This window comes from Thamnophis elegans, chromosome 1 (assembly GCF_009769535.1).
Source record: "Thamnophis elegans isolate rThaEle1 chromosome 1, rThaEle1.pri, whole genome shotgun sequence".
Lineage (NCBI taxonomy): Eukaryota > Metazoa > Chordata > Lepidosauria > Squamata > Colubridae > Thamnophis > Thamnophis elegans.
Window position 1 is genome coordinate 84925987 of NC_045541.1, and position 52403 is coordinate 84978389.

At 39.6% G+C, this 52403-nt stretch overlaps 1 protein-coding gene across 1 annotated transcript; it reads left to right on the forward strand.

Moving 5' to 3' along the window:
- Positions 1 to 9068: 9068 nt before the first annotated feature.
- Positions 9069 to 51421, forward strand: RRAS2 (RAS related 2). The gene is made up of 6 exons (XM_032222862.1): positions 9069 to 9392; positions 42449 to 42536; positions 43143 to 43245; positions 43784 to 43892; positions 45493 to 45611; positions 48185 to 51421. Exons 1-6 carry the CDS (start codon positions 9288 to 9290, stop codon positions 48270 to 48272), a joined length of 612 nt encoding a protein of 203 aa, XP_032078753.1. The 5' UTR covers positions 9069 to 9287; the 3' UTR covers positions 48273 to 51421.
- The last annotated feature ends 982 nt before the right edge of the window (positions 51422 to 52403 follow it).

Genomic DNA, 52403 nt, shown 5'->3' on the forward strand with positions numbered 1-52403 from the left:
CTAATACAAATATTTATGATAATTGCAAGACTCCTGGTGAGATGTTGCCTGTGTTGGTTAAAAAAAAACCTTTGAAATCTCAGTACATGTAACATGTACATGTAAACAAACATATGCATCTATTTATATACAGAAACTATAATGATTAAACATAACAACAACTGTTTAAGATTCAACCATTTTCTTGCAAAAATTCACAAAGCTGTTCCACTATTTCTGGAATTTAAAAAATGTATTAGATAGGAGGGAACCTGGAATGTGAGCTGGCAAAGGGAGCAAAGAATTATTTGCTTTCTGAAGCAACTGTAAATCACTGCAATAATATTTACCACTTCACAAACTCACGTTGTCACTAGAGTCTCTAAGGAATTAACTATTAATTGAGAATAGACTTTCCATTTTAATGGCAACATTATAATGGTAACTAATTCATTTCTTATGTTGCTTACTTCAGCATAAAAACACATTATGGACATGTGCACGCATGCACGCACGCACACACCCGTTTAAAATTATAGCAGAATTCCCATCCACAGGCTGGTACTCTAGGAATCCATATATTCTTGTTTTGTCTAAAGTTTGTTTGTTTGTTTTTTTGGCCACCCATCTCAAATTCACAACTCTGGGCAGCATTTTAAAAACAGCATAAAACATGAAATAACAAAATATATATGCAACTGCAACTGGGGTAAAAATATATTTCCCCTGAACCAACTGATACGTTGATTAGCGCAATGATAATAGGAAAGAAAAAAGCCAACTCAGCGAAGCTGGTTTATCTTCAGCATGATCATTCATACAGTAAGAAGCTCTCTGCTCTTTACAAATAAGGATGAAAGGCGCATATACTGTAAAGAGCGAGCAATGTTTTGGCAGCTCTGCTTTTTAATCCATTTGATTCCTGCTGCTGGGGAGTGGTCTTTTAACAGCTTAAATGGTCTTTGCTATATAAGTGCCATGAAACCTTACGGTGTACGATGAAGTGAGAAAAAAAGGAAATTAAATTTAAAAAGTGCTTTCGTGGAGTTTTGCTACTTTTGAAATAAAAGCTTTTCCGGCAATATGCTAATTTATATTGATTGATCCTATTGTCAATCCTAATCTGGCCTCTGTTACCACACTTCCTAGTCATGTCTAGTCACTTGACTCTCCCTTCTCCCACCTATAATAGCCTGCAAAGCCTAACCCATTTTATAACCTGCCCTGGCATAGTATTGGTGCCACGATAGTGCATGGTTAGAGTGAAATACTGTAGGCTACTTATGCTGTCTGCCAGCTGCCTGCAATTTGGCAGTTCGAATCTCACGAGGCTAAAGGTTGACTCAACCTTCCATTCTTTTCAGATCAGTAAAATGAGGACCCAGACTATTGGGGGCAATATGTCGACTTTGTAAACCTCTTAGAGAGGGCTTTAAAGCACTATGAAGCGGTTTATAAGTCAAAGTGCTATTGCTAGTGCTATTGGAATAAGGAGGCAAAGGAACCACTGAAATCTTGCTAAGAAAACTGAAGGGACTAATCTAGGCAATCATCACCAGACAACAAGGACTTGAATGCATCAGTCTAGTAAATCATAGGCGAGGAGGAGAAAAGAGACACTTTTATTAACTGCCAACACTGTAAGAAAGTTTCGTACAGAGGACAATCACCTGGCTAACATAGCTCCAATCCACTATGCAGCGAGGACATTTTTTAAAAAATGTTAGCCAGGCTACATCAAATGTTCGGGATGCTTCTGCTATGTTCTAACTAGAGAGCTTGAAAATATTATATGAAACGTTCCATAATTCAAGCCTATTTATTATATTATATATATTTGCTATATCAACAGATATATGATAAACGTATTGACATTCAGATACTTCTCAATCACCAACCGATGACCACTGCAAAACTCTGCATTGCACTGCACTTTCCAAACCATTTCCCAGGCTTACTTAACAAATAAATAATCTCCCTGTAGTTTTGCATTCACTCTTGATACCTTTCCTTTGGAACAATAAAAAAAAATATTTCTCTCATCAAGCACAAATGCAGTCCTCACACACACATTAAATACAATCGTTTTATAAGAACCCACATTCATATTTTATTCATATTTTAATGTTTCTCGAGTTACACTGGCTGTATCTGCAGCCTTATAAGGCTTGCCATTCCTTGGTGATTTCCTTTTCATTCCTTTTTAACAGACACTAATGCTTGTAGCGCTAATTCCAATTCTATTTTTGATATATCACTATCATTACTATGCAAATCTTTAAAATACTCTTTCCAGCATTGGATCACTTTTGTTTCAATCCAAATTTAATCACTTTTAGTTCTGATTGTGTCCACTGCTGGAGTAGAAGGAAAGAGAGAAAAGGAAGACTGGCAGCAAAGTGAGTAGACTCAGTTACAGTGGCCATGGATGCATCCTTAAAAAGGTAAAGGTTCCCCTCGCTCATTTGTGCTATTCATTCCCAACTCTAGGGGGCGGTGCTCATCTCCGTTTCAAAGCCAAAGAGCGAGCTGTCCGAAGATGTCTCCATGGTCATGTGGCAGGCATGACTAAATACCAAAGGCACCCAGGACCCTGTTACCTTCCCACCAAAGGTGGTTCCTATTTTGAAACTTGCATTTTTACATGCTTTCAAAGTGCTAAGTTGGCAGAAGCTGGGACAAGTAACGGGAGCTCACTCCATTACACGGTGCTAGGGATTCGAACTAAGAATGCATCCTTAGAAGATTGAAAGACCAGATTAAGAACAGATTGTCATGATGAAAATCTATCCATGTGATTATAATGACTCAACAGCAAGGTGATGGCACATAGTCAGTCAATCAACCACCAACCAATCAACCACTTTGGAGGGGTTTTGCAGCAATCATTTTTTAATATGCCTTTGTTTTACATCCATAGCCTCTTTCATTTCATCATTGCACCAATCATTCTTTTTCTTACTTCCACCAGCAAAACTATCCACACTGAAATATAATTGTTTGCTCTCTGTTTCAAGAAGGCTTCTCACCCAGATTTAATTCATTCTGAGAGATTAATCTTAACTTCTTTTTTTTGCACTTTCTCTTGCTGCAAGTGTTCTATTTATATTTAGTCCCCCTCCCCTTCTTTCCATCTCATCATCTTTGGATGTTTCATCAACGCTCTAAATATTTCATCTGAAGCAATTAAATCAATTGTGGCTTTGATTAATTCTTCTTCCATATATATAGACGAATATGCCACATACTGAAAACAAACCCTTTTGTAAGCAATTGCCTTTATAATTAATTCTTGAATGTCTGACTGGTCCAATCACTTTCATTGTTTTGTTTTACCATGATCCCCCTCTATTCATGACATCTGATACAATAGTAGCCCCTCCTTGGAGTACTTTCATTCAAACAATTACAGTGAGCCCTATGTCCTTACAACATGGCATCATTTTACCCTTCCGATATCATTGTCCTTTGTGTGACTGTTTAGCAACTTTGGCTGAAGTCCACCAATGTAGAAGCCAAGCTGAAGATCTGACACAAAGTCCTTCCCTTCTCTCATAGTGCAGATGTTCAGTGCTCTATCTATTGGCCATCTGGTGGGCAGCAAAATAAGAACTCAGGCTCTATCTTCCCTTAAACAGTGAGGTGTACTATTAGAGCCTATAGTCCTGGCCATCTGCTGTGGAGGAGTGGTGGAGAGAAGATGCTGAAGCACAATATTTTCCTCCTTGGGTGTTAGAAGGAGATTCCTCTCCTCCTCTTAGCGCAGTCAGTGAAGTTGGAAATTGTTGTGCACAAGTCCATCTGAGACTGGCTCTCCTCTGTCCATTTGGACTGCTCCTTTGGAAACTCCCATTGAGTGGTCCTCCTCACCTCTGAAATAAATTAAGCGGGAGGAGCACAGGGGGATCGTGCGCAGGCGTGCCACACCCATAATGCCATGTGCACGACCCCAGCGTGTATGCATGCATGACCAGCACTCCCCCCATTTTTGGTGTGCTTTTTTCACCCTCCCCAGGCTCCAGAGACTTTATAGGAGCCAGAGGAAACAGCCTCCCCCCCGCCGAGGCCCTCCAGAGGCTTCAGGAGCTTCACTGAAGCCTCTGGAGTGTGAAAAACAGGCCCTACAGGCAAACCAGAAGTTCAGGAACGGACTCCCGGTTTTGTCATAGGGCCGGTTTTAGCCTCTGGAGCCTTCAGGGGCATGCACACTGGCAAGCTGACAGGGCAACGCCTTGCGTGCCCTGACAAATGGCTCCACGTGCCATCTGTGGCATGTGTGCCATAGGTTCGCCATCATGAGTCTATGGCCTGCTGCTTCTTTTAGCCGTGGCATGACAAAACCGCGCTTGTCAAAATAGCGGTGATAAAACCGCGTCGCTAAAGCCGCGACGTCATCACCGCGACGTCATCACCGCCGCAACAACAGCGCGGCGACAGAAGGGCGCTTTAAAACAGCGCGGCGGCAGAAAGCCGATTTAAATTAAGGTAAGGGTTAGGATTAGGTTTAGGGGTTTGCTTTAGGGTTAGGGTTAGGTTTAGGGTTAGGGTGCTGAGTGCTTCGGAAGGCGCGGATTTGCCCTCCGCGGTTATGTCATCACGGTAGGGTCGCGTTTTTCCTTAGCGCTTCAGACGGCGCAGATTTGCCCTCCGCACTTATGTCGGCGCGGATAAGGGCTTCGCGGTTTTGTGGTGGAACCTCTTTTAGCAGTTTATGTGACAGCCCCATGTGCAGTCCTGGCAATATGTAAAACTCAGCATCTGTACTTGATTACGCTATTGCACAAAAGAAGGGGATTTCTAGCCCAAAGAAACTACAATCCAAAATATAATAGATGAAGAGCAACATTAATACCATAGGGGTGCGCTCTGTTTTCAAAACTTTGTTTCATGACTACAAGCTGCACTAATCATCTATTCTCTTGGCTATGCTTTAAGAGTATTTTTATTGTTATTATTGAAAAATATATGCTTCTTTTCAGAACAGTTATAACAAAAAGTATTTCCAATCTGCTTCATAGCAAACATATTCTAGACAATGGATATTGTAACCACACACAGAGACACACCATCTGTGGACATTATTGTCTTTTCAGTCTGAAATTTATAAGCGCTTTCTTTCTCTAGTGCCCTCCAAATATTTTAATCTATAAGATCTGTCATCCCTGTTCAACATACCACTTTGCTATTTGTGGATGCTAAACACTGTAATCCAACTGTAATCTCTGGGGAAGCACCAGTTTGGCCTACAATGTTTTAAATATAACATATTTGAGGGTAGCACTGGTCTTACAACAAAAACAAGACAAAAATGTTTCCTTCATTCAACCTAAGGGCCTTTGGAGGCTGAAAAAAGGATAATAAGAGGAGGTCGTCTACATATACTGTACAGCTGATGTCTGAATACCTATGATTGAAGTCGGACATGAACTATGAGACAAGCCTCCACGTTGAATCACCGAAAAGTGAAGGGTCAATGACTCTCAGAATTCAGGTTCATTGTATCTTTTCTGCCTTCTCTAACCAGAGATTGAATTGAATTTTATTATTTGTATGCCGCCCTTCCCCGGGAGGACTCAGGGCGGCGAACAATTCAAAAGGGGAAAAGGGGGAACATAAGACAAAATACAAATACAAATAATTAAAATAAGCAAGAGTCACGCAACCATACAAGTCGAGAGGGGAGGGAACTCATCAACCCCAGGCCTGCCGGCAAAGCCAGGTTTTGACGGCTTTTCGGAAGGCCTGGAGAGAGGTGAGGGTCCGAATCCCTGTGGGGAGTTCGTTCCAGAGGGCCAGAGATGCCACAGAGAAGGCCCTCCCCCGGGTAGTAGCCAGATGGCATTGGCTAGTAGATGGAACCCAGAGGAGGCCAACCCTGTGTGATCTAATGGGTCTGTGGGAGGTAATTGGCAGCAGGCGGTCTCTCAAGTACCCAGATCCAATACCATGAAGGGCTTTATAAATTACGACTAGCACCTTGAAGCGTATCCGGAGATTGATCGGTAACCAGTGCAGCTTGCGGAGGATAGATGTAACGTGGGTGTACCGAGGTGCACCCACAATCGCTGGCACGGCTGTGTTCTGGACGAGTTGAAGTCTCCGAATACTCTTCAAGGGCTGCCCCATGTAGAGCGCATTGCAGTAGTCCAGTCTTGAGGTCACAAGGGCGTGAGTGACTGTTGCGAGCACCTCCCGGTCCAGGTAGGGACGCAACTGTGCACCAGGCGAACCTGGGCAAATGCCCCCTTGGTCACAGCCGACAAATGGTGTTCTAAGGTCAGCTGTGGATCCAGGAGGACCCCCAAGTTGCGAGCCCTGTCTGAGGGGCATAGATTTTCACCCCCCAGCCTGAGTGATGGAATATTGATCAAATTTTTGGGAGGGAAACACAACAGCCACTCAGTCTTGCCCTACTTGAACTTGGTCACTATTCTACAAGCCATTTAGCTTTAATATAACATTAGCCTAAGCAAATATATATCTTATACTTGTCTCTCAAGGAAATTGGTATGCGATATATATATAAAATCTCCCTCTCTCTCTCTCCCTCTCTCTCTCTCACTCACACACACACACACACACACACACACACACACACACACACACAATCTATTTAGATTTACAACCCCCTGTATGCCCAAATATGGGAGGAAGATCACTACTTCCATTCTCTGTCCTTTGGCTCATCACAAGAGACCATCCAGACAGAAACCCAATATTTTTACTGTTGCCTTTTTGTTACATTTGTTGTATTTTGTCCTGATAAATAAATAAAGGGAGACTAGTATAGATCTATTTCAAGCTCTTCAGGCTAGCTGATGAGAGCTAAATAGCTTGAAATAGATCTATACTAGTCTCCCTTTATTTATTTATATATAAATTTTATTTGCTACAAGGGTTATCAGGAAAATATTTTAAACAGATTTTGTTGATATAAATGAAGATGTGAAAACAAGATCAGAATTATGTACAACCGAGTTATCTCCTGAAGATTGTAGGTTAAGGTGAAGGTTGAATGCTCACTGGTCAAATTCCATCTCATTCATAAGATTTTAAAATACATTTAGACAATATTATTTTCTGCTGGCAAACTTAATCTTTTTTCTTTTCACAGAACATCTGCTGAAGGAAGACAACAGCTGCACAGTGTGTTGAGGCTGATGATGCTTAGGCGTCATCTGTCTACAACAGATTGAATGTTGCACATTTTTGGGAGAAAGGCCACTAATGACAGCAGTGAGTAGGGTGATGTTCTTATGACATCACACAAATATGCCGGAACAGGGTTTGTGGAAGAATTCGTGAAAATAAGCTTTTCTCTCTTTTTTATTGCTTTCTTTTTATTTTGCACCCCTTATCATATCACTCCCATGTCTTTTTCATGTTGTTTTCCTCTCACAAGGCATGAAAAACATTGCCTGTTTATAAAGGATCTTCTACTGAATGTCAGTACCACAAATTCTGGAGAGTGCAGAAAAGAGTTTGGCGACAGATATAGGCTGTCCACTCCTGATCTAGAAGCATCCACTCCAATGGTGGGTTTCAAAAATTGTTCGAACCTACTCTGTGGGTGTGGCCTCCTTTGTGGGAGTGGCTTGCCACCCATGTGACCGGATGGGAGTGGCTTGCCGCCCATGTGACCGGATATGAAGATGCCGACGACACTTGTCAGAACCACCTTAAATTACCTCACACACAGCACTGGCATGCATAAGAATATGATGTAAACTTGTTTTTTAAAAGGCATCTTTGGTTTGCGTTAAAACAACTTCAACACACGCAATGTTGTGATTGCACCACAAACCCAGTAGTCATCCTTACCTTTCACAGAGACACTGAGTTTTATAAATATGAGCATGATAGTCTAGAATAATCATATCGAAGGACCAGTGGTGGGTTTCAAAAAATTTTGGAACCTCTTCTGTAGGTGTGGCCTGCTTTCTGGCTCCACCGGTGGAACCTCTTCTAACTGGTTCGGTAGATTTGACGAACCAGTTCTACCGAATAGGTGTGAACTGGTAGGAACCCACCTCTGCTGAGGCTGGTCTATAATAGGGTTGCAGCCACGGAAAAGTTGTGCCCAGAGGCCTCGGCCTTCTTTGTTTTGCAGAATTGTGGGGCCATAAGCATCCCTCTCCCTCTGTTGAGAGGGCTATTCAATTCTGAATAGAGAAAGGATTGGTACAAGTTTTTTTTTTTAAATCCTTCCTATGTAAGGGGCGTGCATAAGCGCACAACTAATACATGCTTGACAAAATAAATAAAAATAAAATCCTTATTTTATATATGATTTATATTGCTATTGTTTCCTGATTGCTTATTGACTATCATATCCCTGACCCTATGACTATCATTAAGTGTTGTACCTTATGATTCTTGGCAAATATATCTTGTTTTTGTATGTACGCTGAGAGCATATGCATCAAAGACAAATTCCTTGCTGTCCGATCACACTTGGTCAATAAAGAATTCTATTCTATTCTATGTTGCCCAGCTAGGTTAAAGCAGCATCCGGGCTTATCTCTTCCTGAAATGAAACACTTCCACAAAGGGCTCAGCGAGGTTATTTGCTTTAAAACGAACTGATTTATACATCTGGAATCTATTCCTCTCGACCAAAAAGGTGGCCCTACTACTACGCGAATGAGTAACGAGGCGTGGCGCAGCCCGATTCCGCCGGGAGTGATGAATTCCTTCCACAGGCGGCAGTTTTGGGGCGGGGCGGGGTTCTTCACTCGGGAGATGTTTAAAAAAAAAAGGAAATCTCTTTCTAGCCCGGGCTGGGACAAGGAAAGGGCGTCGATCTTCCCCAGAGGCTCCAAAGTGTGAAATCGTCCCCTCCCCTCCCGCGCTGAGACAATGCCTGGGCACGTGCCTCGGCTCCTTTTCCCCGGGCGCGCCTCCCTCCGCTCGCGGAGAAAGAAACCCGCTGTCCACCCGCTGCATGTTCACCCCTATTTGCATGGCTGCCCCCACCTCCCGACGGCCATTTGTTAGCCCAAGCAAGGGACGGGGGCGGGGGGCGGGGGGGGGGGAGGCCGCCGCGCAGGAAAGCAAGCGGCAGGGGGAGGAGGAGGGGAGGGGGAGGAGGAGTCTGGAGCCGCCTTCGAGTCGCGGACTCGGCTTCTCGCCCCTCCTTTCGCTACTGTTCGCTCGGCGCTTAGAAGCGGCTGGGCCTGCGGTTCCCGTGGCTGGCAAGGCGGCGATCGGCAATCCACCGCCCGGAGTGGGAAGGATCCCAGAGAGGGAGCCGTCAACCTTTGCAGCGCTGCGCCTCGCTCGCCTCTCCTGGCCTGGGCTCTTCCTCGATGGCCGCGGGCTGCAGGGACGGCCCGGGGCAGGAAAAGTACCGGCTGGTGGTGGTGGGAGGCGGCGGAGTAGGCAAGTCTGCGCTCACCATCCAGTTCATCCAGGTGAGAGGCCCGGAATGGGGCGTCGGCGGCAGTTTCCTCCTCTGCCTTGCGATCTGCTCCTGTAAGTGGGTGGGGGCGCAGTAGAACGGCCAAGCGCCCGGAGCCCCTTCCTCTCCCTCCGTCCTGGCCTCGCTGCTGGTGGGGTGGGCGCCTCCTCGAGAGGTGCCCTCGCCCCGTAAGGAGAGAGGCCAGCGCGCGCGCTCCAGGGAGAGAGGCTTTCGAGGCCTCTCGAAGGGAGGGACCCTTCCCTGCTTGGAAGCGGCGGGAGAAACCTGGAGCTTAACCTCGGGAGTCCTCTTGTCTGGAGGCTGAGGGGGTGATGGTGGGAGGGGGTGTCGCCTGGTTGTGTTAGTTGCCCGTCTTCCTCGGCGCCCTTTTGCTCTGGGCATCCGATCTTCGCTGCGGGTTTCCCGACGGGAACTCCGGGGCTGGGTTGAGCTGAGCGCCTTGGAAGCCCAGAGTTTGCCTTCGTCGCTGTTGTGCAGCTGAGAGCTGGAGCTTTTCTGAAAAGCAGCAGCCGCGTTTCCTTAGTCGCAAGGTCCGCGGCGGCCGGCGCTCGCTGGAGTTGCAGGCTGGTTGCGATGAAAGCGGGTTCAACAGGTTCCCTCCGTCGCTCTCTGGAACCCAGCAGCGCCCAGCCGCCTTCGTTGTCTTTATCGTCCATTCCAGTTGCTTTTTATCCCGCTTCGATCCGTTCCGATCCTCCGTTGGCAATCATGGCTGACCAAACACCGTGCAAAATACTTCCACGGCGCTACCCTATGTTTATAAACTCCATAAAGCTAAAGCTCTTTTCCGGTTAAATTTCTTTGATCGGAAACACTGCGCGGAGGCTTTTCACGAGCGCTGTCATCGGTTTAACCAATGCGCCGTCTAAACTTGTCTCCCTTTTTTTTTAGTTACCGCTGCCCTTCGTGGCGACTTTATTGTGGGGAGGGGACCGTAGTCCTTCGCCCGCTTCCCGACAAGCTTTTGGGTAACTTCAATCTTGGGTCTTGGAGCAGATCAAAACGGTTAACAACTGAGCAGCTTGAATAGGAAACGCAAATCTGGCTGAAGACCTTCTAATCTAAAGGGAAGGCGGCTGCAGTCTGTAACAGCTGTTAGTCTCTTATTTAGGAGCCCTTTTGGATACCTCTTGCTTTATTCTGTGGTCAGTTTAAAGCAGTGTTTTCCAACCTTGGCAACTTGAAGAGGACTGGACTTCAACTCCCAGAATTCCCCAGACAGCATTTGCTGGCTGGCGAATTCTGGGAGTTGAAGTCCAGATCTCTTCAAGTTGCCAAGGTTGGGAAACATTGCTTTAAAGACTTGTTCCAGGGGAAGCCAGAGCCGTTATCCTGTTCTGGAGATGGGGGAGATATTTGATGAACAATTTATTTTTAAAAGTTTTGCATTGGCCTTAGATAGCGTATCCTAAAGCCTGACAACTATTTGCTGCATTTTAAGATGATACGCTTATACATTCTTTCCAACCGAATTCACTGCTGCTACTTGCCTTGCCCAGAATCGAGTTGTAACTGTATCTGGTGCCTCTTGTTCTGCCTCTCTACTGATGTCTTTTGGATGCCAGACTAATAAAGCCAAAAAGGAAAGCCCTAGCTGCACCATAAAAGTATCCATTTACATTTCAGTCCTGGTTTGAATTAAAGGGCTGTTTATGGCTATCCACACCGTACTGTTGGATTTGTTTATCTCGCTGAATGTTTGCTGTCTTCCATTGTTGTCATGTGGCAGCAAAGGTCCGAATAGCTTGGCATCTCTGAAATGCTGGGATTAGAATTATTATAATCCTATTTTGTTAATCTTATCAGTGGATCTTTGCTGATGGATGGAGATAATTAGTTTATCCCTGCATGGCTGAAGCTTTAGTTCACATTCAGGCAGGCTGTGTATAGAGGGTGCTGTCTGGATGCTGACTATGGCTAGATAGTTTTAATGTGCAGAAGGATCCTCTTGATAATCTTTTGTAACACAGATTGATTGATGTGGCATTGTAATGCTGCAACTGTACAAGCTTTTGTGAGCTTAGGATCTGGCCTGCTAAGCAGGCTTTCATCTCATGAAGCCCCAAAGGCAGAAATACATAGAAGGGTAGTGGTGCTTCATTTGTCCTGGTTCTGTACAGGGATCAGCAAGTAGCAATGGCAAGAGATTAGCAACAGATTTAAACCAGGGTGAGCCCCTGTATGTTTATTCTGTACATGGTTTCCTCTAAGAGCTTTTGAAGCTCTTAGAGCTGAAAGATTGCTGTAAGGTTTGAAAGCCAAAAAGAACATTTTGCTGTATTTGCTGTTATATATGACACATAGTTGGTTTTAATGCACATTTCCTCATCCAGTGAGACGATTGGAGGTGCAATCGGTCCCAAATTTGCAAGTGTATTCATTTGCTTGCTATGACAACTGTCCATCCTGTTCCTCCATTATTGCTCTTAGATGGGACCTTGATGGGAGCTACAAACCCATCAAGATAATCCTTTCTTTCTCTCTCTCTCTCTCTGCTGAGAACCTACCTGAAGAGCCTCATGTGGCTTCTCATCTTTTGTGCCAGCAGCTCAAACCACCTGCCTTCTTCCATGCTGTCCGCCGCTTTTTTACTAATCTACCATAGCAAGTTCTTCTGATTTTGGGGGGGGGGGGATTGGCTTCCTTCCATGGAAGTTTAGAAATACAGGAAACTATTATAGGAAAAAGAGGCAACCCAAAGTCCTGGAATAAATATGTTTCAATTAATTTCAGATAAAAGTGGAGGTGTGCCATGTCTTCTGTCACTGAACTTGCTTGGGGATGGTGTATTTTTAGGATGTATTGTTAAGCCTGCAAATTTTAAAAAAACTATGATAATTAATGGGGGTGGCTTCTGGAGAAAAAACCAAGATGATACCACTGATACTTAGCATTCTATATGGTACGGTACTTCTTTGTCTGGTTTGGTTGATTTTTTTAATGTTTGGTCGTGGAAGACCTCAGCTGTGTTTGAAGCAGAATTTTGGAATCAAGTTGTGTCATTTACTATCTGAGAAACGGATCACAAAACTATTATTTAGTTAAGTTTCTTTGGCTCAGCATCATTGAAATAAAATAAAATACCTAGGGAACTACATACCTCCTCTCCCTTCCCCTCCTCTCCTCTTCTCTCCTTTCTACTCTACTCCCCCTCCCTATTACTGGAAACAAGATATACCTTGGATGCAGTTTTATCTTTTGTTCCATTGAAATGTCTAACCTGCTATCAGCATTTATCAAGGTACATGTGACTTCAGGTAGTTGTTAATAACTGAATAGGTTATGTTTGCCAAATTAATAATTGACTTTTAATCACCTAAGAAGATGTATTTTACTAAGTTAACTTTACCCAGTCAGGACTATGTTGAACAATTTTCCTTCTGGATAAAATTGTTTGTTTTTCTTTCATTATTACATCTGAATGTTAAACAAAATTGTTCTTATTGGCCTTCAGTATATCTCTTCTCAGCTGTGCAGACTTTGCAGAAATTTCTTTTAGGCAAACATCACTGGTTTCAAATTTGCTTTGTCTTACTTTAGAAAGCTAATGCTGTTGACAACATTTGCTGTCTAGACTTGAGCTTAGTTTTCTCCATTGATTTTACCGTTGACATAATTTTAGCAACACATAATTGAAATGGAAGGAGTCATCCATGTGCCGTATCTCTTGGCATGCAGCAGATTGGTTGCTGCTTTCACTGGCAAGCAAGTAGAGATAATACAGCCCAGGCATTTCTATTGAAGAGCTTCAGTGTCAATTATATATTGAACCCCATGAGCAGATTTGAGACTGGATACTGTTATGAAGATGTGTGACACACTGCAGTTGTGCCCCAATTTTGTAAAATCTGACTGTAGTGTGGGAGTGGCTCATGAAGTCTCAGTCCCCAGTAATGCCTATATATAATAGACTATGCAGCACTTTGTATACAGAGAGAAAAAGGAATAACATGGTTTTGGAAGGGACCTTGGAGGTCTTCTAGTCCAACCCCCTGCTCAGGTCAGGAAGCCCTATACTATTTCAGACAAATGGTTGTTCAATCTCTTCTTTAAAACTTGCAGTGTTGGAGCATTGACAACTTCTGGAGGCAGGTTTTTCCATGGATTACCGTAATTGTTCTAACTGTCAAGAAATGTCTTCTCAGTTCTAGATTGCTTCTTTCCTTGATTAGTTTCAAGAAACTTAAATGCATACCATCTGCAACTTCGTAAACCAAAGATGGGTTTCCCAGAAATTGCAGAGCAGATATAGAGAGGGAGTTGCATTATTAGGGAGGAGAACAGAAATGGTTTAATGAGTTGCAGGCAGAGGCCAGGTTGGTGCCCTCATATTTTCTGTTTTGGTATTGAATCCAAAGTCTGCCTGTATTTATGTCAGAAAGACATACAAAGGTAATCACAGCCCTAATATATAACTAAAGTAAATGTTTTGAATATATTTATACAGTTTCTATGATATCTTGGTTAAACGTCTTTCTTGCTACATTTAATTTAATTGCTCAGTAGTGTTGATAAAAAGCAATCCAGATCTTTTAGATCTTTTAGATGGAGACTAAATAAAATGCTGTTACAAATCAGCAATGCTGGAGAATTGTAAAAAGAAAATAATATATGGTAATATATGTAAAAGCACTAAGAATGGCTTAGGATACAAGTAAAGCTTTTATTAGAAGTTATTTTACTGTTACAATATAACAATAAATTCAAGAAGAATTCCTCAAGAATATTAAGATTAAGCTATTACAATACCAGTTATCTAGGTATGTTAATAGTAGGAGAAATGGAAATAAAAATGAACTATGCAAAGCAAACAGAGTTTGCAAGTCAACCAGGATATTGGTTGGCATATAAATGACAAAAAGAAAAAGGAAAGAAAATGATATTGAAATTGCAAGAGGGAGATGCTGTATTAATAGACAATATGACCATGCAGAATGCATTTTATCAATATTATTCTAATTTGTATAAAGAAGTGACATCTCTTTAGATAAAATAGATGAATATTCATTTACTGTTATTATCTGAATAGGCGTATAACAATAAGTTTCTGAAACTATAAAAAAGATTAAATCAGGAAAGGTACCTGGATTAGGCTCACTATCAGATATTTATTACAAATGTCTTAAGGATGAACTTTTACAATCTCTGCAAGACACAATGAATGCAATCTTACAGAGAGTAAAATTGCCAGACACTTGAAAAGAGACTAATATACATTAAATGCCTGAAGAGGGTTAAGATTGGAATTTAACAAAAAGCTGTACAGATTGATATCACTATTGAATAATGATTGTAAGTTGTTCATAATGATTCTAGCTGATATATTGAAAACAATTGTGCAAGATTTCATGAGGATCAGTGTTGTTGTTTTTTTTAACCTAAAAGACAGTTAAAGAACAGTGTTAGAAATGTGCTGGACATTTTTGGAATATTTGGGAGCAACATAATAAAAAAACAATCCACACTGATCTTGGATGTAGAAAAGGCCTTTGACAATTTGAACTGGGCTTCTTTTTTTGGTTCGAGGTATTGGAAGGTAATGATTTTTGGTGTACTTCCAACTATGCTTGGTGGACTTGTAAAAAAATCTGGAAAGAGTTGTATTCAGATACACATGCTAATACAGAGCACTTTAAAAATTAATATGCAATTGGAACTGAAGGCTTTCCATTTTGTACCGAGAGATGAACAGTTGTAAAAAAAATAGTCATGGAACTTTGCTGCATGACAATTGCAGTGAGGTTATGGGAGGATTTGGTATTATCCACAGTGGAGGAGTGGATGGTGAAGATGATGGAACTTGTGGAAATGGCCAAGCTGACTTAGTTGACTAAGCAAAAGATGTTTTAACTACATCAATTGCTGACTGAAAAACTCTCAGGGACTTTTTACGTGAAACAGGGGGAAAAATAAACATATGATTTATGGTTTGGATGATTAAATAGGATAAACTATAGAAAAAAACTGAGTAATACTACAAGAGCAAAAGGTAAATTTATTATTGTATTTATAATTGATATGAAGAAAATGGGAAGCTATGTCTTTGTATTTTTTTTTTTTTTTGCTTCTGGGTCTTTTCCTTTATCCCCCTCTTGCTTTACATTAATTTCTGCTCTTTTTTATTTTCTTTCATAAAAGTTTTAATGAAATTATATTAAAAAAGAAATTTAATTGCTCAGTAGCAATTAAAAATACGGGAAAATGTGTGATAACTTAGCCAGGCCTGAACAGTGCTACATGACAGTAGCAGAGAATTCTAGATCAAAGTTAGTGTGTTAATAGGCTTCTTAATTATGCCAACTATTTCCACAATCCATTCATTGTCTCCGCACAAAACCCTTCATAATTGACATAGAAACACAGTAAAACATTCATTTAATTTTAGCAATAAAATGAGGTCTTTTAAAGGCTAAATAAAGTTATTGCTATTATATAAACCAGCCCCCAGTTCTATTCTGAAGTACTGGGGGGTGGGAAGGAGAATTGCTATCATCTTTTCGGCAGAGAAAGAATGAACTGATTGTGCAGAGAGTTCTTAGGAGTGTCTAAAATTAAGTAGTATTAGATCTATGTTACAGTCTATTGAACAGTGCAAGGACTGTTTGCCATATCTCTGTTACTCAATGCAGAGATAGATGAAGTGTTTTCAGTCTATGAATTCTTGCACTATTTCAAATTTAAACCACTGCCTTGTTTTTCTTTATTATGCTGCTGTGCTCATAATACTGCTCTCCTTTGTCTTCAACTTATACTAGCTATCCTGAATCAAAGTCCCCCTGTGATGGAATAGATCTAGGTGTGGCTGTTGTTAGCTTGATTAAGCCACAGTTGCAGGGAGGCATAGTTAAAGGACTGTTTCAGAATGACAAACAGTGGTGTTTATACTCGGATCAGTATTAATCAGGAGCAAGGCCATTCTCCAAGTATGCACACAAACATAGTCTCCAGTCACAATGGGAAGAGCCATATAACACTCAGATATTATGATATGTTAACTTGCTTGGATTGTTGTCCTTTTTAAAAAAAAACATCATTTCAATGATTTAATCTCATTAGGAGTTGTAAACAAAATATTGACTAATGAGGAAATACAATTTTTTCCCTGGATGTAATTAATCCTTATTTGTTTCCACTTGCAAAAAAAACATCAATAAATGGTCAAGTATGCCCCAGTTTGGCAATATGAACAAGAAATGCTACACTAAACACGGGTAAGATAAGGTTAGTTATTTCAGCTGAAAGATGAGGATGGGGACAAAAGCAGTTTACATGCTGAACTCATTGAAGAAACTGATCTTAGCCAATTGCTTGGAAAAGTGAGCTGAATCAATTGCTGTTGCCTGAAATAAGGTAGAAATGAGCTTCTTTGTGATTTACTATATAACATGAGCAGCTGCTGTCACGGAGCTTTCCCCAGCTGTCACATGCCAGCCTTTCACAGTATAACTCTGCATTATCTTTCAGTTTAACCCTCTTAACATTTGTGCTTCTCTGCTTAGAAGAACTGAGGGCAGTGGAATCACTGCATCTATATACTACTAAAACTCCCTGTATTTGTCTGTTTGTAACCTTCAGTTAGCCAAAATGGTGCGTCATTGTGCAGCAGTTTGAACTTTTGTACCTCAAGCAGCTAACTTAAATAATGTGTACAAAATCCAAGACTCATTATATTAGTGGAATTGAAATGTCAAGAATCTTCAGACCAGTTGTGTTAGCAAAGTTGTGGCTGCTGCAGTGCTGCCACACTGCCACAGTCAGATGCAGTCATGTAACTGTGATTTCCAATGGTTCCTGCCAGCTTCCCACAAGCAAAGTAAATGGGAAAGCTGGCAGAAAATTGGCAATTGCTTCTGCTCCCAATGGTTTGTTTTTTTTTTTGACCTCCTGGCAAAGTAATAGCAGTACCATTCAGAACAAAAAATAATGTTAATTGTGGTCACATCACACTGCACTACCTTTTTCTCAAAGAATGACCCAAGAAGTTATACGTTGCCTAGTATTTTTTAAAACTATTAACAGCAACTTACTTTCTATTTATTTTACCCACAAAATTGAAGAGCAGCATCATGTTTTCCCCATAATCACATACAGTATATTACTATATGTTTCTCCTTTTTAATAACTGCTAAATTCAAAGATAACTGATTCAACTTCATAAACACTTCAGCTTATTCTAGTGGGGCTATATATGGTTATGTGATTGCAGTAAACTTGCCTTTGCCAACATCAAGTTCATTCTCAGAATATGGAAGGGAAAGATCTTTCTTTATGGATGCAGGATAACATAATTCAGAGTAAGCCACTATTCATTTTACTTTTGGAGAGTTGATAACTTATGTCGATCAACGTGGTTTGATGGTTCATGATATAAATAAAGTGATGTGCAAAACATGGGGTAAAAGAAGTTAAAGGATGTTGTGCATCTTAACATATTTTCCTTTTTTGCCTATTATGGTCCATTATATTTTGGATTGCGCATTAGACCAATGTGCCTACTAAGATCCTTCAAATAAAACAACATATTTCAAGTGCAGCCAGAATCCCAAAATTATTTATTTAATTATTTAATACAGCCCTTTATCCAAAAATTACATAATACAGGTACCAATAAAACAATTGATAACTGTATATGTGCACCTGATTGGGTTAAATTGTAGGGATAACACAGAAGTATTTCTATTTCTTTTACTTAATTCATTCTGTTTATATTTTGATTTTTTACTTTATCTGAATTCTGAACATTAACTTGCTGAACACATTAACTTAAATAGTACCAAATTTCCGAATATAGAGTAGATTTTAGTGACATTGCAGAATATGCCAATTTTTTAAATTTTAAAAGCCAAGCTCTAAAAGTACCTTTTTTTCCCTTAGTAAAATTACTTTTCCAAGCAGGAAAAAAGAATGCAATTCTTCTTATAGAACCTTCATTCTTGTTGCAGACATATTCCTGATTTCATAACAGCTTCTGACAGTTGCATCTGTGCTTGCTTTTCTCCATTAAAATAGGAATTTAAAAGAATAAAACATTACCCAATGCATATGTAATGGTGGTGGGGAGGGAGTAGAACTGGCATCTCTATATCATACTGAAATTGTAAAACTCTTTAAGTGGATAATATATCAAGAAAGAAGCCACTTGAAGCTGATAAATATTTTTATTGTCAATATTTCGATAAGGCTATTGCAAGTACATTAGCAACTGCAACAAATATAGAAATAATGCACAAGTGGAGATGCATTTTGATATCTGGGCGTTCTAACAGGTTTACAAATAGATATGAGGAAACAATTTTATTTTGGGGAGAATTGATAGCTGTTTGAATTGATAACTGATAATAGATTAGATTTGAAAATGCTTAGTTCTCTATAATTTAAAGCCAGGAGATTGTTTTTCACTGGGCTGGTATGTAAGCTGTTTTTGAGGTTTTTACACTTTTCTTTATGGATGCGTTTGGTAGAGTAGAGTAAAGGAAGTGGTAAACAAAGTAAGACCTGACTTTACAAAAAAAAGAAAAAAAGAAAAAAAGAACCACGTACAACCTAAAGTAGAATGTGAATGTATGATATATGCTCTTAAAATAACACTGTGTCAAATGGCTTAATAAGTAAGATTGTACTGGCATTTTAAATTTTCTATGGCTATGGTTAAGATTCAAGGGAGCTAAAGCTGAACAATCTAGTTGACACTAAGCTGAACTTGGATAGTTGAATGAAATGTGTTTTAAATGCAATGGCTTAGGTACATGTCTATGGTGCATCGTAGAAGTTAAAAATAAATAACTTTCTTTTTGGGCAAAACCGGTAAGACTGTTTATAAATGACCTTGGCCTCTGTCCAGATGCCAGTATCTTATCTCACCTGTAGTTTTATCCACTTTTGTGTAAGTTTAACTTGGTATTGATATTACGAAGCATGTTCACTCAAAGTGAAACAGTGCTTATTCTGTCCATATGATATTGCTCATGATTAAATGTAAACTGTTCTAAATCTATAATTAAAACTTAGTTGTACAACAAATAATAGTTTTCTATCTCTGTATACATGTAAGAATTAAAAAAAAAGATTATTACTTTTAGTCCTGGTGCCTTGAACTTTCCATGAACAAAAGCTGATAATAACAGTTTGATCTGGGAAGCAACTTAACTGGTGAATCATATTCCTACAATGTAATAATCTGCATATCTAATTGCTGTTCATTTCTAGTGAGTTTATCTAAAAGTACATAAAATCAGAAGAAAGGGATGGCAGAAGATGAAATGATTAAACAGTGTCATCGTAATTGAGCCAACTCCAGAAGACAGTGGAAGAAGGGCACATGTCAAAGCCTTGCATGAACCCATTGTTCGATTTGGGGGAAAAAGTGACCCCATGATGTCTTCTCTTAGAACTGAGTTAGGATGATAGGGTTCTAGGGAGGCTACAGAACACTGGGATGATAATTTTCTAATTTAAAAAGTGTTTGTATCTCACATGTTCAAATATATTTTCTCTCTCCCTCCCTCCACTCTCTCTCAGTCTCCCTCCTCCCTTTCCCCCTCCCTCCTTCTCTCTTCCCCTCCCTACACACAGCACATATACAGATTCAACTACCCACTGTTTAAATGTAACTATAAAAGCTGTATCTACAATTTTATGAAACTTTTGACAGTGAAAAATTGAATAATAAGCAGCTCCCTTTCAATCTAATTGAAAAAAAATATTATGCAAAAATGCAGAGTAAATTGTACTAATTCTAAATGTATCAAAGTAATCTTTCAAAACGTTCTCCCTAATATAAAGATCACAAATTTTATATTATTTCTGGAAGAATAAATTGGCACCTGATGCAAATTTGACAGTTCACATATCATGGGGATAGGATACCAAAATACACCCAAAAATCTGGTTCAGCTTATCCAGGGATAGGCTTATCTGTGAGTATATATGTGTGCACTTTTTAAAAAGTATATTTTCCTATATAAATATATTTAAGGATAAACTCACCCTTGTACCCAAATATTAAGAAAAGTGCAAGTTGGCTTATATACGGGTGGAGCATTTTTCATATTTAGGATAAATTGAGGCTGACTTATCTGTAGATGGGTTTATATGCAATCTGGTATGATAAATAACCAAAGAAGAGCCACCACTGCATTGTTCCTCACCAGAGATGACTGTGTATTATGAGTAATGCACTTGAGTAGCCACAAGGACTCCAAGCACACACGGCTGCCATTTCATGCATGTTAGGCATGTAACATTTGACCTACAAAAATCCAGATGGCATCAAAGGGAAACTAGCATCAATATTTCATGTCAAGTTGTAATTTGGATGTTTGCAATCCCAATACAGAAGCCTTATCTATGGACTGTACATACTTTTATTGCGATGGGGATGTCTGTTCGCTTGAAGACTTTTTCAGATAATAGTGTTTATCCTCATGGAACCACCGCATTTATCCAAATAAAGGGGCCCAGCTGTCACAGTACTTTTAACAGTTTGGTTTTGTGGCCTATAATTACTGTAAACCTGCTGTTAGATAGGACAGAAAAACAATCTTTTCCTTAAGAGAAGTGGGGCAAGGAATCTGATTTGAAAAGAGGTTGGGTTTCAGTAATACTGAGTAAGATTTACTCCTAAATCTTTATTAAATCCAACGTGAAAAAATTTGCCTCACAATAGCAATATGTTAAAATAGTTTTCTGAAATACAACCATAATTATCTATTCCCTTTTGTGAAACTTTTTTTTTAAAAACAGCTTTTGAATATGTCATGGCTAAATGATGTACCACAAGGAAATATTTACCACAAACGCCAATACGTTTATAGGAATTTTGTGTTGGTCAGCTACAGTAGAAGAAAATGCCATAAGAACGGCTCATCAGAAATGCCAAAGCAACATTAAATGATAACTTGATAGTCTGAATCACTGGATCCAAATATGAGGTATATAAGGCACTTCAGACATGTAGGATGATGATAATGTGCCATTATTGAATCTGAGCAACCACCTGTATAGATTTCCTCCACGATGATCTGTCCATAACCTGGTCTTTCAGGTCTTCAAACAATGTAATTTCCATTTAACATCTTCTGCTAATGCTGTCTTCTCTTTTCTTCCATAGGAATGCAGGATCTTTATATAAAATCAAAATTTCATGGTATACAGTTCCACAACATTTGGAGAGAAATGGGTTACAGAAGGTTAATAACAATGACCCATCTTGAGGTAGAATCTGTTCCTGTAGTATAACTTTCCTTCCGCCTCAGTTTGAGCCACCAATTAAAAGTAAATGGCACATTGACTTACCACAGAGTGGAAGTGGATTTTTTTTTTTACTAAGAGACTAGATTCTGTAAGCAGTGAGTATATTAATTTTCTGTTCATTCCATAGATCCTGCCTGTTCGCTACAAAACTGCTCGAGTGCATTTTCAAGAGTAATATGTGGCAGGGTTACGCAGGATTACTATCAAATCCTTTGACAATATTAGTATCATTTATGATCCTTTGATACTATTAGTGTCATTATTATCACTAACATGTAAAAACAAGTGAAAGTAATTTGCAGACGTTGCTTCTTGCCAAACAATGCAGAAAGCTTCCATGTAAGCTTCTCTAAGGACATAAATGCAAGCTTTGTGAATAGGGGGTCCTTGGTACTTTCTAATTCAAGGATCATTTGTGACAGCATAAGACTCTTGAATAAAATGAATAACTGGAGTATATGAGCTAAGCTTATTTTATGAAGTATCTTGTCTTTCTTCTTTAAAAATCAACCAGCAAAATAGGAGTGAGATGTATTGTCTCCTTAAAACCTTCCTCTGGAGTTCAGAAACTAATGTAATGCTCCAATGCACATAATTGCAATTTAGTGAATTATTTTTATTTGCCAAAAAAGGCAAAAAAGCTTTTATTTTGCAAATAAAAAGAAAGTGGTTTAACAACTCAAATTGTAGCTTACCAGAAGTCTTGACAGAAATACTGCCTACACATCCTGCATATCCTTTTATTTAAAAAAAAAGCAACCTCAAACACTTATATAGAAAGTAAAGATGCTAAAAATGTAATTGGGAAGAGCTACATTTCACATACTGTTTTTTTCTTGTGTGCTTTAAAGTTGCTTTTAATAAAATAGTTTAAGTTCTAGTTTCAACTTACATATAGCCAGTTAGGAGGCTCCTCTGTGGAGACACTTAGCTAACCAAGAAATTGATTCAAACATACAAGCCGCTGATATCTCAGGTCTGCTCCTTTCTCCTTTACTTTCATTATTAACATTTTCCTCTTTCCCCCACTTCCCTCCCCTCCATTTATTTTACTCTAAATCATGTTAGTACCTTCCAAATCAAAATACGATTAGATTAGTTCCACTGGTGATGGAAGAGCCGAGGTGGCGCTGTGGTTAGAGTGCAGTACTGCAACCACATCAGCTGACTGCTATCTGCAGTTCGGCGGTTCAAATCTCACCGGCTCAAGGTTGACTCAGCCTTCCATCCTTCCGAGGTGGGTAAAATGAGGACCCAGACTGTGGGGGCAATATATGCTGACTCTGTAAACCGGTTAGAGAGGGCCGAAAGCCTTATGAAGCGGTATATAAGTCTAACTGCTATTGCTATTGCTATGGAACTTACAAAACAAATACTCTGTTTTAAATAGTCACTTTCTCCAACTCGGAAGCCTGATTTGGAGCTCCAGGAATGTTTTAATGGTTGGATCTGAAATGGGAATAAGTAAATAGTGTTTGGGGAAAATTACGAATATCAGTAACTGCTCCATTTTTATGAGAGTGGGGTAGAATTCATATGACAGTTACATTTTTATGTTGGGATGAAGCGTATTCTCTCAAGGAATGGGGATGCCTCTTCTGAATGCAATGGAGCTGATTGTCAGAAGTATAAACGAGTAACACAGTGGTCTTTTCCATAAAATAATTTGTGTGGAAATGTACTTTTATAAATGATATCAAACTAGTATTTAGGATACAAGGCTGCCTCACTATTGCTTAAAATAAATGGTAGAATTAACCTTTTTCCTCAGTCTTCATACTCACAACATTGAAACTTTTTGGTAGTTCAGAACAGAATGCTTCAAATTCACGGTGGATTTAATTCTGAATTCTATTCTGAATTATGTTGCTCCATCCTTACAATCTGGGCATTGAGTGAATCTATTGCAAACCCATATCAAACATTAATCAATATAGCATAAGGTTTAGGAAAAAAAGTCTTGACTCTCATTAGCAAAGCTCATTCTGTCATTGGATCCTATTTTATGAATAAATGTATTTATCTCTGTATATGGCTAGATGTACGAAACCATGTTTATTACACTTATTGACATTATCTAGCTGATGTTAGCTGATCTCACAAGCTCTGGCTGATCTGAGAAACTAAGTAGGCTTCATCTTGGTTAGTACTTGTGTGGAGAACTCCCTGGGAATTCCATGACTGTTAGATAGATGGGGAAGTTAAAACCAAGCTTGATAGTGATATTGACTTCCATAATGGATGTAGTCACCAGGAATTAAATTTCAGGGTGTTTTAATTGATGGAATTACTGTTTCCTATGACCGGGAATGAATGATTGAAAAGATTTCCCATATTTTTCAGAGTATAAGACCCACTGTCCTCCCCCTAAAAGAGGCTAAAAATTGGGGGGGGGGTCTTATACTCTGAATGTAGCTTTTTCGAAGCTTTTTTTTCACCCCTAATGAGGTGCTAGTGAGTGAAGCGTTTGGGCTTCTCCTGCTTTTCTCATTTCTTCTGTCTCCAATGATCAGCTGTTAGAAGCTGTTTTTTATCCCCAACCAGGGGATAAAAAGCGTGTGTCCGCTTGCTCAAAACCAGCAAACTTAAGTGCTGAAGCTGACCAGACTAAGGATGCTATCCAGATGAATACCTAGTAGGCAGAATTTTATTTTCCTCCCCATAAACTAAGGTGTGTCTTATGCTCCAGTGAGTCTTCTACTCCAAAAAATACGGTATGTAATTATAAGAGATGGAAATCAATGTTTGTTATCAGATGATTCTTATTTGTTCCAAATAAGCTCCAAATTTAGAGTTTTTGATGTGTACCTTTTAAATATGCAGGTTATCCTTCATTTACTGTTGTGAACATGGAAGCTTTATGAGCATGGAATTCAAAACCTAGAATCCTGCTGAGAACAACTGTTATTTGGTCTGCTTTTCTTTCCCATTTAGATAGCTAACATTGCTTCATTGTTTTCACTGTCAGGCGATTTATTTGTAACCTGAGAACAACTGTTATGCAAAGAACAAGAAATGGAAATTAGTTGGGATGAAAGATATCAAGGGGAAGCACCTTTCTGGAAACCCCCTGCAGTGTGTGTGTGTGTGTGTCTGTGTGTGTGTACCTATGCATGTATATTCTTATTTATTTGTATTTAAATGATCTGAATCTTATTTTGATTTTATGGTACATGTTTTCTCGTGCAACCTTGAGTTAAAGATTAACTCCTGGTGACTTTATGGATACATCAAGTAGATTTGTTTGCAATAGTATGGAAGTGGATTGCCTTTCCTTTCTTCAGAATTGTCCCACTCCAAGTTCCTTTTCTCACCCATGACCTTGATGTTCCCCAAATTCATGTTTTTGAAAAAGCAAGTTTCTTATTCTTATTAGTGCTCAAAGATCTAATGTTATTTCTTTTTAGTTATAGACCTTGTAGATATATTTGCCATTGTGCTCTACTGCATTGCAACTAGATTTACCTCAGGAGAACCTGGCCGAACAGGAAGTCTGAAGCCCTGTTTGTCTCTTTCCAGACGGGATCCCTGGGGAACAAGGTGACATCCACCACCATAGGGAGGTGGTTATGAACCTGTATTGTTACCGCCTACCAAGCACAAAGTCTGCAAACACCAAGCTCTTATTACAGCGCATTTCACCTGAAGCACGGCCACCTCAACAGCCTGGGCCACCCAGGCCTCATTGACTTGAGATCTGTAGGGCAGCTATGTGGTCTTCCCCCTCACCATTTGTGAGGAACTACAAACTGGACTCCTTTGCCTCTGCGCAGGCTTCATTCGAGCATAGGGTGTTGCAGGCTGTGTACAGGGTGGAGGTGATGCCTCGCCAGGCATAAGGTTTGTGCGAGCTCTTAACATGGGTAACCCTCCCTAGGGACATGTAAGCTTTGGTATGTCCCATCCTGGATACTCCCCCCCTGACTATGGATAAAGGGCGTTGGTACTTACCTGATACGCCTCTTTTCATAGTGGGGAAGGAGTATCCAGCCCCTCCCTGATATGGTTATGTAACCTGAGTGTTATGTTTGATGGTTGAGCTACTCTGTTGAAGAAATAAATAAAGGTTGAAACTAAGATAAAGTCTGGAGTGGATGACACAGCGAGTCGGATAAGGTTCTACGCCAATAACTGGGTGGTACCTGGTGACCAGGGCATGGCCCAAAGAGCTGATCTGACTCAGCCCAATCAATGAGAGGACAAGGTCAACCCATCCTGGATATTCCTCCCCCACTATGAGAAGAGGCGTATCAGGTAAGTACCAACGCCCTATTCCTTCCTCTCTTAAGGAGGCATTGATTCACCACCTCCTCAAGAAGCTCCCTCTAGACACCCCCACAGACACTATACTGGATAATTTTTGTCCAGAATCTGATATACCCTTTTGATGGTTTGATGGAAGGTATATTGAGAAGAGGATTCAATAGCTTCAAAGGAAGGAAATGGCATTGGTTGTACTTTTGGATGATCTCTGACAAAGGCAGGATGGTGTGTGTGTGAGTGTGAGTGTGTGTGTGTGTGTGTGTGTGTGTGTGTGTGTGAGACAGAGAGAGAGAGAGAGATTCTGCAGCTTTTAATACCTGACAAATTAAGCATTATTGTGAATGTCTTATCCTGGTGCCTGGAGGCTCTAGAAGGGGAACAAAAGGCTTTAGGTGAACCCTGGCAAGACTGAATAGTTTTGAGTTTTGGGGAACTTACAGTTCTAGAAACACACCATACTTGGTATTAGATAGGGTGCCACTGCTCCAGATAGAATCTAGTGTGCAACTGTATAAATAGGATAAATAAATAATAAAATAAAAACCACAGGTGGAAGAATGTTAAAATAGTAAACATTAGCAGGTGTGAAATGCAATTTTATTTTATCTGAGGCAATGTGCTTAGTACTACTAGTGGCTGGGAATCAAAATAAGATAATTGCTGGCACATTTGCCATAGATATCTGGTTGGTCATTGTGGGAAACAAGGTCTAAAGTTTTGTAGGTCTGGGGCCTGATTCAGCAGAGTTCCTCCCATTGTCTAACTTTTTTTGGACGAGGCTACATGTCTTTATTGAATGGTGAATAATGTGGAATCTGGGACTTCTGCCCAAAGCATCCATTCTTTCAGAGGGGGGCGGGTTGCCTGATGATACAAAATTCTTAGAATGAAGACATCGCCTAATAGAAATATTTCATGCTGGGTTGTTAGAATATGGAAACAATTGGAATCATCCAAGATCCAGAACTAAATTTTTGCCTCCCTTTCCCTCTTTGCCTTTCCTCTGTAAATCAAATACTGAACCATTTTAAAACAGCATCTAACAAGCAGAGCAGCAATATTTATCTAGAAAAGCTTTTATAATTTCAAAATTAATGATGGTAATACACCCTACATTTATAAGGCTTAAAAATCAGTGAATACTTGAATACCTTATTTTCCATATTTTTGGGAATAAAAGCTAAACAAATGTCTTTGCTTTGTTTATTGGAAAAGAAAGAAATTAGGATTTCAGGGTATCTTAACGGCATTCAACCATGGGCTATCCAGTTTACCATTCAGAGACTTCCAGCTCTGAATGTCCTGTGTATAATGTTAATTACTTCTAATGTTCGTAGTGCTAAATGAATGCTGTTGATGGATAATATGTGTTATGAGAATTAGTCTGAAAGTCTAATTCCAGACAGAGTATATTGGTTCTAATTTCATTTATGTGGAGATAATGTTTTGTTAAATAAGTGCCTTGGATTTAAAAGGAAACACTTTATCTAGATTTTGGAGAAAATCCATTCCTTAAAATAGCTGACTAATTCCTCTGGGAAGATGAAATTATGCCAAAAAAATCCCAAAACTTAATTTCAAACATATGAGCTTTAGGATAAAAAGGATAAAATTGTTCATGCATGTCCGTTTCTGAAAGCATTTTCATTTGCCAACAGATTAGCTGCTTTTAAGAAAAGGAGACAATAATCTACACTACATAGCTGTTTTTTGTGTTTTTGGTTTTGTTTATAATTTCTGCCTTAGTTTAACCAGAAATTGTGAAATAGACATTCAAGTATCAAAACAAAAAAGTACAATTTTTGCATGTTTTTGAGATACATTTTCCCCTTCTCATCCCCCTACCATTATCCTGTTAGGTACTAAGAATTTATGCTAGGCTTGAACATTAAATATTGAATGTTTATTGCTTACACTGTTGCTACTAAAATAATTTCATTTTGTATTTCTAATTAATCTCTTCACTATTTTCCTAAAAATGTATTCTAAATGTCTAGTTCACCTTGCTATGTAATGTCTTGTATATAAGTGAGCCATCTGGTCAAATTTACTTAAACTCCTGTTATGGATATAGTTTTGCTGTTGCTGGATATTCTTCAATATTTTATAAAATTTGTTCTTATCCTGTATGTAGCATAAAACAAAAATCTTTTTGGAATTTATTTTTTTTTCAAATTTTATGTTTAATTTTTTTCTGAATGTTTTGATGTATATCCTTCCAATATCTTTGAAGTTTAGTTACATGACCATCACATATACATTTTTTAAACTTTAACGAGGGACATAGAAACTTTGCAAGTTCCTTATATAATTCCTTTAAACATCTTCCCTTGGTTAACGCTTCTTTCATTTTGTCTATTAATATATAAATTTTTTAGTCAGAAAAAAAAATCTTGGTTTCTACCGAAAATCATTATTTGTTCCAAAAATTATTCTCCAATTTGTTTTTTTAGTTAAAAAACATACTTAGCAAATGGTGGCTAAATATATATTTTAATTAAGTTACTTGTGAGCCCTGCAAAATAAACTTATGCTTCATACTGCCCAGATTGACCAATATTATCTGTGTTCTTCCACCACCCTTCCTCCCAGAGTTGTGCTGACAAATGGAGACTTTTGGCAACAGCACTATCAGAATTAATGATCAGAAATGAGATCATGGGGAAGGGAGGGATTTGAAAATGACAAAAATTGAAGGAATGACAAAAGAGGAGATAGAGAAATGAAGATAGAAAAGATAAGTGCCTGGGGGGGAAAATGGAGTAAGAGCAGATGTCTTCTCCAAATTTAGCTATTAGTAACATTATATTTCTTAACTTTCCTTCTCATCAGTCTAACTTTATGCCTACCCAATTATTTAAAAAATGTGGTTCCCAGCTGCCCCTCAGAATAGACTCTCCTTTGGACTGGCATTCCTGAAATTCCATTGAGGCTAACCGTGGTACGACTGAAATTAATTACAGTATTGAAAGAAAAGCGCTTCAAATTGTTGAGCAAAAGTTTCAAAAATGACATGTTTATTTTATCTATAGCCTTGTAAGTAGAAGAAAAGCGACATTTTAAATGTTGATTTATAAAATAAAGAGATGAGAATGATGGTTCTTTTACTCCAGCTTTGTCCCCTTTCCCAGATATAAATCAAATTAAATAATTTGTGTATGTGTGGACTTCCAGATGTATTGGAATCCAACTCTTGTGGCCATGCTGACGGGGGGTTGAGGGGAATATAATCTTAAGTATCTAAATCGACTGGGCCATGAAAAAGGCCCAGACCTAAATCATTTCAGGTAGTCCTCAACTTGGTGATTGATCTGTGGAAATGCCCCAATTCTGCTTTGTCCTTGCAGGCTGGACTCCAGGACCCTATAATGCTTGTTCTCCATAGTGAGGGGAGGATTTGTGACCTGTCCTTGCATTTGCAACTTTTGCAGAACTATAAAGCAGAGAAAAAGCTCTAGCAATTTTGGTTTCACCTAGTGACCATTTCGCTTAAGGATTGAGTTGCGGGTCTCGGTTATGGTCACTAAACAAAGATCATTTGTTTATGTAGGGCTGGTTTGAAGATTCTTTATAATATTGGGATTGGTGACTAGTTTTGGTATTGTGAAACCAGATAACAAACTTCACTGGCTGTTATTTATCATCATTAGCAGATAGCTTTGATAAATAAAGCTTTTCAGGGCTCAGGATTTTGTTATCTATCTCCCCGTGTCTGCTTGTAAGTTATGATCTTCTGATTAGGTATTTTTGATAGCACTACCATCATTATCGTCATTGAAAACCCATAGTAATAGCTTTTTGTGGTGTCAACCTGACCTGATCTTTCTCTTTTTGCTTTTAGAATTGACCCCCAGCCCTCGTCTCCTTTCATAAGATCCTGAAGACTGTGTCAGGCCTGGAAGCCATCTTTTGCATTGGGCTATCAGGCCTGCCACAATTAATGCTGTGGGAAAATGGGGGGGGGGGGTTTATATGGAGTATGGGAGATATATAGTCAAAATAACATTCCTTTCTCAGAGAGTCAAGGACACCTTGCCCTGCAGCTGTGATGATGTGACTGGGAGGTATCTCCAGTTGGGACGGTGCCTGATTGGACCATATGATGGGCATATGGGTGCTGGGCAGGGACTTGAACTTTCACTTGGGTGGAAGTTTTATTTATTTTTTCTTGCTTTTTTCTTGCTTTTAAAATTATTGTTAGCCACTTTCAGTTGTTTGGGAGTTTTTGATGATATGTATGTATGTATGTATGTGTATGTATGTATGTATGTATATATATATATATATATACACATACATACATACATACATATACACACACACACACACATACACACAACAATCATTGGATTTTAAATGTTATTGTAAAATTGGGGATTATGTAGGGAATATTATAATGGAGGATAAGATATAAGAAATTTTATTAATCAGTACTTCTTGTTTTCATTGTATTAAAAAGTGGAGGTGTCTTTGTAGATTGAACTAAATAATATAAATAATTGACTCCAGACTACTCTATACCAAATATATTACACACATATATTAAGCTTCTAGTCACTGTCTTTAATAGGAGTCTCATTATCAAACTCATGTGCTGTTACAGATGCTTGTAACTTAGATATCTAGATTAAGAGGGATGTAAGATGAAGATAAGTCTGTATCTTTGCTCTTCCTAGTGCTGGTCTATGATCATAAATAAAATTTTAAAAGCTTTTTTGCCTGGATAGGTGGAAATCCATGACATTTTGCTATCTTTAGTAGTCATACTTATTTTTCTTTCTTTTCTGCGTAAAAGACTCAATATCCAAAGATAATGTTATTGTACGTTTCATACATGTTATATCTAACTTGGCCCCAGTTGAGGAGACAAGTTCAAAAATGTTACCTAATCTGGTTCTCTATTAACTTTTCTAAATAGAAACTAAATCTCCATTCTCTTCCCCCCCCCCAAATTAAGCAGTGATGAGAAGTGACTTTTCTAACATATACTTCTACTACCTTCTATCATCTCTTAATTAGCTAGAATTAGTTTTGTCTATTCTATATTTGGTTAGAGAAATGGGAGAAACTGATAGATAATGTTTTTCCTAGCTTTGAATATTTCTGGGAACACAAAGCAAAAGCCCAGTTTATTTTACGTATATCAGTTTACATTCCAGTTTTCTGCTCAGAGGGTACTTAATACATCAAAGCAAAGTTAAGTAAGGCTTACTGCTATTTACAAGCATATTTGGAAGTTTTTTTGAAGTAGTTAAAAACACAAGTGATGTTAAATTGAACTAAGACACCTCTAGTCATAATTGTTACAGTAGATCAACATTATTTCCTTGATCTTGGTGGCTTCTCCCTTGTCTTCCTTTATATACAAAACTAAAATTAGCAACAATCAGCAAGCCAGCTTTGACAAACCATTTAGAATTAGAAATCCTATGATTTTGAGCTGGCTTTTGAATATTAAAGCCAGCTTGTGATGTTTAAAGTAAAGCTGCTTCTTCTACTTATGCGCTAGTCATTCTCGACTCTAAGGGGTGGTGCTCATCTTCGTTTCAAAGCCAAGGAGATAGCGCTGTCTGAAGACTTCTCCGTGGTCATGTGGCCGGCATGACTAAATACCAAAGGCACACGGAACACTGTTACCTTCCCACCAAAGGCGGTTCCTATTTTTCTACTTGCATTTTTACATGCTTTCAAACTGCTAGGTTGGCAGAAGCTGAGACAAGAAACGGGAGCTCACTCTGTTACACAGTGCTAGGGATTAGAGCTGCCGACCTTTCTGATCGACAAGCTCAGCATCTTAGCCACTGAGCCACCACGTCCCTAGCTTGTGATGTTTACTAACTCTAAAAATACAACTTTCCCTGAGGTTGCCAATCTTTTAAACCTTGAGGCATCCAAATATGTTGGACTAAATCTCACAGGCTTCTTTGGGAATGTGGAAGTTAGTGAAAAATATAGTTCATTGTAGACTGGAAAGATGAATTCATATACCTAATTTGATTTCTTTGTGTCAATTAATAGGCTTCTGCAAGAAAATGCTAGGTTTGTGATTAGCAAGAGTTTAGTTAATATGATAGTTGTTTTTAAGGGCTAAAACCAGGCTTGGGACTGAGGTGAAAACCAGAGGGCATGAGCCTGTTTGGTTAATTTTATAATTGTCAGTTGCAACCAGAAGACACGTCAGTGTTAATAAGCATGTTTTTGTAGCAAATTTTGTTTTTTATGTACCAAAAAGAAATGCTTGGTTTTGACACTGTGGTGTATAGTCTTAACACTATTCCAAGCATCAGACTTCTCTATTCCTTTAATTGCTTCATTCTAACCTCTAAGAGTAGTCACATTTAATTTCCCACTTCAACTTGGGTTTGCTTTTCAAAGATCTTCATTTCTGAAATGTGGGTTGATATTGACAAAGGACATCTTCTAAGAAATGTCAAAAGATAGATTTTAGTCACCACAACTTTATTTTGCACTGGTAATCTGCTGATGCAGCCTTTTAAACAATAGCAATAGCAGTAGACTTATATACCGCTTCATAGGCCTTTCAGGCCTCTCTAAGCGGTTTACAGAGAGTCAGCATATTGCCCCCAACAATCTGGGTCCTCATTTTACCCACCTCGGAAGGATGGAAGGCTGAGTCAACCCTGAGCCGGTGAGATTTGAACCGCCGAACTGCTGATCTAGCAGTAGCCTGCAGTGCTGCATTTAACCACTGCGCCACCTTGGCTCTCTTTTCATCCAGTTACTGCATTGTAGTAGTAGTATATAGTATCAGTATCTCTTCTTCGCTACCCTTATCTACTGCAGGGATGAAAAACAAAACGCAGCATCTCCTTTTGCTTAAAAAATAGTGTATGCGGTGTATTCTACTTTGCCATCTTCTTCAGTGGTACTGCAATGAATTGTTCTGGAGGGAGTAGTAGGTTGCTCTCTAAATGGAGGCCCCTGATCCCCATTGCTGTTAGGGAAAGGGCTATAGAACCTTTTCAAAATGAAAACCTTAATCTGTGGGCTTTCTATGAGCAATTCCTGAAAATATAAAATTAGCAGCCAAGTTCATTTTGAGGTCATGCACCTAGATTCTAAACCTGAGGAGCAAGGGATGTCTGATTTTTGTTGTTATGTGAACTGTTCTGGGAATCTCTCAAGATGAAATGTGGGGTATGGGCTTCAAATAAAGCTATAACTTGAAAAAAGGGCTAAGTTCAGGTTGAAGTCCAATTATAGATGAAAATTTCATGGTTTAAAATAATTAATTACAGTGGTTTAATAAATTAAGCCACATTTGTTAAGTGTTAAGTCTATCCTCACTTTGAACAAATGTACTTGGATACATGGATATTGTTGTAGGAGTCATGCTGGTCTGTGGTGGCAAAAAAATCAGGAGGAATCTTATAGCACCATTTTCTAACACATTTTATTAAGAAAGTACAATATTTCATGAGCTGCAGCATCTGATGATCTGAACTTACCTCACAAAGGCATATATGTGTCAATAAAATGTGTTTGTTGGAAAAAATGCTCCTTCTGATTTTTTTTTAGATATATGGAGAGGACCAAAATTGCCTTCTATTTAAATAGTGGAAAATAATTAAATATGGGTGAAAAACAGGTTTGTAGAAATTATCCATTCTACTTTCGTTGTGAATTTGGAACATTGTAAGAACCTAACAAGGCTTGCAAAGGCCTGACTTGGAATCCAGATCAGGAATGAAGTTTAGAAGAGTGAAATTTCACCCTGTCATTGTTTAGACTGGGGAAAACTCAAAATAGTTTAAAGTTGTTATAAATGTTATAACTATTTGTGTTGCAGTACAAGGGGAATGATGGACACTCCATTTTCTTCAATGAAAACGTACAACAAGCAATATCAGGCTATAAAAACTTCTTTTTAATTTGCCCTTTTCACTGCTTGAGATGTCATGCCCCAATAGTGAAACTTAGCAAAGAATGAAGCAAAGCATTTTTCTTTCAGTGTTTCTCAACTCTTTACAAACACTGTCACTGCCTGGATTTCAATCTATTTTGTCCACCAGTGTTAAAATCTGTTCCATATTAGCCCGATTCACCTTGGACTTGGGGTTTCAGGGAGATGCACTTCTAATAAGAATAGAGTAGAATAGTTGGAAGGGACCTTGGAGGTCTTCTAGTCCAACTCCTGCTTAGGCAGGAAACCCTACACGACTTCAGACAAATGGTTATCCACATTTTCTTAAAAACTTCCAGTGATGTAAATTGAGTGTTTTTGTAGGCAATATGATAATTTAATTAGGCTGAATTAAGATTAGGCATTCAGCTTGTTTGAGGCTGCAACTACAATCCTTTTGAAGTTCTGGCATGTGGTCCAGTAGAACCCATGAACCCAAGATTTTCCAATGGCAACAATAATCCATAAATCCTTGGTCTGCTACTCAGATGCTTCCTTTTCTAGAGAAACACAAATTTAATAGTCTAAACAGAACTAATTGTAGTTGTATTTAGAATTGGCTTTGAAAACTTTTCAGAAACTTTAGTAGGTTCAACATATGATAGTCATATCACCCCCACTTCTTTTCCAGATGCATTGGTGTGAATATCCTGCAGAATCGAAAGATAGCCAGATCTTTATTATTGGCATGTAGTGCACAATGACGTATGTTGCATGGAAGATGTAGTATGATTAGTACAAGGAATAATTACAGTGTAAAGATAATTGTAATTTAAACATGATAATAGTCCTACTTTGTTAAATTAGAGGTATAATTGAAATATCTGCAGAATTGTCTTTCCCAATAGAATTGGCCTGCTCTACTTCATTAAGGCCAGAAGGGACTTACTGTGGATCCCATCAGCCAAGAAATTTCGACTGATGTGATACAAGAAAAGAGCCTTCTCTGCCATTATGGCTCCAGCTGTTTGGAAAATCTTGCCATACAAAGTAAAATCCGAAGAGAATCTCTACCCTCAAACACAAAAAAATAAATATTAACTCTTACTTTTGACCTTGAAAAGATTTCCTACTTGATTTAATATAGACCTGTTTTGGTCACATGCAAGAATAAATATCCTCAAAGATGCCAAATAAAATTCTTTCAGTTTATAAGAATTACCTAGCTGGCATATTTGTAAACTAAAATAAAACCTTCTTTTTCAGAATAATTAAAGAAAGGAAAAACTATTGTAAAACAATGACTGTGGCTTATTCTCACCAGTGCTTGTGGGAAGATTGTGGTCTTTCCTTTTGTACATTTAAATGTGCCACTGACTACTATCCAAAATTACTAGATGTACAAAAATGAACAGAAAATAGCCTGTATTTAAACCCAAGGCTCTGCAACAGTCAGATTTGACAGGAAAGAGGTTCTTTAATAGTGTAGGGTAGTCATGTAGCAAGTGTCAATACCTCTTTAAAGCAGCTGCATATATTTCTCCGACTGTGGGGGTGCTCCTGCAGTTGCTCCCCAATCCCAGAAGAGATATGTTTGAATTCAGAAGTTGCCAACAGATGCTGTGATCATGTTCCAAAGGACCTTTTCTCTTTTGAATTGAAAGTGTGGCCTAAAAATACTTTCAAGCTAAAGTTTAAAAAAAAGGCACAGATCAAGAATTTATCTAAAAGTTATCTAATAGAAAACATTAAGTATACAGTAGCGGCCAAAACTGTGTAAACCTTTTGGAAAAAACGTACAATACTTCTGAGGTTTGACAGCTAATAACACCACTTTTTTGGGAGTAGTACCATAAACCTATATATCAATGGAAAGATAATTTAATCAAGAATGTAATGCAATAACTTTTATGAAGGGTTTTCTATTAGAATAGCAGTTATAAAGAAGAAAAGTGAAATACGTAGAAAAAATGAGATATACAAAAATTATCACCATGTCAATTAATACTTAGTTGGGTAACCTTTAGCATGAATTATGGCCTTGCAACATCTTCCCATGGAGTGAACCAAGTCTTTTAGTTCTGCAGCTGTTATAATGTGAAACCAAGATTGCTTCTATTAACTGGGTTTTATTGCTCTCTATATTTGGCTATAACTTTTCATAAAATACAAATAATTGAACAAACTTTGTTGCATTACATTCTTGATTAAATTATCTTTTCATTGGTATATAATTTTATGGCATTACTAAAGAAAGTGGTGTTATTAGCCATCAAACCTCAAAAATACACTTTTACCAAAAGGTTTCCAACAATTTTGGCCACTACTGTAAGCTTACTTGGAGCCCACTGGCCATTCAAGTGGAAGGAAGCATGTGTGTGTGTGTGTGTGTGTGTATGTGTATGTATATGTATATGTAATGTTCCCTTTTTGAAAAATGTCAGCTGACTATATATAGTACCTATGGAAGGATGTTTGTTGGACAAATGCACACACACACTTGATCTTAGCCAAAAGGCCAAGAAGCGATGGACAAATGCAGAAACAACTAGCACAGCCAATCCATAGAAACATTTCTAATCATTTTACCAAGAAATAAAATAGGGGGGGGGGGGAATCCATCTTGTAACCAATCGTTTTTTTCCTACTATAGGCTAGAAGGAGAAAAGTCAACAAGAATAATTTTGCTACACTTACAGAAACAACCACAAACTCAAATTTAGCAGGATTAGGTAGGCTACATCAAGGGGAAAACGCGCAGAAGCATAAGATTTTGAGAGTTGAGGAAAACAGTTACATTATCAAGAACAGTAAAAAAAAGTATTTTGTTCTCTTCTGGGCTTTTTTTGGAACATGGCTTGGTGGGGGTGGGGGTGAGTGAAGAGCTGTTTGGCAACTAGTCAGAGTTAGGAAAGTCCCTGAGTAATAACTCAATTTCTAAGCTAATTCTCTGATTAATTCAACATCTGTTCTGCTGGGTTTAGTCAAATCATTTTATTTTAATGACTCATTAGACCTTATTTGTTATTTATGGAGTCATGCACTAGGACTGTTCCTGATACAAGGAGACATTTACTAACATTGCTGTAAAAATGACTTTTGTTCATTTTTTTCTCCACTTTTACCAGGAATGCTTGTTTCTAGGTTGTTGCATCACTTTTTCAGGATCTGTATTATACTTCCAGAATAGTGGAAGTAGTTAGTTCAGAAGAAGTAGTGTTCCATGCTGGAGATGGGAAGTATTGAATTTTTCCAAGTATTTCAAAAGATAGCCGATCACATTTTAATAGCAGTTGTTTCCATGGGTCTCTGTGCTGTGGTCATTGAGTAGCATAAACCTCTTAAATATGTACAGCTATTACCTCAAATGATTCAAAACTTGCTTTTTTTGGGAGGGGGTTGAGTGTGCATTAGAGGCAAGTCCACAGTTGCATTTGTCTTGCTGGCCTCTAAAGGACATTCACACCTGCAGCCAAAAATAAAAACAACTGTTGTGTTAGACCGGTGATGGCGAACCAATGGCACGCGTACCACAGGCGGCACACATAGCCTTCTCTGCGGGCCAGCCATTGCCCAGCCCAGTTCCACCATGCATGCGCATGCACCTCCCGCCAGCCAACTGCTCTCCAGGTCTCTGCTGCACAAGCGTGGTGGGCAGGGCGCATCTGGGGGACACGCAGGCATATGTTTGGGGGGTGGGGCACATGTGGAGGACACACGGGTGCATGCGCAGAGGGCGCTTGCATTACATTTGGGGGGGGGCACACGCTTTGGGCACTTGGCACCAAAAATGTTCGCCATCACTGTGCTAGACCAATGCATTGTTTGGGGCCATTTTTTCTTGTTCAGTATGTATAGGTGGCAGAAAGTGATGGTGTTCCCTCTAGTTCCCTCTAGCTAAGCAACATGCTGCAGATTGCTTTTTTAAAACCTAGGTTAAGAATCCGAGGCAGGAAACAGGTTGTCTTTTGAAGTTTTTCTCTTGGAATAACTTGGAGTAGGTTCTTTGAAAATGTGGAATGGAAAATTGTAGGTGGCCATCATACTGGCTTTTATTTAACAAATATTTTAACTTTTGAATTAAAACAGCTGGGGAAAAGACTTTAAGCATGCTGAATCTGTGGTTGATTCTGAGTTCAAAACTTTGCGTGGAAATGTTTGCATTTTATGGAGTATTAGTAAATAATAAAGTATAAACAGCTTAATTGCATACACTTTTATTATTGCAACTAACAAAAAGGGAGTAAGAAACTCTGAGATATTACTAAATCTAGCAGAAACACATGATATGAGGCCTCAGTGACTCAGAAAAGCACCCAGAAGTATAGTCCCAGAGCCTTGGAAAGTTGCCACCAGATTGTAATTTTAATGAGAAAGAATAGGAAAGTTAGTGCATTTTGAAGAAGCACAACCATATTTCACAAAACATTCATATTTAATGAATGAATGAAAATTAAAGCTAACCCATTTTCTGTCCTAATTGTATTTTTCTTTTAGAAATGCAGCAGCCTACTCTTGCCCTTGATCCTAATCTTGCCCCAGCATTCCTGAGGGTATAGCATGTCTAAACATTTCTGCCCATCTGTTTTTTAAGTATAGTCTGTCATGTAAAAAGAAAAATAATATCTATGTATTTTATATTCAACTGCTATAACATTGATTCAGGTTGTGTGGCATTCATTTATACTAATTTATTAAAAATGGAAACACTGCCAGCCCATATCACTGGCTGCAGAATTAAACTGCAGTTTGTTAAAATAGAGAATGGGTTATAGTTTATAACATTTCAAAGCAGAATCCAGTTATTTTCCGGAGCGAGGGACAGGAGGCTCCAGTGGATGGTATTAACATGCCCAATTGGCCATGAGACTGGGATGAAGCTGAAGCCATGCCTCTATGCTCCACCCTTTACTTCCAGTTGCATCTCAGTCCGGCAAAAAAACAGACCTATTATTTTTCTCTCCTGTATTCCTTAGGAATCACTCTCTCCTTCTGCCAGTAAGTTGCCTGGTTGGGGCATTCTATTTCTGACCTCCAGGGACACTATTTGCCTTGCTAAAAGCTGGGAAGGCTCGGTTGCCATTGCGGCGAGCCGTTTGGAGCCGCGCCAGCCATGTGGCGGCAGCTCTGGTCCCTGAGCGATCCGGATTTCCAGCCCCACGGTCTCTCGTCGCTCTAAATTGATTGTGGGAGCTTTGGCAGCTGAAATAGATCCACAGCGACGCTGGGAAGAGCGCAAAGTCTTTTTGAGGCAGTGAGCTGTGGAACGGCGAAACGGCACGTGAGCATTTCTAGCCAAGAGAAACCTCAGCGGCAGTCCCTGAAGCCCGCCGAGCTCAGCGCTGGCATTGGGGCTGCCTGGGAGGTAAAAAGACAGCGTTCTTTTTACTTTTCCCTTTTTTCTTGCCTTGCTGCAGCTGAAGAGTGAAGAAGAGAGAGCATTGAGGAGGCTTCGCTTGGTGGTCCATGAATATTGCCATGGGGCAAATGGAGGAGGTGCAAAGGTCCCCTTCTCCCCCACCCTCCCCTGGGGAGGGCACCTCTTTCAGGCAGTGCTCTACAGCCTTGGCTAGGGCTCAAGTTAGTAGTGGTGGTGCAGTTTTTGGCTGATGCCATGTTGAATGCCATGAAGTTCCAGGGCAATGGTGTCATCCGTTACCTCTCGTCACCTTCTTTGGCTTCGGGGTTGGCAAGCGGACAACAAGTCAAAGTGGCAGCTTGCGTCAGCCGACTACACAGGGGGCTCTCTCTTTGGAACTGTCCTTGACCCGCTCCTCATGGAGGACAAGAATAATAAGAACGTGCTGCCCATTTTGGCAAAAAAGGTGGAGCAGAAGTCTACCCCATTCTACCACAAGTCCTCGTATCGCCCTCAGGAGCAGGAGGCTCAACAAAGCAGGTACTCTTTCCCCAGATTGGAGAGGCAGCCCGAGAAAAGTTACAACAAGGATAGGCCCCATTTCCAACAACAGAGTAAGCGCCCCTCCTTCGAGGAGGAGGTGGTCGCCGGGGCAAATAGGTCTCCGACCCCACCCATTGGTGGTTGCCTGGCTCTCTTCTGGGTGGAGATTTCCTCAGATGCTTGGGTGTTCAGCACGGTCACTCATGGGCTTCGGCTAGAGTTCCTCTCTATTTCCCCGAACTACTTCTGCACATTTTCCCCAACTCAAACATAGACAAGCGCAAGTGGATGTGCCAGGCTAGTAAACATGTGCTTGATATTGCCGCAATAGAACTGGTCCATTTGTACCAGGTGGGTCGGGGGTTCTATTCAAACTTGTTTCTTGTGCTGAAGGGGTTGGAGGGCTATTCTTGACTTGAAGCTCTTGAACCAATATCTAGTTTACCGCAAGTTCAAGATGGCCTCACTTAAGTTCATATTGGCGGGCATACGGGAGGGGGACTACAAGGCATTTATAGACCTCTCGGAGGCTTATCCCCATTCTCCCACTGCATAGGTGTTTCCTGCAGTTCTCCTATCTGGGGCACCATTACCAATACAGGGCCTTGCCCTTTGGGTTGTCATCCGCACTCAGGTCATTCACCAAGGTGCTGGTGGTTGTGGTGGCATTCTTGAGGGGTTTCCCCATTAGATTGCATTGCTACCTAGATGACATTCTTGTCCAGGGGGCATCCCCGGGTCAAACAAGGGCGGACCTTCTGCAAGTCATAGACACCCTTCAACGGTTAGGTTTTTCTGTTAACTTTGAGAAGAGTTCTCTCATCCCGTCCACTAAGATCCTACATTTGGGGGCTGTTATAGATTCCCGTTCAGGGAAGATTTTCCTCTCCCCAGATTGTAGGTCCAGTTTGGTTAAAAGTGTTAAGCAGGTCCGCAGGGATCATTATGTTCCCATAGCCCTTCTCTCCAGCTTGTTGGGAAACTCATATCCTGCATCGAGGTAGTACTGTGGGCACAGTGCGCCAGGACTGTGCAGTGGTGCCTCCTGCTGTTCCAGAGGGTCAATACTAGCAGCTCACTGGCCAAGGTCAAGGCCACCCCTCAAGTACTGATCTCCCTCAAGTGGTGGCTGTCCCCAGCCTTGCTCAAGGGGTGCGAGTTCAGGGACCAGGAGCACCTCATACTCACCACGGACGCCAGTCTGTTCAGCCGGGGGGCGACCCTGTGATCTCAGTTGGTGCAGGGTTGGTGGTCCTGGCAGGAGCTCCGACATAATATCAACTGGTTGGAGCTCCGGGCAATCCATCTGGCGCTTTGACACTTTCAGACCTCCATCGAGGGTCATCACATTCTGGTCCTCACCGACAATGTGGCGGTCAAGGCCCACATCAATCGGCAAGGTGGCACACATTCCAAGGCACTACATGCCGAGGTGATGTCGCTGGGCAGCCGGGCGGAGAAACACCTGCGGTCAATCCGGGTGGAGCACATCATGGGGATCGACAACCATCAGGCCGACTGGCTGAGTCGAGAGACGGTGGACAGTAGAGAGTGGAGCCTCTCCTTTGAGCATCTGCCAGGGTAGTTGAGAAGCTAGTAAGGGAACAGGCGGAGCTGATCCTGGTGACACCTCGCTGGCCGAAGAGGGCCTGGTTTGCAGATCTCATGACCCTGTCAGTGTGGCCTCCATGGCAGATCCCAGAAGGGGAGATAGAGTTGCACCAGGGAAAGCTAGTGCACCTGGAGCCATACTGGCTGCGACTATGTGGAGATTGAGCAGGAGCGCCTGAGGGAGGCTCACTTGTCGCTGCGAGTGATTAGAACTATAGAGGCCTCGCGCAGACAATCTAGTACGAGGATCTATGACTCCACCTGGGTTTCCTTCGTGGCCTGGTGTCAGGCAAACCCAGGTGGTGCCCACCAGGGCCTCAGTCCCACAAGTCCTGGACTTGTCGGTCGATCTTGTGCCGGGGTTTCCCAGGAGGTGGTATCAATATCCAGGGCCTTGAAGGAGTCTTTCAATGTGTCTTTGTATAGTTTCCTTTGTCCCCCGTATGATCGCTTTCCTTGAGGCAGCTCACCATAGAGGAGCTGTTTGGGGATGTGATGGTCTATCATCCTTGCAACATGGCCTGCCCAGTGTGGCTTTCATCAGCAGGGTGTGAACTGATGGCAGGCAGAGACTCTGGAGAGGACTGTATAACTATATTGCCTTCAATGAAATACTCTATTGAGGTAGCCTATGGTTTGGATAGAAAGTGTATTCTTTTATGGCAGCCATCCCTATATACAGCAACCCCACCCCCAATCTCTCTGTATAAAAAGACATTGCCTTTCTACCCCTCAAGGCACTCTGCACAGACTGAACAATTGGGAATCTCAATTTCATAAAGGTCTCTAATGGCATTCAGGTAGACACTGGACGGGACATCTCTGTAGGCCTTCCCTTTTCGCCCTGGTGTAGCAGAAAAAGTCCATTGGGTTGTTAGGGAAACTACCTGTTAGATCCATGATCTGTTAGCTTCCAGGGTTGGCTCATGTGAAGGATCCAGATGCTTGTAAGTGCATCCTTTAGTCTTCTCAATGGCTTTTGATACTCGTGGACACGATATTCTTTTGGATCAGCTCAGTGGATTGGGAACATAAAGGATTGTATTGAAATTATTTTCTTTTCTCCTTCAGGATTGGAGTCATGCTGGTAGATTGGTTGATGGTTTCACAATAACTTTGGGGTTTAATGTGCTTCTTTTTTCTTCTTTTTCTGCAGTCGTACTTCGTTACAGATTATGATCCCACAATTGAAGACTCCTACACAAAACAATGTGTAATAGACGAAAGAGCAGCAAGATTAGACAGTAAGTTTTTATTCATTTTTGTCCCTCTATAGAATTTGTATTGGGCGTGGAATGTTTATTTAAGGACCGGATCCATTTTCATTATTTGTATTCACTTCTTTAATTGTTCCTCTCTTGAGTTTCTGTAAGCATGTAGAGCTCTATATCCATGGAAGGAGCAGCATATTAGCTCCATTTCTCCTCTACAATTATTTTCTATAGTTCTTCACATGCAGAACTTAAATCCATGTAACCTTCTACCACCTATGTGTAGAATTATTATAGGATGGAGAAAACTTCATGTTTGCTTTCCCACAAAGTCATGTTAGCGTTAATTTTTAAAGATTAAATAACGTATGTGTGGTATGTCAGGGAAATATCCCCTATTGTACCTCCCAACATTTGACTGTTTGGAGTTTCCTCTTTGTTGACTTTCAATATTGCAGTTAATCTGGAGACAAAATTTAAAAGAAGCATTGGAGTGTGTAACAGAAAGGCATGGGAGGAGACATGTTTAGTTTAAGAGAACATGACCTTAGTTTTTAAAAATAATTTAAACTATAGTTAATGCATGGAGGTTGTAAAAAATGTATTTTTAGGTAGGAAAACTAACCAGTCTTTTTTTAGTTCTAGATACAGCAGGCCAAGAAGAATTTGGAGCTATGCGGGAACAGTATATGAGGACTGGAGAAGGCTTTCTGCTTGTCTTTTCAGTCACAGATAGAGGAAGGTAATGGAAGTTTGCATGAGAGCTATCATATCTACTGTGGCTAGAATAAATCAACATGGATTACTTAGGAGTATTTGGCCCTGGTTTTCAACACAGTGAATTAATTTTTCTGCAAAGATCCATAGAAATGTCTGACTAACTGAGCTCAAACAAGAAAATGTTGGATCTAGTTTTCTTGAGTGTAGCTTTACCAGCCCACAAAAAGATTGTTTTGAGGCAGGACAAGAAGCAATGGAAACTAATTAAGGAGAGAAGCAACCTAGAACTAAGGAGAAATTTCCTAACAGTTAGAACAATCAGTGGAACAACTTGCCTCCAGAAGTTTCTGAATGCTCCAACAATGGAAGTTTTAAAGAAGAGATTGGACAACCATTTGTCTGAAATAGTATAGGGTTTCCTGTCAGAGCAGGGGGCCGGACTAAAAGACCTCCAAGGTCCCTTCCAACTCTGTTATTCTGTTAAGGATTGTGAGATGACAGAACTAATAGCCTGGATAGTTCTTAACAGTTTTTCTTCTCTTATTTCTCTTATTTCCTAGTTTTGAAGAAATTTATAAATTTCAAAGACAAATTCTTAGAGTAAAAGATCGTGATGAGTTCCCTATGATTCTAGTTGGAAACAAAGCTGACCTGGACCATCAGAGACAGGTAAGAATTTGGTAGGAACAAAATGCCAAAAAGAATGTGATTTTTAAAAAATGCTATTATAGAAGAATATATGGCAATGGGTTCAGTTCTTGACATCTCCAGATAGAATGCTCCATTTGAAACTCTGAAGGCGTACTGCTCTATTTTTTTAGGAGGTTAACCTCTTGATGGATTAATTATTTGCTACCAAGTTGGTGTCAACTTTTAGCAACCACATTCTGGCCCAAAATAGATCAAACTAGCTTGCTCTGCAATTAAGACGTTTCATACTTAAATATTTAGATAGGAAGCCATTCTTCCTAATTTATGAAAGCATTTCTACATTAAATCAACTTCTTCTCTGAGCAACTGCCATTTGAATGTTATTCAGGACAATATCTAAGCGATGAGACAATTATCATGACATCATTATTAAGGCATGAGTCTCTTTCCAATTATGTTTCCAGCATTTCCGATACCAACAATTACTCATAGCATTAGAGACTGAGAATTGTTTTTCCTTCATAGTAGTAATAACCCTTTCAGAAAATTGATTTATTAGAATATAACTGAAAGAGAAGTTATTTTGAAACAAACAGCATGTAAAGAGGAAGTCATTTAGCAATAGGGATGAAAAATAGGAACCTGGGTACTTGAGAGACCGCCTGCTGCCAATTACCTCCCATAGACCTGTTAGATTGCACAGGGTCGGCCTCCTCCGGGTTCTGTCTACCAGCCAATGCCATCTGGCTACCACCCGGGGGAGGGCCTTCTCTGTAGCAGCTCTGGCCCTTTGGAATGAACTCCCCGCGGAGATTCGGACCCTCACCTCTCTCCAGGCCTTCCGGAAAGCCGTCAAAACCTGGCTGTGCCAGCAGGCCTGGGGTTGATGAGTTCCCCTCCCCTCTTGACTTGTATGGCTGTATGACTCTTGTGTATTTTAATTACGTGTATTGTGTTTGTATCCCCTTTTCCCCTTTCGAGTTGTTCGCCACCCTGAGTCCCTCCCGGAGAAGGGCGGCATACAAATAAACTAAATCTAAATCTAAAAAGAGTAGAAACATCCTGTCAGTGAAAGTAGCTGGCATTTACGGGAGGTGCCCCTGTTCCCCTTTCCCCATCAACAGCCAGCATCCTGGATGCTTTGTTGAAGTGATGTCCCAGGTGCCATGACAACATCATGAAAATGCCATACAATATATGGTGGATGGTATATAGTACATAACTTGTACATGATGCACATGACATCACTTGCTCTCCTCCCCCTGAATATCATGTCCATTCGTACGTTACCATGTCTGTTATCACATCACCATGTCCATTATTAACTGGCCACTGATATAGAATGCTGTTATGTCTGAGTGTAGCACTTATATAGCATAATTTCTCATAACAAATTGGCTATTAGGCTTCATTAGTTATCTTTGCTTAGTGTCTTGTGGATTCAAATTAAAAAGCCTTTTAACTGATCAAAAAATTAATCACAGTTGATGGGAGAAATTACAAGCAAGCATAAGAATTTGTTCTCTGGTGAGGACAGAGCCCGAATTAGCTACTGTGGTTACCCAAACACATTGGTGTTTGCTATTACATACAGCATATCTTTTCTTTATGTACTTAGGTAACACAGGAGGAAGGTCAGCAATTAGCACGGCAGTTGAAAGTAACCTATATGGAAGCTTCAGCAAAAATACGGCTCAACGTAGATCAAGCTTTTCATGAACTTGTCCGAGTTATAAGGTAAACCTTGAATTGCAAATGCATAGAAATTCACTTTAACTTTTTTTTCTTTAAAAAATTAGATTTTCTTCCTTTCTCTTTCCATTTTATTATTTGTGGAGTTTATTCTTTGTTTTATATACAGAGAGGGCCAAAGTCATAGGTAAAATTGTCATGTTTTGGGGAAAAAATACTAAACCTAGTGTAAGGTGCAGATGAATTCTCTTTATTAGCAGAAGGTATGTTATTTCAGGTATAGTAATCTCAACAGTATTAGCTTCTGTGTCTCAGGTAAATAATTTGCCCAGAGTTACAGGATGCTTTTTTCTTTAGATAATATAATGACTCCATTTCAGTAATATAACTCTGCAATGGATCAAAATAAACAGGTTTTTTTTTCAAATCAGTTTTCAGTTCATTTTTAATCAGTTTCTTTAAAGAGAGTGCTTATTTTTTCTATTAACATGACATTCTTTGGAAAATTATTTTTGTTCACAAGTCCCAATTTGAAAGATGGAACTTTTCTCAAATTTGGAATCTCTTTTCTTTGCCATCCTTGTTTTTTGATATTAATGTTATCAGTAAAAAAATGCCTGCTGCTAAATACTTTGAATATACCAGAGACGGTTTTTAATTAATGTTATCATATTTTTATCATATCCATATTGTTGGCATTACTGAATTTATACTTCTGCTAAGATTATTTTTAATTAAGTCTTTGATATGACATCTCACATAGAAAGTCCAAACTGGGTTACATAAACAATAATATCGTTCTAATATCAAGCAGAATAAAAATAAAATGAAGAACTGTCCATTCAGATAGCAGTAGCAGGGGGGGAGTTAATGGCTAAAAAGGTTTTTAACAGATGTCTTTCTATAAAGGAATATGCTAGCATGGATTATCTTCTTGCTACTTCCCCCAGCTATTATTTTGTGATAGGATGGTTCTGTGATTGAATGGTGATATCAATCTGGGTCTTCGCAGTCTGAGTCCAAAATATTGGAAATCCAATGTCCTGTCCTTTGAAATATGACCACAAAAGTTAAGCCTGGAACATATGAGTTGAGCATGCCAACTAAATATTGGCAGGACATGCTATAGTATAAGAGAGGAAGCTAGAATGGAAACATTCCGGATATTGCTGACAAGGCGTGCTGTACAAAATGTGAACAAATATCTAAATAGCCCATCTCAGTTATACCCATTAGTGTGAAAAAAAATCACTTCCATCCACTTTACTTTTATGCGGGTGCAAAGTGCTGTAATTAGCCTGGGCTCAATGGATTCCAGGTGGACTTTAGAAAAGCAAGGCAGGAAGAAAATTGACTCATTTGAGCTGTGGTGCTGGAGGAGTCTCCTATGTACTCCTTGGATAGCAAAGGTGACTAACAAGCAAGTACTGGAATACCTAACATCAGTTATGTCACTGGAAGGCAAAATCACAAAACTGTGTCCCACTTATTTTGGGCCATGTCATGCGGGGGAATTCACTGGAGAAAGCAGTTAGGTGCAGAAGAGTTAGTGGTAAAAGGAAACTAGCGGTAAAAGGAAACCAGGCCACTGAAGAACATGGACACCATCAAAGCTAACACCAGCCAAAGCATAGAACAATTCAAAGAAGTAGCGCAAGATCGGAAGATGTGGAGGGACCTGACCCATGGAATCATCAAGATTTGGGCATGACTAAATGGATAACATCTTCATCAACAGATTCTTAAAATTAAATTTCACTCCCATTTTCGGGGGATGGTTGCATGAGCGGAAACCTGGCTGTCAGCCCTTGGGCTGCCATTTGCGTGGCAAGCAGGTCTAACATCGCATCACTGCCGCAACTGATCCCATGCTTACCACAGCGTCCCGACAGTCAGTTACCCTACGACTCCTGTTCTCCCACTGGTTCATCTTGCCTGCCCCTCTCAGGCTCTGGGTGCTCGGAATGGCATGGGACTTTTGGTGCCTATAGCAGCGCAGTGGACTTTGGGGCTCCATGTTTGATCCTTTTGCCCCAACTGGCTCTGGTGATGTCATCGGCAGAGTGCCGCAGCAGCCCTGTAGCGGATGCATTTCTCGGTTTGCTGGAGATTGCCTGGATGGACCCTGCCCCTCCTCTGTCTGGCGGGACCCGCCTGGATAGCTCTCACTCCTCGGCCATCTGTGGGCAGGGTGGCTGTTCTATTTGTGGACAGTCTGCGGGACACTGGTTCTCTTTGGGTGGGGGTGTAGGTAATGGGTGGTGGCGTCATCACTGGGGGACAGGGAGGGGTGTGGTTTATGGGTGGATATGGGTGGGGTTGAGAGTATATATTACAGTGGTGTGGTTAACCAGGTTAGAACTGACTTTGAATATTTGCCTTTGTGCTATTCGTCACCTGGTGCCGGTTATTGCAAGTTTTGGCAACATTAGAGATAAAGCGTTTACAATACCAGCCTGCTTCTCTGTGTCCTTGACAAACGCTAGAACGTAACACTGGCATTGGTCTGTGTGATCCAATCAGAGACAGCTGGAGCAATGCATAAGCTAAGCAGACTTATAGGTGGAACTATATAAGATTGAAGCCCTAAGTCTTATCTGATTTTTTTTCTTTCATAGGAAATTTCAAGAACAAGAATGTCCTCCTTCACCAGAGCCAACGAGGAAGGAGAAGGACAAGAAAGGGTGCCACTGTGTCATCGTCTGAAGATCCTTTAAAACAAGCTATCGACTGCCAGATTAATTCTCCTCACTTTTCTTCCTGTGTGTCTTGATGTTTTGTCTTGCTTTATGTGTGCATGTTGTATAAATGGTCACCAAAATAGCCTTAGTTGGAAAGAATCAGACTGGTCCAGACCTAGAAGACACCTTAGTCATCTCACATCAGAGGTCACTACACTAAGGCTTCTTTTAATACTCCCAAATTCTTTTTCCTTACGTCAAGAAACTTGCACTTTGTGGAGTTTTATTCACAATGGACAAAAAGTAGTTTTAGGAGTCTATTGAAGTCAAGATTAAAATGGCTGTATGGGTATCCCCCTCCTCCCCCCAGTGAGATCTTTGTTGATCATACTCAAGAGAGAGAGAGAAAGAGTTCTCTAATCAATATGTAGAGTATTTTTTTAAAAAGTAGGTTTGGAGGTTTTTCCCTTTAGATTAGGCAACAAAATTCAGCCTGCCTTACAGGAAGCCAATACACTGAATTTCATTGGCAAGGTTTTGTGTTACAGCTCTTGTTTATGCTGTAGTTTTCTCCAGTGCTCAACTCTCTACTGTATTTATTTTATGGCTCCAGTAATAGCTACAGGATTATTAGTATTACAGCTTTATGGCCAAATACCTGGGCTCATTATGGACTGGAGCATTTTAGTTTTAAATAATGTTACATCATGGTTTGGAATAAAATTGTGTCTTCCTTTTGTATTTCCAAGTAGGAGATTCCAGAAAAGTTAATCTGTAGCTTTTGTTTTTCATGTAATATAAAAAGAGGATTTTGCTCTTTCCATTGTCAGATGATTAAATGTTTTTTGCTATATACTTTTATACATTATTTTCTTATCAAACTAGTTAACAAGTATTTTTATATGTTTGTAAGCAAATATGCTTTCACAGCATAAGTTGTGTATATGTAAAGATGAGTATTTAATTCTCACAGTATACTTTCAACTGATGGAACTACGTAATGCAAGATTTGTAGAACTGTGGTAGAACCTCTTTCTTGTTCCAGCTTTACTGAATGATGGCAGGCAGATGTCTTGCCCAATATACAGTAACCATTATCGTATCATGTTTTTTCAAAACACCTTCCGTATGCTTCACAAATGACTGACCATTATGTAACTATTAAACTGTACAAGTGTTTAACTGAATGTTCAGTTCAGTGGGTGATATCCAACTTTAAAGTATGCTGTGGTTAAGAATTTTGGATTTACTCTGTGGGACTACATACTTAGTGGGATTGATAGTTTGCCATTTTCTGAAATTGTGAACGAGTGCCGTAGTGATTATTTCACAAAGTTTGGTTATTTGATTATTCAGTATAGTCTTAAGTAACATTAGACTTTAAAACTATAATTGACAGGTCCACAATGGAAAGGTGAAAAAGACCTCAGATAACCATTTTCCGGCTGAAATTACTTAAAAAGCAAGCCAACCAGAATGTTCCAAATTCACCCATAATATAAAACAGGGCAGAGTTGCTTTATAATTTAAATTATGTTGTGAGCATAAACTAAACAAATTATTGAAACAGAACTTGAGCATAAAACATTTTAGAACTGCACACACATTCACAGCACAATTGCAGATGGAGGCCATAGTTCTCCTTAACAGAGCTTCTGGTACTGTAGTTACGTATTTATAAAATAAGTAAAACCTCCGTTCTCTTCACCATCAGGGACACGTCCATATAATTTGGGCAACAGTATGGAAATGATGTGGCATTGCTGCTTCCTGAGATGTTTAACTTTTCAGACCAAAACGCACTCTATTACTGCATTTCCTGATAGTCTTTCCTACAAGGACTAACCAGATTTGATCCTGCTTAACTTTTTGAAATCAGCTAATGTCAGCCAAGTGAGTACATGTAAGCTGTCATTTACAAAACAAAAGTTAAATGGAGCAAGCAGGATGAATTTAGAAACATTTGCTCTTTTTGTAATGAGAGCAAACAGTGGCAAAATAAATCAGATAAATCAGGAATCTTTTATCTACCAGATTCCTGGTGTTTTGCTCTTTCTTGATGAGTAACTGATTGATGTAAACATTAAAGTGCACAATTATATTGAAATCCCATGTTTGTTTGTTTTTGGCTTTCCTGTACTGATGATTGTCAGTAATACGTTTTCCCAATGTTGCAAAATCAATTATCTCATTACAGTGATTGTAGAACTTTAAGAAAACATTGTGCAAACTTTATAGACTGCAGAAAAATCTGCTTCATGTGATGGCTTAACAATAATGTCTTCTCCTTTCCTTTGTTCCATCCCAAAGCTCTGAGCACCTATCCACAACCAAGTAAATCAGGCCTAATCAATGTGGCTTTATTAGAACGTTGCTATGTTGCAAAAATATAAATTTTTTATAAAACTGCCTGTGTTGATGATTCTCTGCTGTCTTTGAATATACTTTGAGGAAAGGTTAGGACTCTCATCATTTTTCATAGGTATTATCCACTGAATTAAAAAAAAAATCAATTGCAATTTTAATTCCCAGGAAGAAAAGTTGATAGTTTGATAAACTTGTCTGAATTGGTGTAAGGTTTCCTGCCTAAGCAGGGGGTCAGACTAGAAGACATTCAAGGTCCCTTCCAACTCTGTTATTTTAAATTCCAAATCCCTTCTAGTTATAGAGGTGATGATTTAATGTATGTTCAAAACACACTGCCCAATCTCCAGCAGGAAGAAGCTGAGAAACTTGACATTTTATAATGATCAGTCGAATTCTATGTGAATCTAGATTTTTGGATTTCAGCTCAAGAAAAGAAAAATCTGTATCATTAAAAATAAATCCAGGCATTGTTTTTGCACATTGGAGCCAAAAATTATGAAATATAAAGGAAACAGATGCAAGAAAAGATGGGAAACAAAAAAAAAGCAAAATATTTATTTTGGTTCCTAATCTACACCCGATTCCTACTTTTTATCACTGTCTTTTTAAAATTTCACCTCATCTATAAAGCCCTTGAAAATCTCAATCCATTCCCCAGCTAATTAAGGCAGTAGATATAAAATGTCATTTATAAGTGTTTTTGCTTAGTCTTGCCTTCAATAAAGTATAGATTGTAGCCTTATAAAGGCAGGAACCAATCATTCTGCTACTCTTATTTTACAACATTCTATCTGTTGATGGTATGATGTAACAGTAACAGTAATAAAGTTAAAGTAAAATCTGCTTTGTAGATTTTACAGAAATATTGGTGCTCCCTGTACACATACAAAAAAATCTTACTATCTTTACTTTGTAACTCAGCGTGATCAGATTGGCTGTGAGAAAATCCTCTTTTTTTAAAAAAAAAAAAAAGTGTATTTTGAATCATGGAAAAATGACTGTAATCTGAGGAATTAAATTCTTGAAAGCACTGGCTTTTTAGCTGGAAAAATATACTGGTGGGTGTTTTTTCCCTTGTCTATTAGTCTCCCAGACTTGCAAGATTGATGTCAGCCTTCCCAAGTAAACCAGACCAAAAAGATGATCAGATAAGCTAATTATATTTCATTGTAACACCACATTAACGCAATCTTGCAAGGTCTTAAGTATACAAATCTTCTACTGGCCTCCTTTACTGAAAAAGGGGTGAGATACTAGGATCTTTCTGAGCCTCTTTCTCTTATTATGCAGCTGCAGGCAATGTCCTCTCTTATCTGACTGTTCCCTAGGCAGCATCTTGTCTCAAGGTCTTTCTCACATAGATAAAAGCAATGGTCTTTGCATTGTAGATTGTGCTGGGAACTCTGACTCAACTGTTCTTATAAGTGTTGACATTTGAATCAACTATTTGTCCAGCAGAGGGGGTTTAAACATACAGCAGACAGAAACAGTCTCTTAATTGGAATCCAGGAACAAACTTAGCTGCCAGTTACCGGTATTTTTTTTTTTTTTACTGTTTGTAGTTCTAGTCCAGGGGAATGGAAGGAGGACAGTGTAAACTGGTCAGCAACTGCATTAAGTATGTTTGTAAGACAACTACATCAAAAGTAAAGTTATATTGCTTAAATAAGTCAAAGCACCAGGATGGTTTTCCTTTCTTTTTTAAAAAAATGCCTTTTTTCATTAAATAGTGAAGGTGCTTGGATCCATTCTTCAAGAACTATCTTTAAGAAGAACAATGGCAGTGTCA

Bases quoted from the DNA above. Each gene is read 5' to 3' on its own strand.
- RRAS2 (XM_032222862.1), top strand. From the start codon at position 9,288: ATGGCCGCGGGCTGCAGGGACGGCCCGGGGCAGGAAAAGTACCGGCTG. The intron at 42,537-43,142 runs GTAAGTTTTTAT...GTCTTTTTTTAG, and splicing joins AAGAGCAGCAAGATTAGACA to TTCTAGATACAGCAGGCCAA. The intron at 43,246-43,783 runs GTAATGGAAGTT...CTTATTTCCTAG, and splicing joins TCAGTCACAGATAGAGGAAG to TTTTGAAGAAATTTATAAAT.